The sequence below is a fragment of the Camelus ferus genome, chromosome 16 (genome assembly GCF_009834535.1).
Source record: "Camelus ferus isolate YT-003-E chromosome 16, BCGSAC_Cfer_1.0, whole genome shotgun sequence".
NCBI classification, from domain to species: Eukaryota; Metazoa; Chordata; class Mammalia; order Artiodactyla; family Camelidae; genus Camelus; species Camelus ferus.
In genome coordinates, this window is record NC_045711.1 from 46,644,556 (window position 1) to 46,705,503 (window position 60,948).

Here is a 60,948-nt window from a genome sequence, read left to right on the forward strand (position 1 = left end):
TAAGAGACCTATGCTGGGCATATTAAAAGATATAGTCCCTACCCTCAAGGGGGTTCTAGTTTAAGTAAGGGAACTCATTCATATACAGATGATTCCAGTAAGATGTGCTATGTTGATACAGCTGCTGTGGAAAAACACAGGCCCACCTACGGGAGTTTCAGGGAGAACTTCCTTGGAAAGGTGATGCCTTGGATGAAATATGAAGGTTTGAGAGGAGTTGGTTAGGTAGAAAAATGGAACAAGGTATGCTATGGGCTGAACTGTGTCACCCTAAAAAAAAAACCAAGATATGTTGAAGTCATAACTCCCAGTGCCTCAGAATACGATCTTATTTGGAAACAGAGTCCTTGTAGATGTAATTAGTTAAGACGAGGTCATGCCGGAGAAAGGCGAGCCTCTTAAAAAGAGGGAAATTTGGACACAGAGATGGACACACAGAGACATGTGAAGGCACAGACACACAGACTCAGGGGACAATGGCCGTGTGCGGACAGAGACAATGATTGGAGTTATGCTGTACAAGCCAAGGGAAGCCTGGGGCCACCAGAAGCTGAAAGGTGAGGAAAGCTTCTCTCCTAGAGGTTTTGGAAGGATCATCATGCTGCCAACACCTTGATTTCAGACTTCTAGCTTCCAGGACTGAGAGAGAGGATGAATTTCCTTTGTTTTAAGCTGCCCAATTTATGGTACTTAGCTCAGCCCTAAGAAACTAGCACAGGGTGTCTTGGGCATAAAGACAAAGAGATGAGAAACAACATGGTACATGCAAAGAAACTGTAAGCAACTCCCTATTTATAGAGCATAACTTTCAAGGCAGGAGCTGGCCTGTGATATGTATCTCTCTCATAAATGATATACATACATATCTCATAAATCAAATATCTACACACGTGTTTATAAGAATAAAGAAATGCGGAAGAGAATGATCACTAACATGATAGCATAGTTACCTCATGGAAGTAAAATTTCAGGCAATGCTTACATTCTTCCTTGTTCTTTTTCTGTATCGATTAGTACTTTAAATTACCACACATTTTACGTAGAATCAGAAAGTAAACAATTTCATTCAGGAAAACAAAGCCAATCAATGAGGAGAATGGATAAGAGGGAGCAAGACTAGGAGCAGAGAGACTGGCTAAGGAACTGTTGCCGTCTGTCAGCTGGTTGAGGAGGGCCTGAACTCAGAAGGCGGTAGTCGGAATGGAGAGGTGAGATATTTAGAAGGTAGAATTAGAAGGAATTGGTGAGCAATGAGATGTATTGGGGTCGACGATAGAGAAGAAGATTCTAGAATGACTCTCAGAGCTCTATCTGGGGTGACTTGGTGAATGGTATTCACTGAGGTTAGAACAGGAGGAGATTCAGGGTTTTAGGTGCCAATGGTGAAATACCAGTGGGGGCATTCAAGTAGCAAGGTCCTCAATGGGAGGTCCCTGTGGTGGCCTGTCCAGCACTCCCTGCTAGGTTTCCCCTGGTGAGCCCCTCCCCCCACCTCTGTGATTCTAATGGTGGTTGCTATGTTCACACAGACTCCACCACCCTAGCTACAGCTGATTGGTCAGGGATTGGAGGCCTGACCCAGAGTTCTTTTTTTTTTTTAAGTGTGTTTGAATACTGAGGACAGGACTGGTGATAAATCTGGGAATCACCCCATATCGGTAGCAGTAAGATCCAAGAATGGACTAGACTTCCTGACAGCATTTTGTAACAAGAGGGGGTGTAGGGGGAGAAAGAAGTCTGAGGATGGAATCTATCAAAGGTTAAGGAGAGAAGCAGAGTTCACAACTGAAATAAAAGGAACATTCAGAGAAGTAGGAAGAAAACCAGGAGAGAGTATGGCCCTATTTTGGATTCTACACCCACTTCCAGTGTGTGTATGTGTGTGTGATTTCCCCCACACAACCAAGCAGTTCTCAGGGCACCAGCTGGGTGTCCTAGACTTCAGCTCAATTCTGACACTACCTACACGGAGATAGCAAGAGATCCCACAGGTTAAGGGTTAAGACTGGGTCCCCTCCCCCAGCTGAGACACCGGCTGAAAGCCCAGGTTGTCACTGTGCCTGTGACCAGCAGGCTGTACATCAGAGGTTCACATGGCCCCCACTTTGGGTTCCGTTAATTTTCCAGAGTGGCTTATAGAACTCCAAGAAACATTTTACTTACTAGACTGTTACTGAATCCCCTTGACTTAGATAATGGTTTATTATAAAAGGATGTAACTCAGGAATAGCCAGATGGAAGAGATGCCCAGGGGAAGGTGTAGGGGAAGGGCATGGAAGCTCCATGCCCTCTGTGAGCATGCCACTCTCCCCGAATCTCCCATGTCTACCAGCCTGGAAGCTCTCTGAACCCAATCCTTTGGGGTTTTTATGGAGGCGTCATTGCGTAGGCATGCTTGATTAAGTCACCGGCCACTGGTAACTGAACTCAGTCTCAAGCCCTTCTCTCATCTCTGCAGGTTGGGGGATGGGACTGAAAGTTCCAATCCTCTAATCACATGCTTGACTCTGCTGGCAACCAGCCTCCAACCTTAAGTAAGGACCCCAAATCACCTCACTAACATAACAAATGATCTCTTTATCACTCTCATCACAGGAAATTCCAAGGGTTTTAGGAGCTCTGTGCCAGAAGACCAAATACACACACACACACACACACACACACACACATATATGTGTGTGTGTGTGTGTATATATATATACACACATAAATGGAGGTACTGGGGATTGAACCCTGGACCTTGCACATGCTAAGCATGCACTCTACCACTGAGCTATACCTACCTCCCTGTATTTATTGTATATCACAATATCATTTAGAGTTGAGGAAACAGGAGCTGAGAGGCTAAGCTAAGAAGCTGGCTGATTCAGGACTCAAATCCAGGCCTTTTTTCTTTCTACTACACCACTACCCAAAAAGTCCTGTGGGTTTTGATTATTCTGTGCTGTTGCTTTTCTAAAATGGACTTTAAGGGAGACAGTCAGTATGGACAACCTGTTATATTTTCCGATTTCCTTCAGAGCCTGTGCCAGGTTTTGAACTGAAGGCTGCCTTTGCTCTGCCCTCCTGTTTTTGGTCAATATTCATATGTCTGCCTAGGATTTGGTATTTTAGGCCTATGGGCCTGATCAGCATCAGGAGCACCAAGGGCCTCAAAACCACTCGGGACAAGGGCAAATAAAATGTTGAAGTGGAGTGAGGATGGAGACCAGGCTGAGGGGACCACACGGGAGGGCATTCTTGGGACATCTGGAGCCACATCCCACCCCATTTGCTCAAAGACTTCAGTTTGATCCCATTTGTCATCTCACCACACCTTCTTCTCAATGTCATAAGTCACAAAGATGAGTCATTAAGCTGATTTGCTTAATTTATCTTGTGAACATACTAATAAAAAGACTGTTACTGAATCCCCTTGACTTAGATAATGGGAGGGTGACAGAAGTTTCAGGAGAACCAATAATCCACTTTAATTAAATTAGATAATAGCCATTAGAGTTAGTAATTAGTGTCACTTGCCTGGTAATTGAGTGGTTGATGTGAAAAATGGCTCCACGTTAGGATCTGTCTCAGAATGATTGTAGGAAGGATACAAATTTATATGTCCCTTCACATTTATTGTGCATTTACTATGCATCAGGAAGTAGGATGTTGAGCAATAGAGTCAGAGAAGCGAGCAAGAAAGATGAGGTCCCTGTCCTTCTGGAACTTGTATTCTAGCAGTTTGGTTTCACAAGCCCACTAACTGGGGGCATTTCTAAAAGTTGAAAAATGGCTTTCCCTACTTCCTTTCTCAGTAAGAGAGACCACTCACCAGGATCCAGGCCCAATTGTCAGAAGGAAATAAGAAAAAATTTTTCACATTTTGATTCTCACTGCAGCCCTGCAAGGCAGGGTAACATGGTAGAAAGGGCCAGACCTGGGTTCAGATGCCAGCTCTGCTACTTCCTACAGCTATTGCTCTCTGAGAGCCACAGAAAGTCTTCCAAACTCTCACCTGAAGCTCTGGGATGATAATATACATCACATATGGCTTATAAATCCTTGGCATATCACACAACAGCTATTGCTATTGCTATTAGCTTATTTTTAAAGATGAGAAACTTGACACAGAGAGGTCAAGTAATTTGTCCAAGGTCACACAGCTGATAATCGGTAGAGCAGGAATTTGAACCCAAATCTGATGCCAAGCCATCTCCTCTTTCTAATTTGGCACCCCTGTCTGGCGAGAGGCCCGGAAGGATTACCCATGGGTGGAGTGATGTGTTAGTTTATGGAGGGATGCAGGCATCGTTACTTGGGAAGTGCAGCCTGGGAGAACCAGAGGAGATGTGCGGTCTGGATAGGCAAGAACGCAGATGGTGGTCTGTGAACAAGTCCAGACAGATGGGTAGCAAGACCCAACCAGAGGAAACCAGGTTCAGGGTCTGCCTAGGTCGGCTCACCTGCAGCCAAACACTGCCCCCTGCCGGCCGCCCGAGGGACGGAGGCCGGCGGCTCAGCTCCCGGAGATGGCGGGCTGCCCACGACTGAAAGGAACCCTGGGGACCGCGCCCCCTTTCTCCTAACAAAGCAAGGAGGGCCAGAGAAGTGGCGGCACCTCGCTACCCCTATGCCAGCCTGGGCCACCTAGGGTGACGTCGCATCGCTTCCTTCGCTGACAGAGCTTTTCACCAGAAGGGGCCAGAACTAAGGATTTTCCCTGCTATGGACCCCCACCCCGGGCATCTCTGGCGCCTCTCCTTGCCACGCAGAACCCTCATCCCGATAGCGGGCCTAGCGGCCGCCCACCCAATCCTGCCTAGGGTGCTAGCCACCTGGGGTGGGCGGCGGACGCCCTTAGGGTTTAGCCTGAGTCTCGCGTGAGGCATCTTAACCAATTCTCGACCGGCTGAGGAGACACTGTGGCGGCTGCCACCAAATGCAGCCGCTTCTTGTCCCCCTCCTGGCATCCTCCCTGTGGCCCTGGATTCGGGTCCGCAGGGGTTAATCTTGTGGAGGGAGAGCACTGACCCTCTTCAGGCTGCAACTTGACAGGTGTGGGTGTGGGGTTCTCCCCACTTCATCCCATCCCTTCCCTCCCTGCTCTCCACTTTCTTTGGCCAGAGCTGCTAAAAAATGAGTTAAACGTTTCAGGATTCTCAGCTTTTAGTCCCGAAGTAGCTCTGCACCTCCATTTGCTCTCTGCAAAGTGAAGTGAGTTAAATGCTCTAAGAACAGAAGTAAACAGCATGTCTTAACATAATCACGTGCATTTCTCCATCTAAGAGAAACCCTTGGGGGAGCAATCTGCAGGAGACCTTGTCTGCAAGGCAGCCAAACATCGGACACAGCCAGGGAACCAGCTGGAGATATGACATATGGCCCCATAATAATGTGAAGTTGGTAAAACAACAGAGAAGGAGCTCAGTAGCAATCTGGGGGCGGTGTGTGTGTGTGTGTGTGTGTGTGTGTGTGTGTGTGTGTGTGTGTTGGGAGGGGTCCTTTGTCGTATTCTTCCCAAGTCAAGAATCCCCATTTGGAACAGAAGAGATCTGACTCAACTAAGATTCCTGTGGAAAAGGAGAGTGTGTTGGGGGAGTTTCTGACTGAGCTGACCTCGTGCTCAGGGTGAGAGAGCCTGCAGCCCAGTTCCCTGCGGGTGGCTGAAGGTGGTTGAGCCTGACTGAGTAAGCAGCACTCATATTAAAACTGGATAAAGAACTTTCCAGTGCATCCTTAGGTCATCTGAACACTACTCTGACTGTAAGTTGGGCTGGGGAGTTACTACCATGCTTTTTTTTTTTTTTTTTTTTTTCAGATAAGGACTTGGAATTGGAAGTTCAGAGAGGTGAAGAGATTAACTTGATGAAAAGATGGGTTTGGAATGCAGGTTTTTGATTCTTTCCAACCCAGTGTCTTGGCGGGGGGGGGGGGGGTGCTCTCTTAATAAAGTGTGACCTGCAAATCCAGAGGGGAGATGGCTTCGCACTATAGTATAGAGCTCTGTAACTTTTTTTTTTTTTTGGCCATTTTTGTTTAGCATTGTTTCTTTTCCTTTCTTTCTTTTCTTCTTCTTTCTTTCTTTGGCTGTGGGGGAGGGTGGTAATTAAGTTTTTATTTATTTATTTTTAGTGAAAGTACTGGGGATTGAACCCAGGACCTCCTGCATGCTAAGCATGGACTCTACAACTGAGTTACTTCCCTTCCCCCTCTTTTGCGCTCCTGAGCACTGCATTTTGACAAGAACACCATCAGATTCTTCTCATTACCAATTAGGTCTCCACTCAGTGTCACCTCAGAGAGGTCTTCCTTGACCTGTCTAGTATTGTCTCCTTTCCCAATGATATTCTTTCACGTTTAGGGCACCACCATCTGAAAATGTCTTGTTCGTTTCTGTGTCTCCCCCATGAGAACGCAAGGCCTTGTCATGTTTCCCTCCATGGCCCTGGGCCCAGCACATGCCAGGTGTTCCATTGCGATGTTTGAACAAATGAACGAACAAGAGCAGTGGTTTTCAAAGTCTGGTTCACAGATTCCTGGGGGACTCTAGACCCTTTCAGGGGGCCTGCAAAATCAAACACTAAGTCATAGTTTGTCTTTTCCTCAAATTGATGTTGACATCATTTATATTGATGGGTGAAGCTGCCGTCCACCAAATTATACTGGAAGTTCTTCACCACCACACACTGACAGTACGAACAAGACAAAATAAAAGCCAGCTTCACTTCTGAATGTACTTGATGAGGCAATACAAATGATTCATTTTTATTAAAACTCAATCCTTGAGCATATAAAATAAGAAGTAGTCATAAAGTCCTTTTGCACATAGAAGGACAGTGGTTGTCTTGAGAAAAAGCACTTATTTGAGTTGTAAGCTAAATTAGCTGCCTTTATTTTTTTTTTCTAATGGAACCATTTTCCTTGAAAGAGTGACTGACAGAAAAAAAATCTATGTTAATTCAGACTTGGGTATTGGCAGACAGTTTTTAAAAACAGAGCTTTCCCTTTTATGGAAAACCACTGCCAGTTTTCATTGCTAATTATGAAATTCAAGTTTTAAGACAAATATTGGAATTTGGGAAAACATATCTATCACCGAGAGTTTGACAGCTTTCCAAGACCTGCAGACTGTTCTGATGAGCTTGGTGTTGACATTAATGAATGTGAAATTTTGGTGTTGAATCATGAAATGTGTCAACATTTGGAAGAGCTGTATAACTTGGTGAAACAAATATTTTCCAAATGACCAACACACAATGTTTCAGAATCACGCATGGATGAAAGATCAATTCAAAGCACATTACAGACCAATGGATTTTAATGTAATGGAATGAAAAATTCATTGATATGGTTTCAGATTCCTCAATGCAACTAACCTTCAAGACACTACCACTTGCCCAGTTTTGATATGGTATCTAAGAAAAATGTCTACAATTACTTGAAAACACTACAAAATACTCCTCCCTTTCCCAACTATGTATCTGTGTGAAATCAGACTTATTTTTTCTTATGTCAACCCAAACAATATGTCACAACAAACTGAACGTAGAAGCAGGTATGAGAATCTGCCCGTCTTCTATTAAGCCAGACATTACGGAGATTTGCCAAAATGCAAAAACAATGCCACTCTTACTGCTATTTCTTAAATTTGGAAAATATAGTTATTTTTCCTAAACTGTTACTTATGTTAACATGTATATGGTTTATTAATGCTATTTTAAATAAATTAACAAATAAGTATTTTAAACATTTCTCAGTTTTAATTTATAATATGGTGAATATCAATGGATATTTAATATAAACACATAAACAAAAACAAAACCCATAAACAAAAACCCAAAAAGCTCTTTGATCCTCAATAATTGTTAAGAAGGTAGAGGGGATTTTGAGACCAGAATATGTGAGACCCACTGATCTAGAGATGAGAATATCAGCTTTTCTGTCTCTTCTTTTTTCTTATTCAGATATAATACACATACCATACAATTCACCATTTTAAAGTGTAAAATTCAGTGGATTTTTAGTATATTCACAAGGCTGGTCAACCATCACCCACTATCTGATTCCAAAACATCTTCATCAGCCCTCCAAAGAAGCCCTGTACCAGTAGCAGTCACCCCTCCATTGCTGCCTCTCCATACCCACCCTGGAAACCACAAATCTAATGGATTTGCCTATCTGGTCAATTAATATAAATAAAATCACACAGTATGTGGCTTTTGGTGCCTGGCTTCTTTCACTCAGCATTCTTTCACGTCTTTCAAGGTTCATCCATGGGGTTGTGGTATCCACATTTTATTACTTTTTATGATAGACTTATACCCCATTGCATGATGTATCACATTTTGTTTATCCATTCATCAGTTGATGGACATTTGGGTTGTTCCCACTTTCTGGCTAACAACACTGCTATGAACATTCATGTACAAGTTTTTATATAAATCTATGTTTTCAATTCTCTTGGGCATATACCTAGGCGTGGAATCCCTGGGTCTTATAGTAAAATTTTGAGAACATGCCAAACTGTTTTCCACAGTAGTTCCATCATTTTATATTTCCACTAGCGATATATGAGGGCTCCAATTTCTTTACATCCTTGGTAGTACTTGTTGTCTTTTTTTAATTAAAAAAAAAATTTTTTTTTTATCTTGGGGGAAGGTAATTAGGCTTATTTGTTTATTTATTTTAATGGAGGTACTGGGGATTGAACCCAGGACCTCGTGCATACTAAACATGCGCTCTGCCACTGAGCTATTCCCTACCCCACCATTGTTGTCTTTTTGATTATAACTATGCTAGTGGGTTTGAAGTGATATCTCATTGTGGTTTTGACTTGCATTTCCATAGTGACTAATGATACTGAGTATCTTTTGATATACTTATTGGCCATTTGTATACCCTCTATGAGAAATGTCTATTCCAATCACTGGCCCAATTTTAAATTAGGTTATTTATCTTTTTATTGTTGAATTGTAAGAGTTCTTCATAATTCTGGATACAAGACCTGTATCAGAGCTATGATTTGCAAATATTTTCTTCCATTCTCTGGCTTGTCTTGTAAATTTTTTGATAGTGCCTTGGCCCACAAAAGTTTTTAATTTTGATTAAGCTCAATTTATCTATTTTTCCCTCTTGTGCATTTGGTGTCATATCTAAGAAACATTGCCTACTGCAAAAAAAATTTACATTTAATGTTTTCTTCCAAAAGTTTTGTAGTTTTAGCTCTTATATTTAGGTCTTTGACCCACACTGAGTTAGTTTTTGTAGATGATGTTGGTAGGGGGTCCTAATTCATTCTTTTGCACATGGATATCCACTTGTCCCAGCACCATTGTTGAAAAAAATATTCTTTCCTCATTAGATAGTCTTGACACCTTGACTATAGATATACGGGTTTATTTCTGGACTCTCAATTCCATTCCACTGATCTTTACATCTATCTTTATGCCAGTACCACACTGCCTTGACTGAAATTGAGAAGTGTGAATCCTCCAACTTTGTTCTTTTTCAAGATTGTTTTGGTTAGACAATCTTAGCTTTAATATTAATTTTTTTTCATTCTAGGTGGTAAGTGTATAGCTGTTTGTTATATTATTCTCTTTACCTTTCTGTATTAGATTTTTTGTACTAATAAAAAGGGTGCAGCTAAATGTGGGTGATGATTAAGTTATGTAGAAGAGTTAAATGTAAAACACTTAGAAGAGTATCTGGCACCCTCTATATGATTAGCTGTTGTTGTTGTTACTCTTTTAAGTGAAATTTGAGAGAAGCATCTTTTGAAGTTGGACTATCAGGATTCAAATACTGGCCCTGCCACTGCCTAAAGCTGTGACCTTGGCTAATTATGAAATCTTACTATACCCTAATCTGTAGAATGTGGATAATAACCTTAGTCTCATAGGGTTGTTGTGATAATTAAAAGAGATACAGACAAAATGAAATGATATAACAGAGATAACAGGAGATTCTTGAACCCAGTAGGCCCTAAACTATCATTTGCCTTCCTATAGTTCTGCAGGGAATGATCAAACTGGTAAAAAAAAAAAAACAAAAACAACAACAACAAAAAACCTGGGACTCATTCCACAGGAAGGACATGAAGGAAATGGAGCACAAAGCTGTTTTTGAATATCCAAAGCCAGACGTGGAAGAAAATGTCTTTTCTTTGTACTCTAGAGAAACCCAGGACTCCTGAATTTAAGGAAGTCATTGTTCCTTAACCCCTTTCTTCCCCAACCCCAGCCCTCTGGGAGCTTCCGTGATGCTCAAGTGGTCATACAGACCAGCACCTGCCAATTTGTAATTGTAATTATTTAGGTCTCAGATGCTCCCATTGGGTGGTCCCTTTTCAGAAATATTTACAAAGTGATTACAATGTTCCTGACACTATATATGTTAAATCTGGGGGCTCATGAGTAAGATGCTGCCCCAGTTCTCCAGAAGGTCACAGCCCAGTTAAAACCATTTGGTGAAAGTTTGAGGGAGCTAGACAGTCAATTGTTATCTCTCCTAATTCCTCCTTAGTTTTGGAACCAATACAGCAGCTGCTTCTCCACCATAAATCGCCAGACTCAAAGGGAACGTTTCAGAGCCAGCGGTCACTGGCACAGAGGTCTTTGGGCCTGGAAATACGTGGCTTTCTGAGCGTGGAGCACCCTCTAGTGTCTGTTCAGGGTAAGGCGACTTCAATGGGAAACTTCAAAGATCCCTGTTTAACTGCCAATAGTTTCTTAGTTTGGTGCAATTTATGGTTAAGCTGCTTTGTGGTCTCCACTGCAAGACAGCTTAAAAATAATAAATAGCAGAGTTGCCAACATTTTTTGAGCACTTACTGTGTCCCAAGCCTGTGTTAATTGTCTTACCTGGTTACCCATGAGGCAGATACCACCACACTACTATTACTATCAAAAATGTCATCTGAGGTCCAAATTAAATTCTTCATGCTATGGCCATTCCTCTCCCTTTTTGGAGATACAGGATTGAGGTTTCTTCTTTTTGTGACAGAACCTGTGATTAAAAACAATAAGTTTATTTTTAAAATCTAATTTGCTTATCCAATCATTTTTTTTCCCCCAAAACTTCAGAGATTGGAGTTAGCTTTCTCTATAATGGTACATTGAAAGATGATAAACATTAACTAGTCCCAATTTGTATTTGAGTTTCAGAGAAGTTAAGTAAATTGTCCCAGTTCACATAGCTAATATATTAGAGGAAGAGCTGGGATTTGAACACAGGGCAGTCTAACTCCAGGACAGCAAGCTTTCAACCACTACATTGTGCAAAAAAATACCCCTTCTGCAGCCAGGGCTGAGAGCCCACAGATACAGTGTTTGTGGTGCTGGTGAAAACTGGTTAGGGCAAGAGTGTGTGTTGAGTTGTATTGCAGGAGCTGCTACATTTTAGAGGTATTTGAGTTCCAATGTTGGAGGCCCCATGACAATGAGTTGGACGGTGGGTCCTTGGTGCTTGCAGCTGATCAATTACACTGAGGGCATATGAGTTACAGTATGAGACACTGGGATAGCTCTCAAAACAACCCTTAGATGCTTCTTCTTATCTTCACATAGTAGAATGAAGAAACTGAAGTTCAGGTTGGTCCACAGAGAGTAAAGAGCTGAGATGCAAATCAGGTAGTAAAAATTATAATTAATAGTTACTGAAATCTTACCATGTGACAGGCACTATGGTAAGCTATTTCCATATATTACCTCATATAATTAACTCAAAGAATTATAAGCTGAGTTCTAAAGTTAAGGAGAGATTAAGGTGCCTACGGTTACACAGTGAGTGCAGAGCCACGAGTCAAACTTTGGTCTCCAAAGACCCTGCTCTTCGTCACTCTAAGATCTAACAAGAGAATGTCTGACCTTTTCCTGGGTCACAGAAGCAAAGTGAATTTAAAAACAGACAAAAAAATCATAGCCATAAAGAGTCAGAATGGTGTGGTGGTTAGTACCCAATAAGCGTTGACTCGGTCTAGCTATTTCTAGACCATGTATCTCCTGCTACGTGATGAATCACCCACAAGTTTGGCGTAGCCATCGACATCTCCTTGCTAAAATAGAAATGGCATCTAGATGACAGAGCCAAACCTGGTCCTGCAGCATATCCCTCCTGAAGGAGGCAGCAGCCTCCCCTGTCCTCAGTCCCTGGCCAAATACCATAGTGCTGGGGCAGGTCACTCCTCCCCCAGATCCCTTGGCTACTTGGGGAGCCCCTTGGGATCAGTTGAGTGAGCAGTAAAGGGAGTTCATATGCTTTAAGGATGAAGAACCACTGTCACAGCTGATGCAGCTTGCTGTCTGTGCCTTCTGTCCCTTAAAGAACAGGACCTGAGGGTCCACACAATTTGCCAAATGTCAGCAGTTGTCTTAGCAATAAAGGATGCCTTGGCCAACAATTGGCCCCTTTGCACATTTTTTCAGATGTTTAGGCTATAGTCAATGGTCTAGCCATTTGATCCAACCAATGGCAGCAACAACAACTCCTTATTCAAGGTCATTCTGTTTGGGGTAAAGAATTCTGGGAATGTCCTTGCTTCACAGATACCCAAGAAAATAAATCAAGGTCAGACATGTCTCTGCACATACTAAAGTCACAATACAAGTCCTCACCAAGGCACTCTTTATCCTTTTTAGAGTTCCTGACATTGAGAATGACCAAGGCATTCATTTCACTCCTAAAAATATATAACACTGCACTCTTGAACAAAGCATTCAATAGAGCTTTCACCTCCGTTACTGGCTTCAGGCTGTAGGTCTCATGGAGGACCATAATGACTTACTTAAACAAGTTCAATTTTAATTAAATGAAATGACACATTTTAGTTACCAGTCAAACAATAGGGGTGAATTATAATAGTGTCCAGGTGTATTAATGGCTTGATCATCTTTTCGTACGATTATTGGCTCATAATCTGAGCAATAAAATAATTCTCAATAAATTTAAAATGATTAAAATGTACAAAGTATGTTTTTTGAGCAAAACAGAATTAAACCAAAAATCAATAACCACAGATCTGACAAATCATCAAAATTGCTGGGAATTAAGCACCACACTTCTAAATAACCCACAGATCCTATGAGAAATCACAAAGGACATTAGAAAATATTTTGAATGAATGAAATTGAATAATACAATTTACCACAATGTGTGGATGCAGCTTAGGCAGTGCTTACAGGGAAATTATAGCATTAAATACTTATATTAGAAAAGAAGAAAGATCTAACAGCAATACTCTAAGCTTGTACCTTAAGAAATTAGAAAAAATAAAAGAGCAAATTAAACCCAAAGTAAGCAGAAGGAAGGAAATAATAAAGGTGAGAGTGGAAATCAATAAAACAGAAAATGTATAAACAATAGATAAAAATCAAACACTATTAAAAAAGATCAATCAAGAGGGGAGGGTACAACTCAGTGGAAGAGCGCATGCTTAAGCATGCATGAGGTCCTGGGTTCAATCCCTAGCACCTCCATTAAAGTATATAAGTAAATAAATAAACCTAATTACATCCTCCCTAAAAATCAATGAAACTGATCAACCTCTAGGCGGACTGATCAGGGAGAAAGAAAACCTGAGAAGGCACAAATTACCACGATCAGGAGTGAACAAGGGAACATCCCTACAGACCCTACAGACATTAAAAGAGTACTAGGGAACATTAGAAACAGCTTTATGCCAATACATTCAACAACACAGAATACATTAGTAAATTCCTTGAAAGACACAAACGTTCAAAGCTCACTCAAGAAGAGATATATAACCTGAATTGTCCTATGTTCATAAAGAAATTAAACTTGTGATTTAAAAAAAGAAATCTTCCCACAAAGAAAACTACAGGCCTAGATGGCCTCAGTGGTGAATTCTACCAAACATTTAGGAAAGAATACCAATTCTGCACAACCTTTTCCAGAAAATAGAAGAGGGGGCAATACTTCTCAACTTATTTTGTGAGGCCAGCATTACCCTGATATCAAAATGAGAAAAAAAAATATTTAAAAAACAAACAAACAAAAAAAACAAAACACAAAACCTGTGAATTTAGATACAAAATCCTTAATATGTAAGCAAATGAAATGCAGCAGTAAATCAAAAGGCTCATTCATCAAGATCAAGTGGGATTCATCCTGGGAATACAAGGCTGGTTTAACATTTGAAAACTCAGTGTAATGCAATTCACTATACCAAAAAACTAGAAAAAGAGGCATAAAGCCTCTTGATGAAATTTACCATTCATTCATGACAAAAACTCTCAGCAAACTAGTAATAGAAGGGAACTTCCTTAACTTGATAAAGAGCAACTAAGAAAAACTTACATCTAGCATTATATATAACAGTGAAAGATTGAATGTTTTCCCCCTAAGATCTGGAAAACACAAGGTTATCTGATCTCACTGTTAACATTGTACTAGAGGTCCTGTGCAGTGAAGTAAGCAAGAGAAATGAATAAGAGGCATATAGATTGGAAATAAAACTGTCTTTGTTCACAGATGCAATGATCATCTATGGTGAAAAGCTCAAGGAATCTACTGAAAAAATGTACTTGAACTAATAAGAGTTATTAACAAGGTCACAGGATATAAATGAAATATAAACCAACCATATGACCCAGCAATCACACTCTTAGGTATTTTACCAAGAGAAATGAAAACATCTGTCCACATGAAGATTTGTAGTGAATGTTTATGGCAGCTTTATTCATAATAGCCCCAAACTGGAAACAACCCTAGAGTCTAACATTTGGTAAATTGATAAATAAATTGTGATATATCCATAAAAAGGAACAAATATACTCAGTGATAAAAGGAAACCATTAACTGAAACATACAATATGAATTAATCTCAAAATTTGTATGCTAGATGAGAGAAGCCAGACAACAATGCTACATTCTAAATAATTACATCTACATGAAATTTTAGAAAAATCAAGTTAATAGTGACAACAAGATCACAGATCAACGGTTACTTGGGAATGGGTGAGAAGCAGATTGACTGCAAAAGGCTACCAGGAAACTTTTTGTGGTGATAGAAATGTCCTATGATTGGTAATAGTAGTTACATGGCTATTATACATTTGTTAAAAATCACTGGATTATATACCTTAAAATAGAGTATTTTATTATATATAAATTATATTTCAATAAAGCTGACAAAAAATACTGAAGGGAAAAAACTCCACATTCTGTGTATCTGTCTCCTCAATCCAGACTAAATAACCTGTTATAAAAATAGCTTCAGAATTATAGAAAATTAGTCTTTAATTCACCTAATATACTACCTCAGGACCTTTGCACCAGTTGTCTGCTGCCAGGAACCGTCTTGCCTTCCACGCTTCTTCTAGATAACTCTTCATCTTGTCCTTCAGGTCTTAGTTTCAATAGCATGTCCTTATAGACAGCTTCCCTGGACCATCCTTCCAAATTATGTTCCTCCATTATTCTCTATCCTAGCACTCAGTTCCTTCTTTTTTCAAGCACTTTATATGACTTTGTAATGAAATGTTGGCTTCTGTGTAAACTTACTTAGCATCTATGTTCTCCCAGGATGTAAGTTTCATGAGGTTAGGAACTGTGTCTATTTTTGTTCAACAAAAGACCATTTTCATCATGGTGGACAGATAAAAGATTAAAGATTAATATTTATCCAAAACTAAGAGCTCTCACTAAGTGACAATGAAAAGATCAATGCTTAAAATAAGCTTAGGTTTTAAATAGGTAATTTGCAGAAGAGCCATAATCAATCATATGAAAAGATGACCAACCAACCTTTGAACAAACTTGTACTCTCCCGTCATATGCACAAATAAATCTCAGGGATATTAAAGGCTTCATTTAAAAAAATAAAGAAAAATAACATTTAGATGTTGTGACAGAAAGAATAATGGCCCCCAAAGATGTCCACATCCTAGTTCCTAGAACCTGTTAATATGTCACCTTACACAGCAAAAGGACTTCACAGATATGATTAAGGACCTTGAGATGGAGAGATTATCCTGTATTATCCAGGGAGGAACAAGCTGATCACACGGTTCTTTAAAATTGAAGAAACCTTCCTGGCTGAATCAGAGAGATGAGACCAGAGAAGAAGGAAAAGAAATTTGAACATTAAAAGGATTTAACAGGCCATTGATGGCTTTGAAGCTGCAAAAAGGAGAGTGGCAAGAAGTGTGAGTGACCTCTGGAAGCTGAGAACAGCCCTTGACTGACAGCCAGTAAGGAAATGGAGGTCCTGCAGTGTAAGAAACTGAATTCTGCCAACAACTCGAATGAGCAAAGAAACAGATTCTCCCCTCGAGCCTCCAGAAATGGATGCAGTCCTTCCAGTGAATGTTTTGATTTCAATCCAATGAAACCTGTGTGTGTCACTTCTGACCTACAAATTGTAACATCACGTCTTTGTGATAGTTTTTTATAGTAGCAATAGAAAACTAATACATGTGTCTGTATGAATACCTCGTGGGGTGGGGAGAACTTTCTAAATAAAGCAAGATATCCCAAATTTCCATTTAAAAAGCTAAGCAGCTCTGATCTTTTTCTTTATTTTGTAGTTTTATTTTTTGAGGGGAAGGAGGCAGTTAGGTTTATTTATTTATTTATTCATTCATTTATTATTTTTTAGATGGAGATACTGGGGATCAATCCCAGGACCTCCTGCATGCTAAGCAGGCACTCTATACCACTGAGCTTTACCCTCCTTCCAAGCAGCTCTGAACTTATTTTAAAAACATATGGAAATTTTGTCATAAACCAAGTCAAAAATAAGTTCGGGGAAATATTTGCAATGCAAGTAACTTATAAAAGGTCGATAACAATTACACACAGGATATTTTGTAAATTTCTAAAATATTCAGTACAAAAAGGGGAAATGTTTTTAAAAAAAATCTATACAAAGAACACATCCAAAAGGTCAACAGATAAATGAAAAGAGGGCTAGCCTCACCAATATTCAGTTAAGGCAAATAAAGTAAAGAGAGAGAACTTTTCTCTGTTACATTGGCACATAATAAAGGATAAAAACAGTATTGGTGGAAATGAGAGTTACTGTGGCTTTTAAAGAAAGTTGTCTGGCAACAGCTATTAAAATATACATACCCTTTGACCAGCTCCTAAAAGCTATCTGGCTGCAAAGGTGTATATATATATATATATATACATACACACATACACATACATGTTGCTATTTCATTAAAAACAGACAAATAAACAAAGAAAGAAAAGTTCTGTGTCTATGTGTCTGTTTTTGTTTGTAAAAGCAAGAGAGAAAGGTCTGGAAAATTACACCAGGCTGTTAACATTGATGACCTCTGAAGAGTGAAGATGATTAGCTTTATTTTTATTCACCCTTTATGGGTCTTGTTTTGTTTTATTTCTACTTGTTACAATGTTAATTTGTATCATTATAAATTCCAAATTCTATGTAATTTGGGGGAGAACACAAGTGAAGGATAGTTTAAAACACACATGTAAACTTTAAAAAGGCATAATGCTTGACTCATAAATCCGTGTTGAAGGGTAAGTGTATTTTAAATGAATGGAAAACTCCCCTCTCTTGCTCCCACTCAGGTAAGGGCTCTCTGCAGGGTCCCTGGGCCTGTGTCCTGCCAATTTGCGAGATGGCTTCTGGCCTCCTCTCTGTCTTCCTTTCTAGAATACGTGCTCTCTGACTGCAGGACCTGCCTAAGTCCTAGTCACCACTGTACTTAGCAGTTAATGATTTCTGAACGAATCACAGAGGAAGATACCTAAACTTCCAATAAACATACGAAAAAGTGTTCAATCTCACTAATCTTCAAAGAAATGCACATTAAAATCACAATGAAATATCATCTCATACCCATTAGGATGACTGCTATTTAAAACAAAACAAACAAAAAGTTTATACTGTATAGCACAGGGAAATATATTCAATATCTTGTAATAACTTATGGTGAAAAAGAACCTGAAAACAAATATATGTATGTTCCTATATAACTGAAGTATTGTGCTATATACCAGAAATTGACACAACATAGTAAACTGACTATACTTCAATAAAAGTATAAAATTAAAACAAAAACAAAAACAAAACAAAACAAAACAAACCAGGAAATAACAAGTGTTGGTGAGGATGTGGAAAAATTAAAATCCCGTGCACTGTTGGTGGGAATATAAAATAGTGGAGCCACTATGGACAACAGAATAGAGGTTCCTCAAAAAATTGAAAGTAGAACTACCCAGCAATGCCATTTCTGGGTATAAACACAAAAAAATTGAAAAGCAGGATCGTGAAGAGATATTTGCATACCCATATTCATTGCAGCGTGAATCACAATAGTCAAGAGGTTGAAGAAACCCAAATGTCCATTGACAGATGAATGAATGAAGACGATGTGGTATATACATACAATGGGATATTATTCAGCTTTTAAAAATAAAGAAACGCTATCACATGCTGCAACACGAATGGAACTTGAGGATATTATGCTAAGCAAAATACGACAGTCACAAAAAAACACATACTGTATGATTGCACTTATATTATTATCTAAAGCAGCCATATTCATAGAAACAGAAAGTAGGATGGTAGAAGAGGAGGAAAGGTAGGGCCGTTGTTCAATGGATGTACAGTTTCAGTTTTGCAAGATGAAAAAGTTCTGGAGATCTGTTGCACAACAATGTGGATATAGTTAACTACTGAACTGTACACTTAAGATCATAAATTTTACATTATTTGTTTTTACCACTTTTTAAAAATACACGTACGCATGTGAACCCACTGCAACATCATTATAAACTCACCAGAATAACTAAAGGGAGCGAGATAGATAATACCAGGTGTTGGGTATTGAAAAGGTTATGGATTTCTCATACATTGCTTGTGGAAGTGTAAATTGGTCAATCACTTTGGAAAAGTGTTAGTATCTAGCAAAGAGAAACAGATCCCTATCCTATGACCCAGCATTTCCATTTCTGACTCTCTAAGTTCACGTGTCCATCAAAAAACATGGGCACAAATGCTCATAGCAGCTTTTTCATAATAGCCCAAACTGGAAACAACACGAATGTCCACCAGAAGAATGGATAAATATATTAGTATATATTCCTACAATGGAATATGACATTAAATGGAATAAGGCCATAAAATAGAATGAACTACTGTTATACACAGCAACATGGATAAGTCACACACACACAATATTGAGCAGATGAAGCCAAACACCAAATAGTACAGATCATGACTTCATATATGTGACGTTCAAGGATGGAAAAAACTAATTTATGGTGATAGAAGACAGAATTATGATTACTTCTGGGGGGTATTGACTAGAAGGTTATTGATTGGAAGGCATTATAAGGGTAGTCTGGGAATATCTTGACGTAGGTGCACAGGGGTAAATATGCAAAAATACATTGAGCCACACACTTAACATTAGTGCCCTTTGCTGCGTTTATACTATACACCAATAAAAAGTACAGAAAATAGACTCATTCATGGAAGCACATTTTAATTTTAGCATAATTCTGTATTCATGTTTAAGTGGCTATAGAATAAAATCACCGTTTGGATGCCTTTTTCTCTCAGCAGTGTAAACTCATCAGAACCTGCAAACCAGTGGAGGACGCAGAGACAAAACATAAATTATCCAACCTGCTCCCCCATTTTACAGGGGAAACAAACAGAGTCCAAGGGGGCTGATCTGAGAGAAAGGCTGAAGTTCCACAGTAAGTTAGTGGCAGAGCCAGGCCTAGAACTGAGACCTGAGGCACAGCTTACCCCCTCCCCCAACCACTTGCCAGAAGGGTCTGGGTGATGACTGAGTCCCCAGCCCCATGCTAGCTGAGGAGGAAGTTTTCCAGTTTGAGGCCATGCAAGCAGGGCAATTTCTGGAGACCAGCCAGCTGGGAGTCAGGAAGGCGAGAACTGCGATAGTTTGTGGCAGTTTCACTGACAATAGGTTAAGCTGGGACCTCTGTTTGAGTCTGAGAGAAAAATAGAGAAGAGCTTGTGATTTGGGGGTGATACTCTAGTAACCTGAATGGGCAAAACACCGAGGGATCCCAAGAGCTGGGATGGAAAGTGAAACTTCTATGCTCTTCCTTTGACCTTGGCCAAGGTCATTCCCTCTGGACTCACCCCTCTTGTTCATTCAGTGGGGGAGAATCTCATTTAAGGTCCAGGGAACAGAAGAAAGGAGGCTGGTAGAAAGGGCAGCTCTCAGCCCGGTGCTGATCCCCAGGTGGGACCCAGCCCCTGGGAGGCAGAGCAGCAGGAGGGGTGCACGGGAAGTCGCTCAGGTCGCTGCAAGGAGCCAGAGAAGGGTTGCGGCTCGGTGAGGGACTGGATGGGGGTGGGGGGACGGAGGAGGAGTCCTCTGCTGGAATCTGTCGCCTCCAGCCGAGGGTCAGGGCGCCCCCTCCTCTTCTCAGACTCCTCCGGCCTCGCCCCTCCCTCTCACATTCCCAACTCCCAAAGACAACTTGTCGCTTACTTCAGAAGCCCGGGGCTTCTTTCTGTCCCCCAGACTCTGCTTTCTCCCACTTCTTTTGTCTATTTCTGTGTTTGACGGCTTCTCCGGGAGGCGTTCCTCGTATCCTCTTTCCTCTTGTCTGTTATCCGCACCCCCAGCCCTACCTTTGCCTCTCTCTCTCTCTCTCTCTCTCTCTCTCTCTCTCATCTACTCTCACACACACACACACACACACACACACACACTCACATACACTCACACACCCTCTCTTCTCTCTGCCGGCCATCTCGGCGCCTTTCCTCCCTGGCTCTGGCCTTCCAGAAGCGCGCCAGGCCCTTTCTGGAAACCGCCGCACGGCGATCCGACGGCGCCCCAGGGACGGGGCAGGTGAGACTGGCGAAAGCTCTGCCTGAGCAGCCCCGGAGGAAGGTGGGGCCCGCGCGGATCCGCCGCCCAGGCCCTGTTCTCGCCCCACGCATGTTGGCGCCAGAGGGACGAGAACGCACGAGTCCCTTCGCGCCCCCGCGCCGTCGGCGCCGCCACCCGAGACCTAGACGCTGGGCCCAGAGCCCTCCCAGGGCGGGGGCGGGGACGGCGACCCGCCGCCGCCCAGCTCCTGGCCTCGGCGCCGTCACCTCCGTCCTTAAGCTCCGTGGCGCCCAAAGCCCGGGGTTCTTGCAGCCTAGGAAGATGCGCGGAGGACGGCGCCGTCCGGAGAGGTAGGTAGACACTCCCTGTCTCCCCCCAGCAGCTGGGGGCCGCGACCACGTAGCTCAGAGCGGCAGCGTGGAAGACTCCTCTGGGACTGGGCAGTCCCCGGGCCGCACTCAGCGCTGAGCGGCCACGGCAGGCGTGGGCCACGCGGGGCCGCCAGCTAACCTTGAGCTCCAGACCGATCCAGCCTCCAGGTGGGGCCTGGGGCGTCCTCGCAACGCCTGGCGCCCAACCCCCGCCGGCTCCCCCCCCACCCCGGACTCTCCTAGCGAAGGTGTCGGGGGCAAAGGTTCACCTCCCATCCTTCCCGCGCAACTCTGGCTCCCGGGAGCCCGGTGCTGCGTGCAGCCTAAGGCCCTCTTCGCTGGTCTCCCGGCTTACAGCCTCGTATTCCAAGCCGATATAGCCATAGAGTCAGGGGCCGGTGGCCCTGAGCGGCCTCGTGGGTGGGGGCCGCTTGGAAAGGGACAATGGTTATTCTTTCTCCGTGGAAATTAGAAATTGGCCTGGAACTCTGGGTCCAGACGGGAACTCTCAGGCCCCCAAGGTGCAGAATCAGCTCTCTCTAGCAGCCCCCTGGAAGGCATGGAGGGACAATGCTTGGGGAGAGTCTCTTGCTTCTGATCGCCTTTCCATGCAGCAAGGGGACATAGGTTTCCTTGCCCTTCGGACGGTGCTGAGGCTAGGTGGCCTCCTGCCTGGGAGAGCGTGAATCTGAATCTGAAGGGATGCCAGGCACCGCCATCTTACTTGAAACACACACACAAAATAATGCGTGTGCGTTTTTGTAGAAGGGCTTGTTTATGGGAGAGGGCAGAAGGCAGGGAAAGGATCTCAATCTGTATGGACTGGGTCATACAAAAATTACTCACCTTTGAAAAGGCACGTAGAGAGAAGCAGGCATACTGGGGCTGCATGGTAGGTACTCTGGTGTCTCGTAGGAATTAGTAAGACTCAGGAGTCAGTGAGCCATCCTGTATCAGAGCAGTTGTGCCTCTTAGAGTGTTAAGCACCGTGTAAAGGTTGAGGATTTGTAAAAACATGCAAAAGAGACGTGAAATTATGTTCTCCCAATTGTGCTCAGTAATAAAGTAGCAGGCAGGAAATTAATATTTTCACCTGTATATTCTCTCCTTCCAAAGTAGAAGAGTACGTGGTATATCTTACATATTCCACATATGCTAAATGTGGGGGGGAAAGGCACAGAACTGTACTTTTCAGTATCAGTAGAAGTATAAAGACTCATGATTGAGAGGAGGTGTTCTCACAGAGAAAATTCACATTTCTCAGTGTACTTCCCCAACCCTTGGAAGAAGAAAGTCTGAGGCTTTTCCTGATATGATCTTTTCTCCAAATCCCCTTTTGAAGCTGCATTTCCTCCCTTTTCATAGACTCTGGCCCACTTGACTCCAAGTCCAGAGAGGCCTCCTCACTCCCCTGGCCCAGAGAGGATGAAGGCTCTTTCCACTTCCAACTATATCACCCAGGCTCCCTAGGAGGCAAGTTGCCTGCAGCTGTCTGCCAGGGTTTAGAACCACCACCCCAACACACACATGCACCATAGCCATGCACACTGTCCCAGAATAAGTGCAAGGAAGAGCTTTACTAGTCCCAGGCAAGGCACTGTAGGAGACCTCAAAGGCCCTTAAGAAGAGCTCCTCTCTCTTCCACACCACAACTGGGGAGACCCAGATCCCCCCAGCAGATGGTTGGTAGTCCTGCCTTCTTGCTGCCTTCAGAGGCACCGACCCCATGACTCAGTCACCTGAGAACTTAGTCTCCCACCCACTCTGCCTCCAGCTTTTCTTCCTGGACTGATTAAAACAAGCATCAAGCTTCAAATGCTGTTGGATTCAAAGGGAGTTTGATTATTTTAATCTATTGGAACCTCTCCCTCGTCCCCCTCCCTCACACTCTCTTACTCTTGGGTTTTGTCTTCCCTTTCTCCACAAACACAGAAAGAAAAGAAATCCATGACTTTTCTGGGCTGGGAGGGAAGGGACAGAGAGAAAAGAAGGAATATTTGGCCCATCTAGGCAGCACCCAGAACTGTGATCTGAAGCACCAAGCCATCATAGTAGACCCTGTCCTCCAGTGCTTAGAGGTTATTTGATCCCACAATCCCCCCTTGCCCTAAGATCCAATGACACCATTTTTCTTAAGAGGAACTAAAGATTTGGGGCTTCTGCGGTTTTCAAAAAAAAAAAAAATAAGAAGAAAAAATTGCTATAGTTATTTGTGACCAGATGTGGAGGGAGCAAGCCTGGGCTCACAGAGCAACGAGGACTGAGCCTCAGGAAGGGCAGGCTTGGCCCCTGGACTGTTCACCAGGTGGAAGTGAGATCAGAGGACTAGAGGTCCAGATCCCTCTCTTGCCTGGCTGCCCTTTGGGCCCCAGTGCCTGGAAATCAGGAATGACTGAAGGAAAAAAAAAACCAAAAAACAAAACAAAAAAAAACCCTGAAAACATCCAGACTTGTAATCTATTTAGACTCCCAGACCCATCCTGAAAGCAGTAGAGAAAATCTGTCCCCTTGACTGATTTGCAACTTCCCATACTTCATTTTGGCAATATGGGGATGGGTCAGCTAGAGGGTTCAGATCTTGGGGTCCAGAGCTCAGTGTCCAGGGAGCTAGATTGCAAGGGGGGGTCTCACCGCATGCCCCCTTGCTTCCTTCTCCTCCCAGAGCTTCTCAGAAGGTGACTAGAGCTCTTTTGTACAGGTATGAAATTCTACAATTTCGGAGGATTCCAGATTCCTTTAATGTCATGTCAAGAACTCCTATTTGGATTGATCAGAGGAGTTTGTACCTGGAAAATGCTGAGACCAAATATGGTCGTTAATGTAGGTCTTCACTTTTTTCCATTTAGCTAATTCCTTGGTGCTTACCAAGTGGACCTCCTGTGAAAGCACCCAGGCAACAGTTCCTCTTCCATCACTGTCTGTTAAGAGAGGGGTGAAAGCCAGTGGGGCCTGAAAATAGGGCCAAATCTCAATGCCTTCTTCCTCAGGATGATGCCAGAGTAGCTACCCTTGGCCCACATTCCATCTTTCCCTTACCTTCTTCTATCCCCTCCTCAGCCCCAGTTATAGGAATAACAGCCTTTATCTTGCAGGGATAATTAAGGAAAAGCATCCCTACCCCATTCCATTGCCCATCTTGGGGCAACTCTGAGTTGCCTCCTCCTCAGCCCTCCACTATTCAAGTACTGGGGCTGAATCAAGGCTGAATCTTGGCAAGAGTGGAGGTGAAGGCTTAGTCTGAAATAGCTTGGATATTAAGTAATAATGATGAGAAAAATGACTATGAACTCCTGAGCCTCCATCATCTGGAAAAGTTCCTCCTTAAGCTATGGCCAAAACCCTCATCCCAGCCAGACTCTGGACTAGTCAGAATGCCCAAAGAGCTTTTGTGGAGAGAGAAGTCAATAGCCAGGGACATCCTTTAAAACAATAAAAAGGGAGAGGGTCCAAATTTCTACTCAGTAAACCTCTTACCTCTTTCTCAGTCCATTGGCTCTTTGGCCCTGGGGACCCAGGCTCCTGGGTTCCTGGGTCGACCGTCGGGAATGAGGTTCCTTTGGGGGTTGAGATGTCCCTGCCTTGTGGCTCCTGCCGCGACTCCTGGGAGAGGCCGTGTCACTGCCTTGGGACCAGATCTTCTGGGTGTTTACCGGTGGTTGAAGAAGTCGTGGTGAGGGGTTTGGGACTGCTGCACCCCTCGGCCCCAGACTCGGGACGTGCTTGGGACTGCGCGGAACACACCAAGTCCTGTCTAGGGGTCCCTTGCGCTGGGCCAGCGCAGCAGCCCCCGATGGCGCGCACCCCGCGATGCTTGGCTGGGGATCAGCACCTTCGCCTCCGGGCTGGGCACGGAGTGAAGACTTCAATGCAAGGCGTTGGGCTTCTGAGGGGAGGAGGACAAGAAGGTCTCCAGGCTGGGAGTTGGCCGGCCGGGCCCAAGCCGCAGCGTTGGCGTCCGGAGAAGGGTCTGGGTCACCTCGGGACTCCGCGCGCCTCCAGCCGCATCGCCGACAGCTCAGGAACAGGTTGGCGCAGCAAGGGTGGGATATGGAAGCCTGAAAGGGCCTCGCGCCGACCCCTGGCCCTCCGGAGGCGAGAGTCTGGCTGAGGAATTAGAAAGGAGGCTTTCAAACCCGGCCGAGGTGTCCGGAAGGCGCAAGAAGCGAAGGGAGGTCGCAGTTACAAGGTGCCCCTACCTCGCACACAGCAACACCAGGGACCTGTAGACGCGCAGCCTCTGCTGTCTAATGGAAAGAGATGGGGTGGGATGGGGGCTTCGTCCAGCCGCCAGCGCGGGGAGCGCCTCGCCCCAAGCGGGATGTCGGCGCTCAGGGGCCGGAGAGGCTGGGGCGGGGCGCCCTTTCCGAGGTAGCGTCGTCTTCTAGCTCTTCTGCTCCGAGGGGCAGTGGGTCCTGCTCTCTGGGTCTCAGCGCTCGGCTGCCCCCCAGGAACAGTGCATTTGCTCCCTCCAGGCCGCCGGCGCCACTTGCCCCCATTTCCCGGCCCTGGATTCCCCCTCCTCAAGCCCTTCCTCCCCACAATTAACAAACGAACTGGAGAAACCCGCCGGGTCCCAGCGGAGGGCACCTCTCTCCTCCCGAATCGGCTAATTAATTAATCAGAGCCTTAAGGAGAGTTAGGGGTTGTAAATGGCGGTTTAGACCGAGGGGGCGCTGACGAGGTCATTAGCCTCCCGGTAGAGACGGGAAGGGAGACGCGCCTGGCCGCCTCCGCCGCCCCCCTGGGCCCTTCTCAACACGCGGGTTTCGGCCGCTCCACCTGCCCGCCTCGCTCCAGCTCCCGCCTCCTGTCGGGCTGTTTCTCTTCATTCTTTGTTATTTTCCACCTTCTCTCTGGACGCCTTCAAGGGCCCCATTGTGTCTGCTTGGATCTACCTGTCCTGCTGTCTCCCGTGCCCTTTTCCGCGCCCAGCCTGGGCCTAGAGAACTTTAAGGTCATGGCGAGTGGCCCTGGCTGGCGGTCTCGGCTCTTGGGTCTCAGCTGCGGCACCGGAGGCCTGGCTGGAGCTGAGGGAGCTGGAGATCCGGGGAAATATTTCCCCTTCCCCACCCATCCCCCCCAAAGCAAGGGCATTTGTGAGGGGAAAACCAATCCTGAAACTTTCGGTCCTCTTTCGGTATGGACCAATTCGAAACAAGGCAGCAAATGGCTGGAGAAGATCCAGGCCTCAGTGGAGAAAAGCTCTATTTCATTTTTCTTAGAGATGTGGAGACCTTGCACATTCCTCTACCTGGGTAAGGGTGCACCGGGCCAGACTGGGTGTGTTGGGCTGCCTCCTCTCAGTTCTGGATCCTCAACACCTGTGAGCAAGTGGCCCTTGTTCTGGGGAGGACCAGGTGACAATATCCATGCGACATTGTAATACACACAATTGTTCATCCGCTCTTTTGTCAGGGTAACTAAGTCTGTTTCACTGCCTCCCTCAGCATCACATTTGTGTATTTGTATGTGAACAGTGAATGAAAGGTTCTTAACATTTTGGGGGTCACTCATGCATACTTTGAAATCTGATTAAAGCTATTGATTCTCTCCTCCCCAGAAAAAAGAATGTACTTATGTGGTACTCACCAAATCCCACAGTTTCAGAGGGTTTCAGACCCTTTGAACCCCAAGTTAAGAACTCCTATTTGGATGAAAGAAGCTGGTGTCTGGAAAATGCTGAGACCAAATATAGTCAGTTAATGTTGGTCTTCATTTTTACCCCTGTGGCTGATATCTTGGTGTTTGCCAGGCCAGCCTTTACCTTTACAAACACCCATGCAGCAGTGTTCCTCTCCCCACCAGTACTAGTGGGGTCTGGGTTCCCAGTGCGAACTGGTCTTTCCTCCCTTCCTAGGACCAGGAAGCTTGAAAAAGTGGGAAGATCTTTGCTGGGGGAAAGCTGATCTTGGACTGGCCAGGAGTAGGACCAGCCCCGTTGGAGGGAAACAGGACTTGGGCAGCCTCCCAGGAAATCAAAAAACACACTGGAACTTCTGGGAAGGTTATGCTATCTGGCAACAACCCCTTAGATAATGCTGGCTGTGAGCCAGGCAAATGGGGATCAAGCAATAAAATATTCTTTTGTGTTTGATCTACTTATTCGGTTTCCTCAGATACCCCAGCTCTTTGTGGGGCTTAGCCAAGGTTAGAGGCTTGGGGGATACTGAACTCTGGGCTAAAAGGGGAGGACATTTGCTTCCAAACATTTTTGCAACCTTGTTAGTAGTAGTCAAACAGCAGGTGGCCCCTGGCGAGCCTGGGGGACCTCCTGGTTTCACACATCCTCAGTGCTGCAGCTTGTTTAGACTTAACTCTTTCTCCACAGCCTCGTAAATCCCTCCTGGCCTTCTCCTCACTCCTTTAAGCTGACCAAGCTAGATCTCCCAGAAGAAAAGCCAGGCTTCTTTGGGGTCTGGAAAGTGAAGAAACTTCCTTCTTCTTGGACTATGTTCAGACAAATTAGGGGAACTGGAAATTATGTTTTTACCACACCCTCCCTCCCCCAACATGCACTCCAAACCTACCTCCCGCCCCCGCTGGTCCTCAACTGCTTACACATTTCAAGCAAATGTGACTAGGGGCAGGAAAGACCCCAACCCATTTCTGGTTGCCCCTCTCTGAGCTGGCACCCCTCCCCTACCAGCCCCAGTTCTGGGCTGTAACAAGAAGCCCATGATTGGCTAATAGTATTCAGACCCCTGCCTGAAAATAAGAAGAAAAAATAAACAATTTTCTGCTTGGGACAACTTAAACTGAATAATTCTGGCTGTGAACACCTGACCTAAATGCTTTTAATCAGAGCAGAAGAAATATATGCCCATTTGTTCCCTACTTTACTAATTAAAAAAAAAAAGCTAATTGGTGTTCTCAGGAACTTCCTACTGAGGGTCAGGAGCCAGTAGTCATCTCTCCTCCCCTCCTCACGCCCCTACGCCCCACCCCTCCCCCCACAAGGCTATCCGCACCATGGAGTTGGCCTCTTTCTGACAGACAATGGGAGGGGGATGCCCTTAGACCATCTGGCTCCTCCCCTGCACCAGGACTTTGGCCCTGAAAAGGCAATGCTGCCATTGGCCAGAAGTTCTGGCCCAGCAGGGTTATCCCCCTTCCCGGGCCTCTGGAGTAGTTTCTGGGAGCAGAGGCTTCTCACTGGCTGCAAGCAAGTCAGCAGGGCTAACTGGTGGGGTGCAGCTTCCACTGGAGCCCCAGAGCTCAGCCCAGTGCTGGGCACACAGTAGACACTCAGGAAATGTTTATTGAATGTGGAATGAAAGTTCCCACCAGGCAAAGGTCTGTGGCTTGGCTGGGGAGTCTCTGGGGCTGGTGCATGGAAAGCTACATGGAAATAAGCAAGGCCTCGTTTTTCTCAAGCATCTCTCCGATGTTCTGTTTTAATTTCAGCTCTCTGGGACCCCTATTTCTTTCCTACCCATTCTCTAAGGCAGACTCTTGATCACTCCAGCAAAGGGAAAAGGCTCATTGAGAAGCTGGATGAGAATGTCCCACCACTCCCCAGACCTTTTCCCCACCAGATCCAGGTGCTTCAGGCTAAAGGGAGTTTGAACCTGAAATGAGCCAGATAATTGCCCCAATTCTCTGTTCATTGAAGAAGTAGTTACAGGCCAAGGGGTTCGAGGGGCCTTACTTTTATGGACATGGCTCTAATTCAACAGAATACATTATACATATACAGGCTGAGATGCACACCCTCCAACCTAGACTGGTTCTCTGGGAACAAAGCAGGCTTCTTCCTCCTTCCCCTTTCCCCCTCCTCCACCTCAATTCTCCTCCCCCTAGTTCTTAATAGTTACTATTTACTAAGTGCTCCCTGTTCACCAGGCATTGTGCTAAATCCTAGACACATTGTGCATTAATTAATCCTTACAACAACCCTCAGAGTTAGGATACCCAGATTTTACAGACGCAAAAACTAAGTTACTCTTCCAGGCATGAAGCCTGTGCATGTGTGCACACGTGCATGTGTGTGTGTGTGTATGTGTGTGTAAAATAATGTTGATATGATATGGGCAGATCTGAATGCTCAAGTGGCATAACAAGGATGGAAATAAACTCGACAACGAAAAGATCAAGTTTTTGAAATATAGAATGTTTTAATAAAATGCAGAGAGTTCCTCCTGCCTGAAAATGAACAAAGAAGTGATGCAATTAACTGGCTAATTCCGAGCCCCAAATGCTTTCCCTTGAAATGGGCGGATAATGAGGCCGACAGTATGTTCGCTGTTGAATTCGCCTGATGTTGCTCCATTTCCCCCCCCTAACTTTTGCGCATCGATTGGGCAATCACAGGGAGACGCACAGCCGCGGCCCGACTCGCACACCCTCACAAGCACACACTCACACACGCACAGAGGAATGCTGACACACACAGACCCGACTTTATCCTGCCTCCGAGTCTTTTATGACTCAGCCTCGGGAATGAAAATAGAATTTGGAGCGGAATAATGTGCCTGAGGCCGGGTAGGGCGCAGCTGCTCCAGATGTGCGCTGGGTAATTAGGCGTCCGCGAGAGTCCCTGCACGGCTGGGAGAGGAGTGTCTCGCGGGGCCCAGCCCTGGGCAGGCGCTGCGCCCGCAGTCTGCCCCACGGTAGGCACCTGCCTCCTACTGCCCTCCTCTTCCCTTCCTTTCCCGAGAGGGAGTCTCAAGGACCTCTGTCCTAAGAATAACTTTGGAGAAACTTCTCCTAGAGGACTCTGCACTATCTCTGCCTTGGGGGATGGGGAAGAGCCATCCCGCCTTCCCCTAACCTCCCCTTCTCAGGTTCTAGTGTCTCTGAGCTCAGACTCAAAAGTCTCCAACAAGTCTTCTTTTTCCTTATGCCACTCTATAACTCTACTGGCCCCATCCAAGCCTAGGAAAGTGACCCAACTGCCTGCCCTAAAATGTCCCTCTCTTTGGGGTTTATGGGACAGTCATATATCAGACAACTCTTCTTGTCATCAGGGTCTCTTTTACAAAGTATTCAAACCTTACAATATCCCTATCCAGTAGGTCATTTTCATCCGGGCCTTTGAAGGCCTAAATCACTTGCCAATGATCACACACAGCTAGAGAGGTTATAAGCAACACTGAGCTGACTATGTTCTGAAAGGGAGGGGGCGGGACTTGTCTTGGTTCCCAGTCCTAACCGACGGCTCCTATATCTGCCTCCAATTCCCTTATGTACTTCCCCAAATCTTAAATCCAGAAAACACCAAAATTCCAACATAGACAACCTCCAAAAGGCTGTCTTTCTGGAAATGAATTTTGCTTACAAGAAAGTCATTTTTTGTTGAGGTCGTCATAATTTGGAAGAACATTCCACTTGGAGTAGAGGACATGTCCTCCAGCCCTGCTTCACCACTTTGAATAGCTGCTCTGATCTTGGGCTAACCACGTTTAATTTCTTTGGGCCTCAGTGACTTCTTTTGCAAGTTGTGAGAGGGAGTAAAAGATTCTGGCGCTGCCCCTGAGCTGGCTTCTGGAGAGATCAAAGGAGATATGGGCTGTGGAAGGCTCCCTAGAGTCGGGGGATGGGGTAGGGGGTGGGGAGAGAATGGAGCCATGATTAGCTGTGGATTCCTTTCCCAGCTCTCACTCGTTTAATCGTGTTTCTCTTGCTTGGCAGAGGGCGCCAAAGGCGACACGCCAGCGGCCAGCTCCAGGCCAAGCCCAGTGCGTCTGCAGGAACCGGCCCCCTTCACTTGGCGCGGGACACCGAGCAGCGCGAGGATCTTCTTCTACGCGAACTCAACGCCAGGGCGCCACCTAGAGGCCTGCGACGGCCTCAGCCTTATCCACCGGCGACTACAGAGCTGCTTCCCCAGCCTCGGCCAGAAATTGCGGCGGGAAATCCAGCTCAGGTCTCAGGAACACTTCCGGCACCTTTGACTTGTCTGAGCACCCCCGCCTTTAATGAACTCTAGGAAGGGACACGGGCCTGGAAGGTCCAGAAATACTGATTTTTGTGACTCCCACTAAATGGAAGGGGGTCTCAATTTCGATTTCTTTGAGGATCCTGTGTTGTACATCTCTGTCTGCACTGCCTCCTCTCACCATCTAAATTGTCCGACCCCCTCCAATTATTCTAGAGTTTTGCTTTATCTTAAAGGAAGGGAGTAGGGAAATTTGCCCCTCAATCTTACAGCTTGGTCATCTACATTTTCAGTTTTCTGAGTAATTTGGAGATGGACATGCTTTTGGAAAAGTATTTGGAAAGCTTTTGAGGGTGAAAAGAAACATTGCCTAAATGGCCTTTACTCACTGAGTGACCATCAACTAGTGTATGAGTGACATTCAGGAGGGTCCTTGTTGGCACCAGCGCCCCTGTCGGTGGGTGTCTGTGTTGAGCATTTGAAAGTTGACTCTGGGGCCAGGCGAACTCAGAATGAAAAGGCTGCCCAGCATCTATGGGACTCGGTTTCAGGTGCTGGAGGCTCCATACAGAGAGTTTTATTTTTTAAACTGGAATCCATGGCCTCAGCCTGGGTTCTGGAGGTGGGGTGAGGGGAAGCCACAAAGCCCCTGAAAAGTGTGCAAAATGTGTGTGTGCGCAGGTGTGTCATTCTCAGGCTGTGGTCTCTTCAGTTTTTCCAGAGACCCAGGTCAGCAATGGGCAGGGAGCCAGCACACTGACCTGTCCCTACTGCAGGCCCAGACCAGGTCCCTAGGGGAGCAGGGGTGGACAATAACACTCTTGAATGGTGTGGAAACTGCTGCCCCTCAGTTCTGCCCTCCTCCTGTCACTAACAACTCGCAGAGGCAAATCCTCCCTGACAGAAGGATTGACTGCCAGTCTGCTGAATAACATATACTTATTTTATTTAGTAAAAACAAATACATGGGGAAGTGAAGTGAGGGAGCTGGGGCACATAATGAATGAGAAGGGGAGCTGGAGGGGCCTCCCCATGCGTATCCTGAATATGAATGTTGGCATAAACAAGCTACTTCCTGTCCTCCAGCTGTGGGGGAGCTCCCTCCTTCCTCCTGGTGGAAGGAAGGAGCCAAAGGACCTTCCCCACCCCTCCCCAGCTGAGGCAAAGTGAAACTGCCTGCAGCAGAGTTAGCCTTTCAGAACATTTGTAAACTGTAAACTACAGCCTAGCATTTTCCCTGTTCGTTTCCACTTTCCATCCCATTTTTTAAAAATCCCCAGTAGTGCTTTGGGGTCTTTTCTTGGAAGGGGAGGTGGTGGAGTTGGCTGGCCACACAGGGCCGCACCTGCGTGTCTGTGCGAGGAAGGTGACAGTCAGTGCACCAAACCCCCACCTGCGTCTGCAGCTGAGCCTCAGTCCAGTACCCAAGCCTTGCCTGGGCCTCTTAGACCGAAGCCTTGATTGTTTTGTTTTGTTTCATGAATAAGTGTGAGGCATGATGGAATTCCTTTGCTCTCCCACCCCAGAGGGCACCTAACCAGACCCTTCCTGCACACAAAGTGAATAGGAAATCAACAGCTTCACTCCCAGTTATCTGGAGCCCAAGGCGAAAAGGGATGTTTCTTGGTTTTGGTTCACATGGTCTATTTGTGATTCCAAATCCGGATTTCACAAAGTTTTGTAAAAAACAAAACAAAACAAAACAAAACAAACCGGACAGCCCAGAGCAGAAAAGAACTACAGAGAGGGCAGTGGAGGTCCGGGTAGTGGTCATTTTTGTTTGCTTTTGAAGCTTTTAAGGAGCCGGAGGGGAGAGCATGGCAGAGCTCGGCAGAGGCCAGTTTGGACACCACTCAGCGCTGGCCGTCCACTCCACGAAGACCGGCCTTCGGTTTCTCCTCTGGGAACCCCTGCCCAGCTCAGCCCCCTCAGACCTTCTGACCCCCTCTCCCCTTCTAGCAAGTACTTGGCAATAAACGGGGCGGGGCAGGGCAAAGATTATGGCGCCTAGAGACGAAACAAGGAAAAAACCCGCTTTCAGCGGAAAGATGCAAAGAACGGAGGTCAGGGCGTGGCTGCCAGAGCCAGGGCTTCAGCAAGGAAGGACCGGGCGCCTGACTCTGCCCTGGCGAAGAGCGGGCAGCCGAGCGGAGGACGTGCGTGGGCTCGGCGGGTTTTCAGCGCCCTCGGCGGCCTCCAGCCCCCCACTCCCCCCCCGCCCCGAGCGCGGAGCCAAGTCCGAGGGCCAGGCCGCTTCTCTCCACGCGGACACGGTCCGCCCGGGAAAGAAAGGGCCGAGCGGGTGCTTCCGCGGCTCGTAAATTTGTTTCCCCCTTCCTCTAACCCTCCCCCAGCCGTCTTTCTTTTCAGGACAGGAGGGGATGTAAACCGTTTGAAGTTCATCAACACGGTGAAGTTTTATTGTATTTCCGGTCCCCAAGATTTATACACGGGAGGGGGAGCGGGCGGCCCCGCAGACTCCTGCGCTCCCTCAGGACTTCCTCGCTGGACACGTGGCCACTGGGACCCTCGCCCCCGGGGCGAGACCAGGAGGGATCCGGGCCGGGCGGACGGGACCACTCGCTCCGCACCTCCTGCCCCCTCCGACGGCCGCTCCTGCCCAGCGCCGCCGCCGCCGTCGCCCAGGTAAGTGCGCCGCTCGGCCCGCTCGGCCACCGCCGGGTGCGGGGTGTATGCCTGGGCACCTGTGAGGGGTGTGGGGTCTGGAGGGGCGGAGGTGGCAGTAAGGGACATCGGTGGGAGGCGGGGAACGAAGGGTCCAGGCTGAAGTTCAGGAAGGAAGGAGCAAATTTCCCCGTTTCATCTGAATTCAGAATGGATTATCTTACCTGGGACAGCTCAGCCTCTGCGGAGACAAGGCCCCAGGACATTTTGGGCAGGGTGACTTTCCAGCGACTGTTCCAGGTTACCTCAATTTCCTTTCCAGTCCTGTTGCTTGTTTGCTCCCAAGTCTTCTGGATGCTTTCGCACACTCTGCTTTTCCGGCTCCCTCTCCGACTGTCACTTTCTCAGCATTCTTTCTCTCCATTCTCCTGTCTGTTCGCATTTCAAAGTTGGGGTTTCGTGTAGGGCTTGAAGAGTTGACCTCTCAGACCTACCCTGGGTGACTCTGGAGCTGGCACTAGCCAGATGGCGACTGCAGACGTACCTTGAAAACAGTTGGAAGTTGAGAGGGAAATCGTTTTAGCTGTGGAGACCTCCAGCTTGAGACAGAGGCTGAGAGGCAGTGACCAAGCAGGTATATGCCCAGGGCCCAGCCCAAGCCTGAGGCTGGGCCTAGGCCCCCCACAACTCTGCCCCGGACCAGGGCTCCTGGGAGAGAGCAAAAGCTCCTGGATCAATTTGGAGCTGCCAGCACCAGCTCCAAAATGGTTTTGCCTGGAGTTCTGCCTCCAGTTTTTGGATATGTTGTTTATTAGCAACTGTGTTCTATTTGGGAAGAGGTGGAGGAAAATGAAGTTAGCCTGGCCAGCCGTTTAGGCCCACAAAATGGCTGCAGGGGCCTGCCCCCAGTGAGCCCTTGACCTGGGGCTTGAACTGGAACTGCTGAGTGAATTAGGTAGTTTCATGTTGTTGGGCCTGGATTTCTGAACACAACGACATTAAACCACCCGACTCACGGCAGTTACTGCTCCTCGCTTAGCTGGAGGAGTTGGGGTGGGGTACATAGTGAAGCAGAGTCAGGATTACTGTATCACCCTTGCAAAATGGTGAAGTGCTTTGAGGTTCCTTACCCAGGAGCAGCAAGGATGCTCCCCAGAGCAGAGATGTGGAATGTTCTCGGGTGTCTTCCCACTTCTGTATTTAAGTGGGTGTTGGGAGGGAAAGGGGAAGTGGGGGAGAATTCCACTCTCCAAAGGGACCTTGCTGGGCTGTTCTACAGAGCCAGAAGGGTCTTAGTTAGGACTTCAAGCTTCCTGTCTTGGGGTCTTGCGTTCTGTTCTACATTCAGACTTTGCAAAGAAAGTCTCCCCAACTGGGCAAAGGCTTGATTTCGACAGAGACACAGGGGGTCCTTGAAGTCTTTGTAACTCTTTGCGGGGTGGACAGGGCTCCACTTTAATGGGAAGCTTCAGGTCCTTGGAGAGGGCTCAATCTGTCCCATTCTGAAAGGGAAACATCAGGATCCCTTGTAGCCTCAGCCCACAGACCCCCAGGGTCCTTTCTAGGGCCCCCTAGTGGGACAAAGGTAGGTCCAAAAATTTTTCCCCTTCCTAATCCCTCAGTGATTTCTCTTCCCCACTGAGTGGCCAAGACTTTCCTGTAGATCCTTGGGCTGGGCTGTGGGTTTACTTAGGTCTGGAGTGCCACCCCCACCCTGGGAGATGGCGAGGGGCCTGTCTTGCTGGCTAGTGGGAACCCCAGACTCTGTTAGACAGTTCAGCCCAGACTGATGGAGTGACAGGAGATGGAGTGGGGGGGGGGGCAGGGGCAATGCTGTGATACCCTCTTTGACCCCAGCCCTCTCCAGGCTGCTGGCTCTCTGCCCAGGAAAGGAGTAACTAGAAGTGCTGGCAGAAGGAGGGGGACAGTCCAAAGCATAAGCTAACTTTTGTTCCCAAACTTTTTTCCCCCTGCTTGAGGCAGAGGAAATGTAGTAAGGGGCCTGGGGGAAGAGGCCCGACCGGATGGGGCTCTGGCGCCAGGCTGACTTGGAGGGTGAAGGGTGTCTCTGAATAAGGGGCCCCTTCCAGGGTGGAGGAGGCCCTTGGGAGACCCACCCTCAGCCCCCGGAGGAAATGCAGCCTTCAACTCACTGTCCTGGTGAGCAAAGGCCAGCAACACTGTCCCTTGATGTTTTCTTGTCCCCCGGTCTGGGGGAAGATGGTCTGGCATGTTCCGCTGCCTCACCTTACTTCTCCCTTGGCCTTTCACAAGCCTGCCCCGCCACCTGGAGCCTGACTGTCTTCCATCTCTGGCGTCCCTTGGCCACCCCCTCCCAGGAACAGCGCTGTAAAATGAAAAAAAGGGGGAAGTTAGAGAGAAAGGAAGAAATAAAGTCTTTGGAAAGCAGAGAGTTTTACAACAGCCACAGGTTTTATGGAAGCAATTCCGTAATAACCTTCTACCTGCTCAGCTCCTTTCCGCCCCGCCTGCCGCCCACCGCCCACCCCGTTTGGCCTCCTGGATGCCCCCTCCCCAGGAGCCAGCCGCCCCCAGGGCCTTCCATATTCCTGAGGGCTCATAGTTGGTAAGAAGATTTTCAAAGTCTGCTTGGGCCACTGACCTCTCCGTCCTTCCTTTCACCTCCAACATCCTGGGAAGGAATTTGGGAGAAGATTTCGTTACTTTACAATTAAAATCCTCACTCAGAGGGTGTGGAAGCACCAAGGATTGAACCCTTGTGCTCAGATTCGATGTGGTTCCTTTCGGAGGCTGTTGCATGGAAGGGTAAAGTTCTGGGGACCTTGATTCCCTCCCACTTGGAGCAAGTGACCCCACACCTCGTTCTTTCTCACAGTGGGGCTACACTCTGATCCTGGGTCAGAAGAAATAGCTCTGGGTGCTTGGGGACAGAGACATGGGGACTTTGCTAATTTCGTTGTACACAGCAGTTCTTTTTTATGATCTCCACAGTTACCTGAGAGCTTTCACATTCAATTCATCTCTGTCCACTGGTCAGATTTACACTTGTGTGGGACACACTTGTGCATGTATAACAGTGCCTTCCTCCCCATGTCCATCCCTACCATGAAATAAGCATCACACGATGTATGCTGTCCCTGCGGTTTGGGGTAAGATACGCAGTAAAGGATTTCATGGTCAGACAAAAAAGCCACAAAATTTCGTGACCTCCTCTGGGCCAATTTGAGGCATTTTCTTCACCTTCCAGAGAAATATTTTAGAAGGAAGCTGTAAAAGAATCCAGGTTTAAGTCACATGTGTTTGTGGATACAGTGTGTATTTTGCTTGAATATCGAGTCAACAGGCAGATTTTCAAGTGACGCTTCTGAATTAGCTAATGTTATAAAGCCACAATTCCAGTATGCAAATACTCAAGTTTTTGCCCTTTCTATAAGTGTGTGGTGGTTATAAAAATGTACATACATTTTGGGTCATAGGTCTTCTGATAACAGCAGAATTGTAAACCCATATTATTCGCAGGGGTTATACACGCATCCACATGTGAACCATTAGATCTTATATACAAATGCCCAAATGCATTCAGTATTATAGTTGGGCAGATTTATTTATTACATATTCTATACACAGCATAGAGCACAGCACACTAGGTTTCCATAAAGAAATATTGATTTGAAATATGCATACAGGAAACACACACCTATTCAAATACAGCATGCATAAATTTCAGCTTAGCTTATCAATTAAAATCAAAATTTCCCCCTTTCCATTTATCATTTTTCTCTTTATTTTTCTCCTTACTTTAATTTCCTTCCCTCCGTCCAGATTTTTTCTCTCTCTTTTTTATCTCTCTCTCTCTCCTTATAGAGAAGGACCCTTCCAAAAGCAGCCCTTAAACCACAGGCACTCACCGGCTGGTCCTGGCCAGGGCTGGCCTCTGCTCTCCCCACTTCGATCTCATTCTTGATTGCTCTGGGCCCCACTGTGGCCAGAAGCTGCAGCTTTTCCCTGCCTGCCCTTCCCGGAGCTATCTGCCACTGGCCCTCAGGCATGGCTCCTGTGCAGGGAGTGGCAAGAGGCTTCTAGAGGGTTTTCCTTCTTTCCCTCTAGGATTGAGGAGAAGTGGGGAGCAGTTTGCTCTCTCAGGATAAAGTGACGCCCACTCAAGCAGCCCCTCTATTAAGCCCTAGAAACTGGGCTCCAGGGGCCCAAACCCTGTTTGCTTCTCTCCCTCATGGTGGGTACCATTGTCTGGGAGAGAAAACAAGGTTGGGGGGGGAGGTCCATAGGCTCTGGGGAGAGCACCCAAACAAGGGTCTCCCTCTCAGAGGACCCTTGAATCATTTGCCTGTGCTGGAATTGAGCCCCAATTTGGGGGAACAATGCTTTCTAGAAAGCCTGGCTGCGGTGGGACTCTTTAGCTGGTGCTTCTGGATCCTCACCTGGAGGAGACGAGCTGCGGGTGCAGACTCCAGGGCTTGGGTGCTGGCTCATTCTCCTCCTTTCAGAGCCACCGCTCCTGAGAAGACTAAGCCCTCCAAAACCTGTCACTTTGGAATTCTCCCCACCCCCAGCTTGTTTGTGAGCAAAGGCTAGGTTCTGGTCTTAGAAAAGAGGCCTGGGTCCCCTTCTTACCCAGCACCCAGGAGCCCCCAGGGGTTAGGGCAGCTCACCAGACAGCGACCCACGAACCTGAACCCTGTCTGCTGGGACATGCCACCACTGTAAGGCACAAGTCATGAGCCCAATGTTCTTCTCCCTCTAACCTCCTCCCTCAACTAAGTGGCTCTCTAGACTTCTCTCTCACTGCAAAGAGAAGCGGCAGCAAAGCCAGGGCCAGAGTGGGAACCAGAAGGGCTGCGGTCGGAACCCAGCGCCTACACAGCCCGAGTCTTAAGAGCAGCCCGGTGCTGTGACTTTGCCATAAATAAAAAAGCCCCTGCCCACAGTCCACATGTCCTTTTGGGCCCTAATTTATATACTACAGAAAGTCATATACCCAGCCCGCCATGCTTCACAACACCGTTATTTATAGCGGGAGATGAGATTTTTTTTTTCCTGAAGAATATATTTATTACAGGTAAAGCCAACAGCAGACTCCCTATGTCTGGCAAATGGAGAACAGGTGCTTTGCTTTAACTGTGATTCACTCGCTGAGCGCCCAGCTTTCTTGCTGGCGAGTCCAGGGAGCTCCCTTGACTTTCCCAAGCGTCCAACCACTACTTAGAAGAATTTGCATTGGATTTCTGTTTCCCCACTTGGGTCCCATGGAAAAAGCAGATCTTCACGCTGTTTGGTTCCGGATCTGCTGGGCTGTCGCCCTCGGAGAGCTGGGGTGGAAAAGGAGGGGGCCAGCTGGGCGCCGGCATTGATCTTTAAAAAATCATTTTGAAATCGCCATAATGTGAAGAAATATGGCGCTTTGCCCTCGTATTTCACACGTAATGACACGAGATGGCTTCATTTGGAAAGAAAAGCGGGCGGGAGTGTGTCTGTGCGTGTGCAGAGGTGATCCGCAGCCTTCTGCCCGGCAGAGGGGTACATGGCCAAAATGATAAAACCTCAAAATAGAATGGTCTCGCTTTTGTTAAAATGACTGGGCTGGGGCGGCCTATCTTATAAGGGCCAGGATCGGAGTGGGCTGAGAAAATTGGCCCCAGCCTTGCCCCTAAACTGGACCGGAGGAGAATCTGGGCTGTCCAGGGGCCGCATCTCCCTGAGCACCCACACCACAAGAAGCGACTGCACCCAGGGCAGAAGCCGGGGGAGCGACCGCTGGAGATGGGCCAGGAAGCCAGCCGGTGGTCCCAGGGGAGCCCCAGCACAGGGCCGCAGAGCAGATATCAATAAAAACAGGCTGTTTGGAAGCTTCAGTGAGAGTCTGCAAGAAGGAAGGCAGCTGGAGGGTGGGAGACTGACCCTGCAAGGCTCTCTGTCTACGCTGGTGCCCAAGAGCTATACTTGGAAATCCTTCTAAGGCGCAATACCGCGTGAGGAGCCGGCAAGAGAGGCGAAAATTCGGACTCACCTCCCTCCCCACTGGATGGAAAGGGCGCTAACTCTGGACCCCTTCCCACACCTCTGCTCTGTTGACACCTTAGGGAAGTTCCTTAATCCTTTCTGATGTTCAGCTCCCCCATCTGGGCAATTTTAAGGGCCTGGCCCGCTCTTAAGAGGAGGGAAGGAGAAATGGCTGTGTCCCCCCTCCCTTCTTTCCTCTGACTGACCAGGGCCAGAGAGAGGCTCAAGAAACTTAAAGAAGCTAGTTGTATAAAACTCTTTCAGAGGCTCAACTTTCCAGGACTTAATGAATCCCTTTAACCTCATGAGGGTTCTAATTTCAAGACAGCTACATTTTTGGACAAGATCCTTGGACACTCACGTCCTTTTATTCCCCTCTCTCCTCCCTCAGCTACTGAGGGGTCAGGAGAAGCTCCCAGGCCTGTAAACCTCCCAAACTAGTTACAGAAAGCCCCCTCCAAAGCGGACGCATTCTGTAAAACCCCAACTTCTCCCCATCCCTTTTACTTCATCTCCAGTGGCTTTCTGGTGCACTGTTGTTTAATTAACATCTTGTGTCAAGGGGACAGAGAAGAGGAAGCAAGGGCCGGCGGGGTGGGGTGGAGGTGTGTTTGTGGTGGGGACAGGACCACCTCCTCTTTAATTATGCTGTGGGCCTCTCTGGCTGCTCCCCAGGCTGGGGCTGTCCCCTTCCTTCTGCCCTGCTCTCCCTCTCTCCCTCCTGGACCCGCCTGGGGAGAGGGCTCCGCAGCCAGCGTCCCTCCCGAGGCAGCCCGCTGCTTTCCCCTCCGCCTCTCCTCCGCCCCCGCCGCCCCACGTCGAGAACTGCCCCCCTTCCTGCAAAAGAGGGGGGGACGGGAGGCCGGCAGCTCTGGCTGAGGTTACGTGGCCGCCGAAGCCCTGACGTGATAGCACATTGCATCAGCATAAAACAATCCATCCTCGATATGGAATGCGGTGCGGACGGATGACAGCGAGAGCGCAGCCCCCTCGCCCGATTGATTTATGTCGGAGCTGACGCTTTATCAGGCAGTCGGAAAAACTTTGACCAATCATTTTGCAAGGAGCGCTGAGCCGGGCTGCTCCACTGTACTTTGTTGGCTGAGAAGTTGAGCAGGGGGTGGGGGTGGGAGGGTGGGGGGGCTGGGGGGGTCGCGTCCGAAAGCCCTCACACCGGTCTGGGTGCCACCTCTCCCTGCTTGGGCGCCGCGCGCGAGCGCTTCCCTTCCCCCTGCGAGCGCCCGGATAATGTCTGAGAATGTCCATTTCTGGGACGCTTAGCAGCTATTATGTCGACTCGATCATAAGTCACGAGAGTGAGGACGCGCCTCCAGCCAAGTTTCCTTCCGGCCAGTACGCGAGCCCCCGGCAGCCGGGCCACGCGGAGCACCTGGAGTTTCCCTCGTGCAGCTTCCAGCCCAAAGCGCCGGTGTTCGGCGCCTCCTGGGCGCCGCTGAGCCCGCACGCGTCCGGAAGCCTGCCGTCCGTCTACCACCCCTACATCCAGCCCCAGGGCGTCCCGCCGGCCGAGAGCAGGTACCTCCGCACCTGGCTGGAGCCGGCGCCGCGCGGCGAAGCTGCTCCGGGGCAGGGCCAGGCGGCGGTGAAGGCGGAGCCGCTGCTGGGCGCGCCTGGGGAGCTGCTCAAGCAGGGCACGCCCGAGTACAGTTTGGAAACTTCGGCCGGCAGGGAGGCCGTCCTGTCTAATCAAAGACCCGGCTACGGGGACAATAAAATTTGCGAAGGAAGCGAGGACAAAGAGAGGCCGGATCAAAGTAAGTTATAAAAAGTGAGGAAATACCCAGGCCGAAGGCCAGGCGAGGGGGAGGGGAGGGGAGAGGCAATAAACTGCGGACAATGTGAAGGGAAACCGTGGCGGTGGCCCGGAGAGCGAGCCGGGGAGGAGGGAAGAGGGAGGAAGGAAGAGAGGCAGCTGGGTGCCCCAGAAGAGGAGACTGAGGTCGCTGGAGAAGCGCCGCCCCCACTCCTCCAAGTGCAGGAGGGACCCGGAGCGCCTGGGACCTGCTCGCCGCTCTCTCGGCCTTCCTTCCCCCACGCCCCGGAGGCCTGGGCTGAAAGCCCGGGAAGAGGCTGACGACCGCCGGCCGCGAGAGGAGCTGGTGGGGCCCGGGAGGCAGCCAGCGAGGCCGAGAGCCCGCGCGGGCCAGGGCGGGAGAGCACGGGGCTGCCGGGCACAGCGCGGCTGGCAGAGCTCCCTGCGCCACGCGCACACCGTAAAAGCCGGCCAAGGGGAAGTGGGAGGGGGCTCATTAGGATTTTATTTGCGATGCAACAGCTTGGCGGAGGATTGTTCCTAGCAGATCTCCCTCAGTAGCAGCTCAGTGTCCGCAGCCGGCGCCGGGAGGGGCGGAGGAAGCCCGGGACCCGGTGACTGAGCCCCCTCCCCGGATGCGCCGGCCCCTCCCCGGGAGCCTTCCCTCTGGTCGCCCCCTCCCCTCCTTGGCATCCTTGGCCTGGTTGCCGCTTCCTTTTCTGCGGCCCCTGCTGCCCTCCGCGGGGACTCCCTACCCCCAGCCGGAGCTGTCCGCCTCGCGGGGAGTCGCGGAATCGCTTCCGAACTTAGGGGCCCGACCGCCGTCGTGGAGGAGAGATCCCGAAAGGACCCTGGGGAGTGGAAGGGTGGGGAGGAGAGAGGCTTGCGGAGAGGCGGAGAACTTTATCCTCTGAAGGTAGTTTCCCACCATCCCCTACTCCTCCAAAAGCACCCTCGCCAGCACCCCAAGTCTGTCTAATTTCCAGGAGGCTCTGCTACATAAGGGGGTGGGGGGATTCTAGTATTTTTCATTTTTAAGGTGGAGAAGGGTAAATTGGTCGGGGGGGGGGGCTCAGCCCCCAAATGATAACCTTCAGGTCAGTAGGGACAAGTACTCACCCCTTACTCTTTTTGGAGAGTGAGGGTCAGATTTTTTGGTCTCTGCTTGCCCTGCTGGATTTCCCACCAGCAGAGTGGCCCAAAGGCCCTTTGGGGGACCTCTGCCTGCTGGAGGGTAGAGAGCTGCCCCCCTCCCCTGAGGTCTCTGTGAGGTCCCACTACCTCCATCCCTCCAGGTTGAATCACAGGAGCTGGTGTTTGGGTAACACAGGGCTCTTCCCAAACCCTCCCTGTTCACACCCAAACAAATCCCCCACCTCAAACCCCCAAACTCTGCTTGGAAAGTCCATTATTGCAAGGCAGCAGTTTGGCTAGGATCAATTATTAACAGTTTTTTTCCCTCTTTCATATTTAATGCGGCTGCGGGTCCCAGCCCAGGCAATCACATTAAGGAAATAGCGCTGCAAATTGGTAAGACACGGTACTTAGTGTAGGATGAATCAGATTTTTAAAAAAAAAAAATCAGTGCTTTTCATTTGGGGAGAAGGAATCTAGCAGAGTAGTGGCTGTTATTTTTAATTGGCTCTGCTTTATTTGGTAACTTTTCTGAGTTCAGGGGTAAGGAGAAGAGAAGCCTGTATATATTTTTGTTTCCTCTTTTCCCCCTCCTCCACTCAATCACCCCTTTCTCTGTTCCCCCTCACTGCATGAAGCCAGTTGCAGTTAGGTGTGCTGTGAAGGACTTTTGTTACCCCCACATCATCCATGACTCCCCACCTTGTGTCTGGAGCAATCTTGTTTCCCAATTTCCCTGAACTTGCTTTAACCAAACTGCGAGCTGAGCAGGAGTGGAAAAGGAGACTATTGCAACCATAAGTTATCTGTGAGCCCCCAGCGCTCCCTTGTCCACAGGCTGGAGTTGATAAATGGTTGCAATTGGGTTGCATGTGAATTGGAGTGTGCTAGATGTTTGCGTCTCTAAATGTGAACCCATATTTGTGGTGTGTGTGGCGGGGGGCGGGGGGAGACGGCAAGATATCTACGAGACACATGCCTGCTACCATGTGGCCAAGAGACACAAGCTTGTGATCGAGGCATGAGGGTGCACTCAAACTGGACTGGAGGGCCAGGAGGTCTCTTGGCTGTGGCTGAACAGAAGCCACTCTCCTCTCCCCTAGCCCAATCCTTGTCTCTCCTCTCAGACCTGGAGCCAGAACCCTTCAGTCAGCCACCCCTAGTTACTCTGGTAGTGTCATAGCAGGGTAGCTGGGGGACTTTAGCCAGGCTGGGCTCTGACCCGGGTCCTAACCAATTCGGACCCAAATGGAGAAAAAGACTGAGAGAGAACCTGAGGCGGGTGAAGCTCTGAAAGTGCTGAGAAGTCTGGTACATGTTTGGCTCCATCCTGTCCAAATAACTCTCACCTGAAGGTGTCTATAGCAGCTCCTCGCCCATCTATGGGAACTCTTCTGGGAATCTGAAGGCCCCGGTGCCCCCTTTCCCCAGTGCAAGATGGGAAGTGGAGACCAGGGGTGCGCCCTCTTGGAAGGAGAACATGGGGGCCCTTCATCCCCTCTTCCTTTCTTTGATTCTATCGCTGCTTCTCTTTCAGCCAACCCCTCCGCCAACTGGCTGCACGCTCGCTCTTCCCGGAAAAAGCGCTGTCCCTACACCAAATACCAGACGCTGGAGCTAGAGAAGGAGTTTCTGTTCAATATGTACCTCACCAGGGACCGTAGGCACGAAGTGGCCAGACTCCTCAATCTGAGTGAGAGACAAGTCAAAATCTGGTTTCAGAACCGGCGGATGAAAATGAAGAAAATGAATAAGGAACAGGGCAAAGAGTAAAGATCCCCCCTCAAGCCCTCCCCAGCCCTTCCCCATCTCACGCTTATTTATAAGTGATGGCTGCAAAGCCAGTGCCGTCTGGGGTGTATTCAAGTGAATGGGGAAGGGAGTCTTTCTCTTCAAAGTCCTTTTCTGCATCTAGAGCCTCACTCCTTTCCTTTGCTCTTACCCATCCTTCTCTTCTCCCTGGGCCTCAGGAGGAAGTTTGATTGATTTAGAAGGTAGATGTAGTTGGTTACTAAGAAAGTGATGGGCCATAAGGAAAGAGAGCCCTTAGTAGAGTCCCCAGAATCCCTCCTGTTTTTTCTGGAAAGCCCCAGCCCCTCACTTCCAGCCTGCCCGGTCTCCCCCACCCCCCACCGCCGCACCTATCCCAGAGTCACCCAGGGACACTCCAACTGCACACAGCCCAGCAGATACCCGCATGCCTAAAGCCCAGAGCCCTCCGTACTAGTGGGGAAAACTCACAGTCAACACTCAAATCAAGTGACACCTCAAATACAGACCATCACACCCCCAAATCTGGCAGAGCAGCCCACACACCGTCAGACAAGTCCAGGCTCTATCTCTGATGCAATACACACCGAAAACGGGTCTGGAGACACACTCCTGAATGAGGCGCTGCAGCTCAAAGGCTCAGCATGTCTCACCACCATCCCCATGGAATCCTTAACTGTACTCAGCCACAGACTCAAGGGCAAATGGGGTAAACTCAGCTCCCAAACTGGTGGACCAGAAAGGGCGAGGAAAGGCAGCGGTGGTCTTATAAGAGTCTCCTAGGTTTTACGGTGGTATTCCACATACACACATTTTGCTGCAGGAAATGTTTAATTCTGCATGTTGTTTTCCTCTCCTTCCAACAAAAGGAGGTCAAATCGTGGGTCGTGAGCCTTGACAATGTCGTCCTTCCGTTCATCTGTGCCCCGCTTGACAGAGACTGTAGCTTCTCTTGCTCCACACCGGCCCTGAATTCTTCCGCATCCTCCCCAGCTCTGAAATCAACTCTTCGGCCAATCCACCTTGCACCAGCGAGTCAAGCCGCCCCCGTAGCAACCCCCCTCCGCCCTCCATCCCCTGCTAGCTCTACCCCTCCATAGGCAGGAAAGCCTGGTCAAGAGAACCCAATGGAGAATTTATTGTGAATTGATTCCCGGCTCCTTTCCAAAGGCAAGTTATGGAGAACAGGGAGGAGCGAAGGCTCCCTGGCACGCAGAGCTTGACAACGTTCCTCCCGTCCTGCTCAGTCCAACCCATGCGGAGGAGCCCCCGGGCCTGGCAGCTGCTACCCCAGCACAGAAGCGCAGAAACCAGCCCCAGGGCCGGGCTTTACCTGCGGAGTCTCGGGCCTGGATGGCGATCTGTGCGGCTGCTGCGCGCACGCTTCTGGGGAACAGTCCCGCGTGCTAAGGAAAGAGGCAAAATCGCACCTAAGCATTAGGCCGGAGTTTATGCTCAGCTTCTCCCCCACCCCTACCCCACTTCTCCGTTCCCCTCCAATCCCGTGGACTCTTGCTCCTGCTTCTCCCGACCCTGCAAGGGGACATTCCAGTAGAACTTTTTTTGCTTTGTTGGTGGCATTCGTGAAATTGTGCTGTGTTTTGTGATTTCTTTGGGGGTGATTGTCTCGCCTGTTTTCAGTTGTCGCTTATATGGGAGGGTTGTGGGTGGGAGTGGGGTGGGTGAGGGGCTTAGAGCTCTGATTGTTGTTTTGGAAGAAAAAAACATAAAAAGATCAAAAAATATATATCACTCTAGAAATAAATCTCTGCTTGTGTCTTATTCCATCTTGGCTTTCCTCACTTGGCCAGAGGTAGAGATCTTGGTTCGAAGAGGGTGGCTTGGACAAAAGAGTGACTTTTGTGCCCAAGAGGTTTCTCCTTAGACCTTGCAGGCAGTCTTCCTGGTGGAGCTGAGGGCTGGTCCAGACCCAAGCTCCCAAGATCACTGCTTAAATTGATCAAGAGCCTTCCAACAGGAGAGCTGGGAGGCTGGAGGGTCAGAAAACGATAGATGAGTGGTTTGGAGAAGGATCTGTATCTGGGTTTGCAGGGAGCAATGAGACTTTCCTCCTAAGTTGCACTGGAGGCTTGCTACCAACTCCAGAGCCAGAGGGAAGGCAAGGCCTGCCCTGCCACTCCTGGAAGCAGGTCCTCTCTTACCTGGCTGAGAAAGTCACCTTGGTTTGGCCACTTTAAAATATCATGCAAGTGAGGAAGGTGGTAACTTCCTTCTGCTGTTCCCTGCAGCACAGGGACTGGGTGTAGACAGAGGCCTCCAGGAGGCCAGGCTCTCCTTTCTTTTGCTCAAAAAGAATGAACCCCTTCGGGTTTTCAGTCCCCACCTGGAGTTTGAGGCTCCAGTTTGAGCCACAGGGTAGCAGCCTTGGTGTAAGGTGGGTAGAGTTTGGTCGGGGTGGAGGCCTGGGGAGGCAGATTCTACAGGCTGGGAGTGAGGGTTGAATATGAAACAGAAATGCTTCAGGAGAAAAAAAAAAATCCCCTTCCCAGTCGGACCCCAGAACTAAATTCGGTTTCAAAGTGCACCTTTCTGTCCCTCTCAGACTATGGTGTCCCCATCAGAGCCTCATATGGAGAGCGCTGTTCTCGGCAGCCCCGTCATTCTCATCCAGGCGCTGGGATTCCACTTCTAACGGGCTGGCGCTTGGGAGCTGGCCTCCTGCCTGAGCCTCCCATCGGGCCCACCCAGCGGCGCTGCAGTCCGCGGAGACCCTGAGGTTGGGGTAGAAGTAGGGACAAAGCATGACCCGCGGGAAAGGAGCTTGGAAGTAAAAAGGATGGGCCTACCCCTCTCCAGCGAACAGAAGGATGAACCACTCGGAGAGCTAGCAGGAGGCTGGAGAATCGAAGCTCCTGGGTATGGCAGGGCCCAGACCCGCAGCCTCCAAGGAGGGTTCCATTCCGTATATAAAATGAATCTGCCTCTAGAGCTTGTGTAGACTAGGCTCCCTCCCCGTCCTGGGCTCCCAGGAGCCAGCCCGCGCTGAGAGTGAGCGGAGAAGGCCGGATTCCGCCAAGAGGAAGCGCAAAAAGTGAGGCAGGAACTGTACGGAGTGCTGCGGGGCAGGGGCAAGGGCGCCCGGGGAAGCCTCCGGCGACGTCTGAGTCCAGAGCCCGGGGTGGCTTCTTTAAAGACAAACAAAGGCGAAGATGCGGAGGCTCGGAAGCCGGAGATGGGGAAATCTGCTGTCATAAAAGAGACAGAGATTCAGAGAGGGGGACCGGGAGAGTGCGAGACAAGGAGAAGCCGGGAGAGGAATTCAATGCCGTGTGCGCAGCAATAAAAGAATATGACCGCTATAAAAGTTTATAGCGTATAAATTTCTGAAGGTTAAGAAACTAAACAGCAGCAAAGCAAACAGTGAGGGGAAACTTTCCGGAGCTGAGAGAGCCACAGCTGGGCCTGGGCTCCGGGCCTGGCTGGAGAATGGGTGGGTCTGGCTGGGCCGCCCCCACTCTCACCCGCCCGGAACGCGGGGCGCGGGGTTTCCGGGGGCCCCAGGGGGCAAAGAGGGCTGAGGAGGAAGAGGGGAGGGAAGAACACTTTGTTGTCACAAATGCTTCACGGAACGCAACTGGGATTCCGTCTTTGTTCTTTGCACCCCCTCAAATCGGGCGTCATAAAGAGAAGCCCCCGCACGCGCCCGCGCGCGCACACACACACACACACGCAGGACCGGCGGGGCCAGACGTCTGGGCGAGGGCAGCCTCTTGATCCTTTTACAGTCCTGTCCCACTCTCTCAGGCCTCCTTTCCCCCAACAAAAAGCCCAATTGTTTCTCCTCAGAATTTGGAACAATCGTGTTGGATTTGAAAGGTGCTCCGCTCCCCCTTTTACGGGCCATAAACGGCGCACTGCTCGGCGGTCTCCGCCAGAAATTAGGGGCTGGGGGCGGGGGAGCTTACTGCTTCTTTTTCCCTCCCCACTCCCTCGCCTTTAAAAAAAATCTTTTAGCTTATCTGCACAATTTCAAAACCGTTTCCTGATTTCTGATGCCTTTTTTCTCGCCTGCTCTCATTTCCCTCCCCTTCTTCTGCTAATAATGAAAGTTTCTCCGCTGGTCGCCGCGGCGGCTGGCTCTCCGAGAGGCCTGGCGTAGCTAGTTTTTCTCAGGACGGCCGCTAGATGGCACCCTTGCTCCACGTGAAAAGCCCCGATGCGGCAGCTGCCGGGCGCGGGTGGCTGCACCTCGCACCTCAGTCGGCCCTGAATCTACGAACTGAGCGCTATCAGAAGTCATGAATAATTTGCGCGTAATAAAAATATAGGGTTCATTATGGCCGTTCTCCACTTTTTATAGACTTCAAATATAGTGGTGTTATCCCCTCTCTTCCTCAAATGGTCAGTTTTCCCAGGAGGAGGGCTCAGGGCTTCTCATCTTGTTTCTGTATTTGATGGGACAACAAATGCATGAAAAGGGGGAATAATAATAATAACATGAATAGTGGGTCCAAATTAAATAGGAGAATTGATTCGGAAAAAAATGAGATAATCCGGAGAGGGGGGCGAGAGGAAGGTCTGCGGATGCGGGTGAACAGGTCAGGTGAGAGGGGCGAGCGGGCAGGAGAAGGTCGGATGGAGAGGAAGCTGCCCCAACCTGCTGTGGGACTGGCGGGAGAGGGAGTCGGGTGAGCCAGCCCCGGGGTGGAGTTGGGGGCAATTTGGGGGAAACGGATCCGTGGCTTTGGTGGGGATTCGGAGGTGCCCAGAGCCAGCGGGCGGCTCCACACGAACCGAGGCTCTGGAGCCTTTGTATGTGGACCGGGGCTGGGCGGGGCGGCGCCGGGAGACCCAGGCTCGGCGAGGGGCTTCCCTTGAACCGCGAGGTGCGGGGAGGCTCGGCTATTTCCTCGGTTGTTCTGGGCGCTCCAAGTCGGGCCGCCAAAAAGTGTTGTGCTTTCCGGATGGATGCGGGGACAGGCGCGGTGCAGGAAGCAAGGGCTCTGTGCTCCCGGCGTCCCGTAGCTTCAGGTGAGAGTTCAGGGCTCCGTGAGCCACAGCACGGCCCCAGGCAAGCCTGGGGACGCCGATCTCTTCGCAGTTTAGCAGCTGGAGGCCTGGACTCCGGGAATTTTCGTTCTGAGACCGGTGCGCTGTCAGCCTGCCCATAGCCCCTTGGATTCCAAATACTCCACTTCCTCCTGGCCCGGCCCGATCCGTGCCCCCCATCCGGACAAACCTGCGCCAGAAATAGCTATCCGTCTCCTTAAAATTAGCCCCACTGCCAGCCTCTCCTCTCTTCCCCCAGGACCGGGTGCGAAGAGGAAAGTGGAGTTTCTCAACTTGAGTTTCTCTAATAAATCTGCACTCCGTTGGGTGTTTATAAATTATCTCCTCGCTCTTTCTTGTTTTTTCTTATAATAGAAACATTTTCCTTCCATCAGGAATTTCTGGCGCGGTGCAGGGATGATTTAGAACAAGCCATTGAATTTCTGCCTCACCGGTGAGTCCTCAAATCATGACCATAAAATCGCCGGCACTTGATAAAAATGTTCGCTTCGACAACAACTTAACGCTGCCTTCCGCTGCCTCACCGCCCCCTCAGCCTGGCGCTGAAAATTCAAGACTCCGGTTCTCTCCCCTCCTTTTCTCTTTTTTCTCTCTCCCGTTCGGCCTCTCTCCCATTCTCCGGATTCACTTTTGAAGGACCAAGTGTCCCCACTGGTAGCATCCTCTTGGAAAAGGTGATAGTTTCATTTTTACAAATATTGGGGTGAGTGGGATCCCCAAAAATCACCCCTCCAAAAGCAAGCAACTCTCTCGTGAATAAACAATGGATGAATTGAATGTATCTGTAGAGCCTCCACCTTTGTTATTAGAAATTTTCTTTCTCTCTCTCCCCTTTCCTTCCTTCTTTCTGTCCTGTTCTTTTATTTCTTGGCCAGTGAGTCACTCCAGGAGGTCATTGGTTTGGACCCTCAGATTGGGGCCTTCTAAAGCCTGGCCACCATCGCCTCTAGGCCTGGTAGGCTGGAAGGCCAGGAAAGGCAACTGGCATGAGAGTGTGGCACCCAGTCAGCTGGGTCCTACAGTCTGTGTTTCAGGCCCTAGGTCCTCAGGTCTAGAGGGAGAGCAGGGTTTAACTAGAAGTTCCCAAGGGAAGAGGGGAGAAAAAGGGGAATTCAGTGGCCTTGCTGCATCCAAATCCCTTCTACCCCAAGGTCAGTTTAGGTAGTGACAGTAGTTCAAAGGACAGTGAAGGCTAAAAGATGGCCTTCCCCAAAGGTACACACTCTGCAGTCACTGCTCAGGGCAGAGGAGGGCACAGGACAGTGGGCACCAGGGCCAGGCGCCAGGTCCTTGGTTTCCAACAGTGGCCTCCATTGCTCTTTCTTCTCTTTGATGTGCTGATGGGCCTGGCAGTGGCCCTCACCCAAGGGTGCTTTGGAAGGTGTGGAGGACTGGCCTGGGAAGATTGGGAGCCAGCTGGGCATGGTGACTGGGTCCCAAGGCCTGGGTGCAGAACTGGGGCAGCCCAACTAGGTGTCATTCTGCTGGTGGCATCAGGCCCCTCACACATCACACAGAATTGGTCTCCCAAAGGCTTGCTGAGTCCCCTTCTAGGGACCCCCTTCCCATTCCAGCAACGCCCCTTCCAGGCCACCTGAGGTTGTGTAAAACTGCAGAATCACAGTTGCAGGGCAAGCTTTGCTCAGGGCTTCACCTCTGTCCATTAAGCAGAAAGTTTCATCTCCTTCTCTGGGTCCTTCTTCATGCCCTCCAGGACCCCTTCTCCAAAGAAAATCCTTGTTTGTTTGTTTAATGAAGGAAAGTTGGTGACTGGCCTGGGTGGGCCTGAGAGGGGGCAGTTTGGGGGTTCTGGAGAAGGAGTGGGGGCAGGTGCTCCCAGAGCTGAAGGAGGCGGAAAATCTTGCAAAAGTCACCGTTTGCACCGAAAAAAACTCATAATCATTCTCATTTCGGCTTTGTCACCCCCACCGTGCTGCAGTCAGGCGGCGGGGGCGATCGAAGCTGCAGTTTTATAGCTGTAGAGGAAAGAACTCGTAAAATGCTAACAGCTTTTATGCGCTGCGGCATAAACAACAACAGACTCGGCTTTATTGCGTTTTATAGTTTGTTAAAGAGTTTACAGCCGTTTTTTGGGGGCCGGTTACCCAGCCAATTCCCTCCACACGATAGTTAAACCTTTATCAATAATAAGGAAATTGATCATTAAAGCTTTAAATATGACTACCTCGTTTGTTTGAAAATATGTTTAGGAGAGGAAGCTGTATGATTTGATAACTTGTATTAAAATACCAATTACATTTATAGGACCTTTTAAAACTCGGCGCAATTAAACCGTGTTCTTTTACATTTTTCCGAAGCGACCCTGACATTTAAAAACTCCAACTGCCTCGTTAAAATCGCGAAATTAACAGCGTGCCTACGCCTGGCGCGTTGTGTATGTGTGTGCGTGTTTTTTTCCGTGACTCCCCCACATCACTCTTTGGGGGTGGTCTGCGAAGGTATTTGATTTGTTGTGAGGCGAAAGATATCTCATTAATGTAGGTAGTTAAACAGATTTAATCCGTATTCATTCTCTCTCCCCCCTCCCCCTCTCTCCCCCTCTCCCCCTCTCTCTCCCTGGGTGTTTTTTTTTTCCTTCCCCTCCTTTTTTTTTTTTTTTTTTCCGCTCTCTCCTCACTCCCTGGCGCTCTCTCGCTCTAGCTCTCTCTCTCGCTCGCTCTCTCTTGCTCTCACCCTCGCTCTGCGTTCTGTCCGGGAGGAGTACGGAGAAGCCAATAGGATGCGGGGTCTCTAATGGATGCAAATGATCATGAAAAGACAGTGCAAAATATGAAACAACTCATTTGCAGGGAAGTAAATCACCGAAAACTGTTTATGAACTGGCATCCCTTCTTCGAAATGTAAAGCGAGGACCTCTTTAAGTGGCGGTATATTTTTGTTTGGGGGGTGGGGGGTGGGGGGAGGGCGAGTGAGCCGCGGCTGCCATGCAAGCTTAGACTTTTGGAGGCTTCGCTGTCCTTTTCTATTCCTGGAAATCACAAAAAGTGTGGTGGCTTCGAGATCTTCTTCGCCTTTTCTTTCTTTTCTTCCCCCCCCCCCTTTCCCTCTCCTTTCCTGGCGAGGGTGACTAGGAGCCGGCGAATCCGCGTTTTTTTTCTCTCTCTCTCCCTCCCTTTCCCCCTCCCCACCCCCTCCCCAACAGCCCCCAACTACAGCCGCCGCCGCCGCCGCCGCCTCAAAATTCAATAAAATGAGCTCTTATTTCGTCAACTCACTGTTCTCCAAATACAAAACCGGGGAGTCCCTGCGCCCCAATTATTATGACTGCGGCTTCGCCCAGGACCTGGGCGGCCGACCCACCGTGGTGTACGGTCCCAGCAGCGGCGGCAGCTTCCAGCACCCGTCGCAAATCCAGGAGTTCTACCACGGGCCGTCGTCGCTGTCCACGGCTCCCTACCAGCAGAACCCGTGCGCCGTGGCGTGCCACGGGGACCCCGGCAACTTCTACGGCTACGACCCGCTGCAGCGGCAGAGCCTGTTCGGTGCGCAGGATCCAGACCTGGTGCAGTACGCCGACTGCAAGCTCGCCGCCGCCAGCGGCCTGGGCGAGGAGGCCGAGGGTTCGGAGCAGAGCCCGTCGCCCACACAGCTCTTCCCCTGGATGCGCCCTCAAGGTGAGCTCGCGTCGGGGCCGGCGGGGGCAAGGGAGACCAGGGGCCCAGGCCAGGCAGGGGGCCGGGCAGGCCGGGAGCGGTTCTTCCAGCTCCTGGAAGACCTGCTTGCTCCTTTCAGATAGCCTCCCCCTCCTTTCCTTCCTTCCTTCTTCCCTTCCTTCCTTCCCTCCCTCCCTCCTTCTTTCCTTCCTTCCCTTCTAGTTTTTTTGTTTCCCTTGAAGGAGGTCGCTAAGCGACATTTCCTGAATCCATAAACCCCTCACCCTGCCTGACTTTTCTTCTTATTCCCCTCCTTTTTTTCCCTTTTACTGTTTTATGGGGGGTAGTGGAGAAAGGGTGGTGGGAGTGGGGGCGCTCAACTTTTGCACTTCTCAATTGCTTTATAGTTTAATTACCCTGAAGAAACTTTTCTTCTGGGGCAGAGGCTCTGGGGGCTTTTCAAGGTGGGTCCATTCGTCCCCATCCCAGCTTTTTTATTCTTATTTTTCCCCCTCCTTCACATCCTTCCTTCTAAAGTTTATGGCACTTTTAATAGATTCAACCATCCCCGCCCAACTCTCTGGTGCTGGTTACCAGGGGAGGGGGCTCCCCTTTCTGGCTCCCTTAGATTCAGTGGTGTCTGATCCCCCTCACCCCCCCCTCCTCCGCTGACCGCGGCCTCCCAGCGCCCCCGCCCTGCGCGGGGTAGAAGGTCCCCTGCCCTTATTATACTGGTCTCCTAGGCTGGTTCACGAATCTTCCAACCTTCTCCGTCTCTGCCCCCTCCCCCACCCTCCCCTCCCCTCTGTCTCGCCCTTTCCCCCATTCCCAGCAGCCGCCGGACGCAGGCGAGGCCGACAGACCTACAGCCGCTACCAGACCCTGGAGCTGGAGAAGGAGTTCCTATTTAATCCCTATCTGACTCGCAAGCGACGGATCGAGGTATCGCATGCGCTGGGACTGACTGAGAGACAGGTCAAAATCTGGTTCCAGAACCGGAGGATGAAGTGGAAAAAAGAGAACAACAAAGACAAGTTCCCCAGCAGCAAATGCGAGCAGGAGGAGCTGGAGAAACAGAAGCTGGAGCGGGCCCCGGAGGCGGCGGACGAGGGAGACGCGCAGAAGGGCGACAAGAAGTAGGCTCCAGCTGGGACTGCCAGGGCCGCGGCTGCCCTGCGTCCGCAGGTCCCCCGACCGCGCCGCCGTCGCCTGCCCCCGCCCAAGAGAGCTCTGGCCCCGCGAGCGGGGCCGGGAGCCTGGCCTCCCACCGCAGCGTCCCCGCCGCGCCAGTCCCCGCTAGTGGTAGTATCTCGTAATAGCTTCTGTGTGTGAGCTACCGTGGATCTCCTTCCCTTCTCTTGGGGGCCCGGGGGGCAAAAAAAAAAAAAAAAAAAGGATTTCAAGCAAGGACTCCCTCGCCCTGCGAGGGTGAGCGGCTGCGGCCTGGCTGAGCACCCCCCATGCCCCCGCCCCGTGTAAAAAGCCTCCTTGTGCAATGGTCTTTTTTTCCTTTGAACGTGCTTCTTTGTAATGACCGAGGTACTGATTTCTGCTAAGTTCTCCCAACAACATGAAACTGCCTATTCACGCCGTAATTCTTTCTGTCTCCCTCTTCTCTCTCTCTCTCTCTCTCTCTCTCTCTCTCTCTCTCTCTCTCTCTCTCTCTCTCTCTCTCTCTCTTCTCTCGTCCTCATTTCCCCCTCCCACCCCCTCTCCCCGCTGCCCTCCCTAGCTCGCTGCCTTTCTCTCTGGCTTCTCTCTTTTCCCACCCCCCCCACCCCCGCTTTGGTTTGACAATTTCGTCTTAAGTGTTTCTCAAAAGAGGTTACTTTAGTTAGCATGCGCGCTGTGGGCAATTGTTAAAGTGTTCTTAGGTTTACTGTGAAGAGAATGTATCCTGTATCCGTGAATTGCTTTATTGGGGGGAGGGAGGGCTAATTATATATTTTGTTGTTCCTCTATACTTTGTTCTGTTGTCTGCGCCTGAAAAGGGCGGAAGAGTTACAATAAAGTTTACAAGCGAGAACCCGAGACTGGCCCGGCCCGCGCTCCTCATTTGCTCCTGGCGCCTTGCAGAGCTGGGGGGAGCCGGTCACCGAGATTCTGCGCCCGCCAGGGCAGGCCAGGCCAGGCCGCGGAGAGGAGGAGGCGGGGGTTGGAGGCAGGTGGTGCAGTCTCTTGGCCCAGGGGCGCAGGGGGTGAGGGAGGCGGCTGCGCATGATTGGAGGAGAGAGGAACGAGGGAGGGGAGCCAAGAGAAACCCCCTCCCTTCTCATTCAAAGGCTGCCGGGCCCGGAGACCCTAGCGCCCAGGCCACGCTGGAGAGATGCGCCTGGGCTGGTGGCTGTATCCTCCCACTTCCTCCTTTGTTTTTGTGTGCCCTCTCCTGCATGTGTGTGGGCGTAGGGGTTGGTAAAGGTGTAGTGCTGGGCTGCTAAACAAGCTTATACTTTTATTTTTACTGGACTCTGGTGGGGGGAGCAGGAGAAGAGAGATGCCCTTCCCTGCCTCTCCCTTTCTGAGACTTGGCCACCTTCGCCCAGCTCCGAGGTGGTGGCTTGCAGCCTTCCTTCCTTTTGCTCCCTTTGCTTCTCTGGCAGCCAAGCTGACTGAGGCATCCGCCTCCCGGAACCAGGAGAGAAGCATACCGGGCTGCCCTCCTCCCTTCCTTTTTCTTCCCACCCACCCCACCCCCTTCCTTTTTAAATTTTCAAACCTTATTTTTCTTTTAGCCACCAGAAACTGCAGCATCTCATGCCTGTGGGCTGGATCCCGCGACTTTGGGAGCACCCACGAAACCTCACTCCATCCCTGCCTGTCTGTCTGGGGCAGAGAGAGAGAGAGAGAGAGAGGAGAGAACCATGAGGCCAGGCTCACCTCTTTCCTCACCTTGGGACAAACGGACCAAGTCTGGACCAAGTTCCCCCAGAGGCCCAGCCAGGCTGAATCGGTCCGGATTAATAAAGACCTGAACTGCCCCTACTCATCCACCCGGTTATGTGCAATCCCTGCGTTTGTTTCTCGCTGGGTAACGGGCTGGGGAGAATGGGTGGGGGGCAGGCGGTGACAACACGGATCGCTCTCGGAGGTATTTATTTTCCCTTCCACTCAATCCCTTCCTCCCCAAATCTCGCCTGCAAGCTGCCTCCAGCCCACAGGGGTCGACAGAGGCCCTTGAGCCCCCCAGCCCCAATCCACAGGGCTTAGCTTTCCCATTCATTATTGATTATATTTTATAAATCCAACGCCACACAATTTTTTCCACATTACCGGGAGCCGTGGGGAGGCTGCCCAGCCATTGGCCGAGGGGGCGTCACGTGGGCGGGGTCACGTGGTCCAGAGAGGAAAAAGGGGGTCCTTTTTGGTGTAAATCTGGACTCTAATTCTGTAATATATCAAGGAATCTCGTAAAACCGACACTAAAACGTCCCTGCCTACAAATCATCCGGCCAAATTATGAGTGCATTGTATTATGCGAATGCTTTATTTTCTAAATATCCAGCCGCAAGTTCGGTTTTCGCTACCGGAGCCTTCCCCGAACAAACTTCTTGTGCGTTTGCTTCCAACCCCCAGCGCCCGGGCTATGGAGCTGGTTCGGGTGCTTCCTTCGCCGCCTCGATGCAGGGCTTGTACCCCGGCGGGGGGGGCATGGCGGGCCAGAGTGCAGCCGGCGTCTACGCGGCCGGCTACGGGCTCGAGCCGAGTTCCTTCAACATGCACTGCGCGCCCTTTGAGCAGAACCTCTCCGGGGTGTGTCCCGGCGACTCCGCCAAAGCGGCGGGCGCCAAGGAGCAGAGGGACTCGGACTTGGCGGCCGAGAGTAACTTCCGGATCTACCCCTGGATGCGAAGCTCAGGTAACGCCGCGCACCGAGCCGTCCCGAACCGTCCCGAGCCGCAGTGGCCCGGGCACATTCCCCGGAAGGCGCCCCCTTCCTGGCCAAGTGCCCTTCTCCGCGTCCAGAGTGCTCCCGGCAGGAGGTCGGCCCTTGGGGACGCGGCACCCCCAGGGCCGGGACCCGGCGCGCCGCCCCCACTCCCATTTTTTGCTTGGTGCTCTCAGGCTCGCTCTGCTTCCCTGGCGGATCCCTCTCCGCCTCTCCGCCGACGCCGCGGCGCTCTGAGCTCCCAGCCCACCCCCCACCCTTCCTCCTGGCCTTTTAGCTTTAAATATTTATCAGCCGCGCCGGCACGGGCTGGAGACGAGGCCGTTTGTCTTGCGGAGGAAGGCTGGGGTTTGCAGAGAATAGCCATTAGGGTTTTCCCCCTCCCTTCTCCCTTCCCCAGCCAGGGATTTCAACTCTGGGTGTGTCCCCCAGCCCCAGCTAGGATAAGGTCTGAGGAGGGGGCCGCAACGCTGAGCAGCTCTCCCCTCCCCCTTTCTACCCAGCCAACCCTGCTCCCCCATTATTCCCTTCTGGACATTTAGAGGTGGGCTCTAGAGGCCTGGCAGGAGGAGGGAGTGTGAGAGGAGATGAGGATCCAGCCAGGGACACACAGCCACGGAGGCAGGTGGAGAGAGTGGGGCTGAGGCCAAGAGAGATGAGGCTCCTGACCCCCCAGTGAACTTGGGTAGGGGGAGGCAGGACAACTAGAGAAAGAGGCAGAGTTCTCAGGAGATTACAGCTGGCTTCCTCAGGTGCCCTTCCTAGCATCCCTGGAGAACTGGCTAACAAGTTTGCAAGTATCATTCCAGAAGGGTTAATGTCCTCTTGGGGGAGAGACTAGGACTCCAAGGAGTCAAATTAAGAGAGAGTGCAGGCCACTGAGGCGGCTTCTGTAGAAACTCCGAAAGACCAGGGGCTCCATGGGGCCTGCTGACAAGCCTGTCCCAGACATCCTTCTTAATTCTGCCTGGACTCAGGGGCCAACCTCAAGGTCCAGAAGACCCAAGACTTGTCAGAGGGTCCCAGTCCAGCCAGAGTTGAGGGCCAGAAGAAGTCCATGTCTTCCACCATCAGTATTAGTGGTCATGGTCCCCGTTATCTGCTCCATAATTCAACTGCCTTTCCAGCTGATTTATTAAAGCCTCAATTTTTCTGCTCATGAACATTTCAGCTTGGCTTTTATCTGACTTGAAATTAGGGCCCCTCCTCCCACTATCTCCTTCCCAGGAGGGCTGGCACCAGCACAACTTCCCGAAAGCCTCCTCAGGGTTTTGGGCCTAAACTGGGAAGCCCTCCCCTGCCGTTGAGTCCCTACCACCCAGATATTGAATGTTCCACCCCAACCCAGGTGGCTATCTCTTCTCTTCCCCTGTACCTTCCTGGAGGCCCAAAGATTGCTTGGGAGAGCTGGGTTGGCTGGGCAGGTGGGTAGACAGGACAGCCTGGCCCTGTCTGAACCTCAGTCAATCACTGGAAAATAGTTATCAGAGGGCAGCTGCCTTTAGACCAACTCCACACTCCAAGGAAATCTGCAAATTCTCAACTTCTCATTCCACAACAGGCAGGGGGAGGGGGAGAGGACTGGACCTCTGAGGCTCTTTGTCTCCTATTCTTTTGGGGGAAAGCCCTCTGGCCAGGCCTAGAGCCCCCACTCCAGGGTTACTTGCATGGTTTTTATTATCCTTTACTCTGAAGACCATCAGAGTCAGCATCCAAAAGGGGAGGCTTGGGGTTCCTGGTCCTGAGGGTGATGGAAGGATTAACCAACTGCCCTTCATCCCACATGCACCCCTTAGGTGCAGGGCTTCAGGAGCCAGTTAGACCTTGGGAAGACTTCCTGGGTGGAAGATGGGAATGTTTGCCTTGGGAGGTCTGCATGTTGAGGGAAGGAGGGGGCATGGGCTAGGGTATGGAAAGTGACAATTTGGTTTAGCGGGAAAATAGGCTTTCCAACTACTGACCCAAGAGCACATACAGGGTCGAAGAGGGAAGCGAACACTCTTATGGCTCTTTCCGCATTCACTTGTTTTTCTCCTGTAAATCTCTGCGCAGGGACTGACCGCAAGCGAGGCCGCCAGACCTACACCCGCTATCAGACCCTGGAGCTGGAGAAAGAATTTCATTACAATCGCTACCTGACGCGGCGGCGGCGCATCGAGATCGCGCACGCGCTCTGCCTCACCGAAAGACAGATCAAGATCTGGTTCCAGAACCGGCGCATGAAATGGAAAAAGGAGAACAAGACCGCGGGCCCCGGGGCCACCAGCCAGGACAAGGCTGAGGTGGAGGAGGACGAGGAAGAGTGAGGGACGGGGAAAGGGCAGAGGAAGAGAGAGATGAGAAAGGGAGAGAGCGAGAAGCCCAGCTCTGGGAACTGAACCAGGAAACTCAAGTCAAATAGGGAGAGAAAAAAAAAAACTATTTAAAGGCAAAGCAGTTAAAATTTTTTTAAGGAGAGAAGGTGAAACTGGTTTCTTAACACTGAAAAAAAGATACTACCTATAGGAAAGTCTGTCGGGTGGGTTTGTTTTGTACAGTATGGGAAGGACATCATCTACCTGTTCTGTAGCTTTCTGGAATTTGCCTCCTCTTTTCTATGTCGCTAATTGTAGGATCTTCGTAAAATCCTGCTGTTTTGTAAGCCCCCTCTTTGATGCTGTCTTTGTGCTCTGTGTGTCTGGACTAACGTGTGTGGTTCCTCGCCTTCCTGAGCCCCCGCCTTCCCAGTAGGGGCACTAAAGGGGCCTTAGGGAGCCCCAAGGACCCACGGACTAGCTCGAGTGTCCCCTCTGTGTGCATGGCCTGCTGGCTGCTCCTTGCCCCTGCCAGCCCCTGTGATCCTCTTTACATTCTATGTGTATCTGAAGGATGGAGAAATAAAAAGCAATTAAAAATAAACAGATGCCCTATTTTCCATGTCTCCCTAAGGCTGGAAGAGGGTTAGGGTTAGCCATGCATCCCAGTGGCCCCCTGCACCAACTTTTTCTGCCCATGTGCTGGGGTCTGCTCTTTTTTCTGGGGCCCCTTGCTCTGCGGGCTGCCGACTTGTGAACCTGATATCACACATTCCCTTCATATTCTTTTACACACATTGACACACAAAGGCACACAATCACACATATTTACAGGCTGACATTGCACATAAATATACATTGTCACAGTCACAAACATCCATATTCTTATATTCACAAATAATACGTGTATTTATTTACACAGGCATTCACATATCCCAACTCCTGCCCAGAACACATGTATTCACCATTCGCTCCCACTCACGAGTCAACCCACATTCACACTCACAGACATGTTATACATACCAATGTACACTCACACGTTAGCTTATAAACACACAGACTCACATTTGCCCCCAAGGAAACACGTCCTTGAGTCCACATGCCCCGTCACACATACTCACAACACCAAACCAAACCAAATACCCCACCACCACCACCACCCGGGCAGTTCACAAACTCTTCCTCGACCAGGCCTTCACACCAGGCTGTGGCTGTGCCGCTCGGCACAAATACAAAAATACAAGCTGAAATCCAAAGTGCTAGGCCCCGCGAGAACGAAGAGCGGAAGGAAAGGGAAGGTGACCACCCAAATCCACTCCCGCTGCTCTTCTCGTGAGGGCGGGTGGGCGGTGTCGGGCAGAGGCCGGGCCGCCGTGCAGAAAGCTCCCGGCCACCGGCCTCCGACGCCAAGGCGCTCCCGGCTTTTCGCTCAGCCGGCAAACATTTTCCGCAAGAACTATTCGCTAATTTTATTTCAATTTATTTTACTTTCATTTATTTTAATTTATCTCCTCCTAAATTGACACAGCGACCCAAGTGAAACTTGAAATGGGGGGAAGGAAGGAAATGAGCCCCGAGAGCGAGAGGCCGAGCGGTGCGAGTCAGCCGGCTGCTGCGGCCGCATCCCGGCCGCTCCCAGCCGGGCCGCCCGGCCGCGCAGGGCTGCGCCGGCTTCCTCCGCGCCTTTCCGCTCGCTGTCCGCGCTGCCGGCAACCTGGGATCTTCCCCGGAATACAGAGAAAGAGAAAAAAGAAAAACATTTGGAAGAGGGGAG

At 49.5% G+C, this 60,948-nt stretch overlaps 3 protein-coding genes and 1 long non-coding RNA gene across 10 annotated transcripts; 3 read left to right on the forward strand and 1 right to left on the reverse strand.

Moving 5' to 3' along the window:
- The first annotated feature begins 20,636 nt into the window (after positions 1–20,636).
- HOXB8 (homeobox B8) lies at positions 20,637–55,025 on the forward strand. 4 transcript variants are annotated; one of them, XM_032457837.1, is made up of 5 exons: positions 20,637–21,148; positions 30,800–33,692; positions 52,042–52,268; positions 52,544–53,015; positions 53,827–55,025. In XM_032457837.1, the coding sequence occupies exons 4-5, from the start codon at positions 52,592–52,594 to the stop codon at positions 54,132–54,134; spliced, it is 732 nt and encodes a 243-aa protein (XP_032313728.1). In that variant the 5' UTR covers positions 20,637–21,148; positions 30,800–33,692; positions 52,042–52,268; positions 52,544–52,591; the 3' UTR covers positions 54,135–55,025. The 4 variants fall into 4 exon arrangements, with proteins under 4 accessions (XP_032313728.1, XP_032313730.1, XP_032313729.1 ...); XM_032457839.1 differs by having other exon boundaries at positions 20,638–21,148; positions 52,042–53,015; positions 53,830–55,025; XM_032457838.1 differs by lacking the exons at positions 20,637–21,148; positions 30,800–33,692; positions 52,042–52,268 and adding an exon at positions 49,797–49,813.
- On the reverse strand, positions 33,634–38,184 carry LOC116656846. Of its 3 annotated transcripts, XR_004311837.1 has the most exons (5): positions 37,562–38,184; positions 35,825–36,018; positions 34,216–35,173; positions 33,896–34,103; positions 33,634–33,769 (listed from the first exon to the last, which is right to left on the reverse strand). It is a non-coding gene; the product is annotated as an uncharacterized LOC116656846 (long non-coding RNA). The 3 variants fall into 3 exon arrangements; XR_004311838.1 differs by lacking the exon at positions 34,216–35,173 and having other exon boundaries at positions 33,896–34,215; XR_004311836.1 differs by having other exon boundaries at positions 33,896–35,173.
- On the forward strand, positions 40,556–46,095 carry HOXB9 (homeobox B9). Of its 2 annotated transcripts, XM_032457833.1 has the most exons (3): positions 40,556–41,446; positions 44,117–44,348; positions 45,219–46,095. In XM_032457833.1, exons 1-3 carry the CDS (start codon positions 40,930–40,932, stop codon positions 45,238–45,240), a joined length of 771 nt encoding a protein of 256 aa, XP_032313724.1. In that variant the 5' UTR covers positions 40,556–40,929; the 3' UTR covers positions 45,241–46,095. The 2 variants fall into 2 exon arrangements, with proteins under 2 accessions (XP_032313724.1, XP_032313725.1); XM_032457834.1 differs by having other exon boundaries at positions 40,576–41,446; positions 44,117–46,093.
- A 1,305-nt stretch (positions 55,026–56,330) lies between the features above and the next one.
- On the forward strand, positions 56,331–59,778 carry HOXB7 (homeobox B7). The gene is made up of 2 exons (XM_006176404.3): positions 56,331–56,850; positions 58,933–59,778. Exons 1-2 carry the CDS (start codon positions 56,451–56,453, stop codon positions 59,184–59,186), a joined length of 654 nt encoding a protein of 217 aa, XP_006176466.2. The 5' UTR covers positions 56,331–56,450; the 3' UTR covers positions 59,187–59,778.
- Positions 59,779–60,948: the final 1,170 nt, after the last annotated feature.

What these genes read in the sequence shown, in the direction of transcription:
- HOXB7 (XM_006176404.3), top strand. Translation starts at nt 56,451, where the DNA reads ATGAGTGCATTGTATTATGCGAATGCTTTATTTTCTAAATATCCAGCC. An exon ending in CCCCTGGATGCGAAGCTCAG is followed by an intron (nt 56,851 to 58,932) that starts GTAACGCCGCGC and finishes ATCTCTGCGCAG; the next exon opens with GGACTGACCGCAAGCGAGGC.
- HOXB9 (XM_032457833.1), top strand. Translation starts at nt 40,930, where the DNA reads ATGTCCATTTCTGGGACGCTTAGCAGCTATTATGTCGACTCGATCATA. An exon ending in CAAAGAGAGGCCGGATCAAA is followed by an intron (nt 41,447 to 44,116) that starts GTAAGTTATAAA and finishes CTTCTCTTTCAG; the next exon opens with CCAACCCCTCCGCCAACTGG. An exon ending in AATAAGGAACAGGGCAAAGA is followed by an intron (nt 44,349 to 45,218) that starts GTAAAGATCCCC and finishes TTCCAACAAAAG; the next exon opens with GAGGTCAAATCGTGGGTCGT.
- HOXB8 (XM_032457837.1), top strand. Translation starts at nt 52,592, where the DNA reads ATGAGCTCTTATTTCGTCAACTCACTGTTCTCCAAATACAAAACCGGG. An exon ending in CCCCTGGATGCGCCCTCAAG is followed by an intron (nt 53,016 to 53,826) that starts GTGAGCTCGCGT and finishes CCCCATTCCCAG; the next exon opens with CAGCCGCCGGACGCAGGCGA.